Here is a 72,089-nt window from a genome sequence, read left to right on the forward strand (position 1 = left end):
TTTTTTGGTGAAATATTAAATATTGGGCTGAAATGACTTTTTTTGGTATTAAAGGCATAATGTCAAATTTAACCCTCAACATTACATTTTTATCAATCTGGTAATTATTATTATTTAGCTAAATTTGACCATAAACATTTCAAAAAATAGTCAAATAGCTCTTTTTAACAGAAATGCTGACTAGAATAATAATTTTTTAACGATGTTGGTGTGGCAACTTGAATGACAATTTACATGTACTTTCATGCTGACATAACATTGATTGTCTTATATGTCATTCAACAAATAATTTTAAAAATTATAAAATATAAAAATATAAAAAAGTTATTAAATTAAAAAAATTACCATGAAGTACACTTAGATTTCATTAGAGCTGTCATGGTTAAAAATTAAAGTTTCAGTAAATATTTCCATTAAAATGAACAATTTAACTTTTTTAAAATGTAAAGAGTCAAATTTAGCTCAAAAATAATAAAAGTCAAACTGACAAAAATATAAACATTGAGTGCTAAATTTAACACAACATCACTATTAAATGATGCTCAAAAGTCGTAAAACAAAATTTATTTTGTTAAAATAATGTCCAAAAACTAAAATTTTAAAATTAATTCCAAAACTAAAATTTTAAAATTAATACAAAAAAAGTTAAAATTAATCAATTATTATGAACGGGTTCGGGTTGAACTTAAGTATGATATTAACATAATTTATGCTTAAATCATTTTTCGGACTCAATATTTTCGGACAAATCCTTTCAAATTTTAGAGTCGTTCTCTTTTAACAAATCATATATGCTTTTTTTGCCAAAATATCTAGAACTACTCATAACTACTCCCTAACCCTTAAATAGGAGGATAATGCACTTTAACGCATTGAAAACTACGTCTTTCTATATTAACAATAATACTCATAATAATCGAATTAAGACTCAGTTGACAAATTTAAGACCCGTTATTAAATTTGGATAGAACTCTGAATTAAGAGGGCAATTTTTTCTTCACCTAATAATTAATTGAGGCGTGTCTAACTTGTTTATTTCGATAAGACTATTTGCCAGCTCAATTCCCTTTATCCTATCCTACAAAATGCATGTGGTATACACACTATTGACCAACGTTTTATCGATTAATTTTCTAATTAATAATCACATTTCTGACTTACATATTATCATTTCTGGTCCATTTTCCATAAAATAAGTAATATAATATAATTAAATTAAAATATGTACAATAATTTCACGTGGCTCAGAAAAAAAATTTTAAAAGATTGGATCAAAATAAAAAATGCTAAAAGGAAGGGACAGAGAAAGAGAGAATTCAATATGGTAGATTTGCTTAAACTGTTAATAAATTGGTTAATATACCGAAAATGTCCTTAAACTATTAGAAATTGTTTGAACGAGTCCTTATACTCTTTTTTTTTAAGTTAAATAAGGTGTTAAACTATTAGTTTTAGCTATAAAAGCTCTTAATTTTAATTGAAGTGAAAATATTTTAGTCATTAAACTATTTTGCATTTAATGTTTGATTTGATTTTGATGATAATAGTTTTTAAAATAAAAATAATAATATTTTAAAATTTCTTAAAAATGCATATAATATGCTTAATCAAACTCTTTTAAAATTTCTTTGTACTCGTCGATTGAATTTTAACTCGATTGGTATGGGCTTGCTGTCAATACAGGAGGATATGAGTTCAAGTGTGTAGAAACACATTATCTTCCTATTTATGGGTAATTTTAGACATTATCTTAAAAAGAATAGATATTATCAGAACCTATAATGAGATTGTTCAAACAAAATTCTTTGTACTCATTTAACATTTAGGATAAATGACACTAATCCCTAATGTTTGAAAAATACTCTATCGGCTTCTCAAGTTCGAAGAAAATCTCAAATTTTGATGTTGTGTTTTTAGTAGTTTCTTTTAAATATTTTATATAATTATTAAAAAATTTAATATTTTTTATTTTTTTAAAAATAGTTAATTTCACTAGATATCTCTGAACAATGACATTTATTTTAAATTGGTCTGCAAACATCAAAACATTTTAATTACATCCAAAACTATCCTTGTTAAATCGATCGACACTTTCGTTATGAAACTATTAATTTAACCATTAAATGACATGTAAAATTTTATACGACATAATTTAAAACGAAACTTTTAAAGAAAAGTAAAATGTTGTTGCATTACTCTTAAAATTAAAACTAAAATAAAATAACCCTCCCCCAAAAAAAAAAGAGAGTGAACAATTGTTTGTATAAAAAATTGAAAACCTCAAAGCTAATATTTTCACAATATTAAATTTTCTTTAAATTTTTTATTTTAATAAGATTTGATGTTTTATTTAACGGTTAAATTAACAATTTTAGTAACGGAAGGACCTTATTGATATAACATCGATAATTTAATAATAAAATTAGGAAGCTTTAAAGTTTAAGGATCAATTTAAAATGAAGATAATAATTTGAAGATGTTTGATATAATTAACTCTTTTTAAATAAATTAATAATTAATTAACTTGTAAACCATACAACTGGCCCTGCAATAGAAAATAACATAACACCAAACAAAGGGCAGCCTTGCCTTTGACAAAGCTATAATTATTAAAAAATCATGTTTTAAGACAAAGGGAAAAGGAGAATCTTTTACAAAAAGGTAAGAAAAATAAAAGGTTACGTACATTAGTAGCAAATTATAATAGCCATCATTTTCCAATTATATTCCCTTTATTTCTCTTTTCTCAATTATATCCATAAAGTTAATATTATCATAATTTCTGGGCCAGATTAATCCGAAATCATATTCATATATAAAATAAGGTTGCAGATTCTTTAGTGAAGATGATTATTGGAGATTTAAATAAAATTTATACTTTTACAGAACTTCCAACAAATGTTTGAGTACCGATGTTGGCTGATCTTTAGCAACTCGAAATTATAGTAAACTCCCATTAAAACTACGTCGACTAATTTCTAAAAAAAAAAAAGAAATTAAGGAAAATGTCGTGTTGTAGGCAAAATATTAGAAGTGGAGAAGAGAAAATGCCTTTGATCACGTTGTTTTGATTATTAAAAATATACAATTATTGGTGGTGCTGTAATGGTTATAATAAATATTTATATAAAATAATTTTTTAAATATTAAAATGAAATTATGGATCAATTTGAATAAAATTATAAAGGCATAAAAAATCGGATCATAATCTAATTGAATTTTTTAAAATTTATAAATTATATTTTTTAAATGAGTTTACAATATAAATTGCAAATAATAGATGTTGGATATTTTTAAGTTTTATTGGTTGACTTAATTTATAGAAAAGTATAATCATAAATTATATATATTTTCCTTATTTTTTTATCTTTTCATTATTTTTATTAATCAATCATACCAACCAATTCTAAAGGAAAAATAATTAAAAAGTGATTCCATTTTAGTGTAGAAAATTATAAACATTTTAGATGATTAACTTTTATTATTATTATACAAAATGACCCGATTCAAAATTCGACCCAGCATAATAAAAATGATAGGCATCCTAAAAGGAGGGGGTCTTCTTCTTCCTCTCTACTTCTGGTTCTCCGTTCCCAGAGAATAAAACCATTCAATCTTATCTCTTCTCACAACCGTTGATCCAGTGCATCAATAATAATAATAATAATAATTATTATTATTATTATTATCACTCTCTCAAATAATAAATAAAGACAATCCAAGTTATGGCAAGGTATAATTTAGTAATTTGACCAAACAAATGATTACATGATGATCCCACTCTCTATTTAACCAATAATTGCATAAAAATCTTGCATGGTGATATCAAATTTCCAAATTCCAATAATGACGCTTGTTTTGTTCATATTATTTCAAGTGAAATTACTTGTGAAGTCCTTGGATTAAATTAATCTTTTACTATTAATAATAACAGAACTAATTTAATATAATTGATATAATTAAAGGACTTGTCAAATAAATTCACATATTCTTTTAACATCTCATTTTCTAAAATGTAAAAGTTCAATTTTCTTTTACTATTTTTAGTCATTGAAATAGTCTTAACGTGCATGCTACGAATTTTCAATTGAAACATTGTAATTATCTCTCTCGATAATATCATTTTGAAGTAAGATTTTAGCCTTCTCGAATTAAATTTAAACTTTTTAACCTATTGGTAGTAAAATTTTAAATTAATCCTTCTTAAAATTTAAAATTCATAACTTAATCTTTGAAAAGTTGTAAAATTTTACATTAAAATAATAAAATTATATTTTTAACTTTTAAAAAAAATTATAATTCAAATTCAGTCCTTTAAAAAAAAAATTTTACTCCGCCCTTATATCATGTGTTCGAAGTTCGAACTTGTATTTTCCTTTTGTATAGGTAGCTTCACGAATGTTTGAAAAAAGACACCGAGGCGGCCATTGACGGAAACCAAACAAAAAACAAACGTCTCTTTCCCTGGAACTTGTCTTTCTCTGTATTATTAAAACAACTATGCACACACATTCTTTAATTACTATGCTGTTTCAAAAGATTCTCTCATCCAACTGGCTTTCCGACCCCTTTGAAAATTCTTCTTCCCGTTCATTTACTTTCGGGTTAATTTGACCCAAAGTCCTCGAACTACAATTCACATTGTAAATTGGACTAGAATTTCAATGTGTTATACCCGATCAAGTTCCAAAAAGTATTAATATTTTCTAACGTGAAGTATATTTAAAACATGGACCAAAGGGGAAGCCAAGACTTTTGTACAGCAGGCTATAAATTTTTGTGTTAAAATAATTTAAATTGAATTATTAATTTGTTTTCATTTAATAAAGGTGGCCAAAGCCTTAGCCTATAACTTTGACTTACAAACCACTTGGATATCATTAAACATCAAAGACCACCAACTCGAAATCTAGGTAATATCCGGGTTACCTATTCGTAACCCGACCAAGTCCCACCAGATGGATGTGTGCAAGACATACAACAAGAGGACAACTAGGAGAGCTCGCGGTATCAACTCGCACGAGCCAAAGGGAGTTCTCGTCCCAGTTCGTATATACCCAAGGAGTTCGCATATAGGGGGCCGCAAGGTCTAACAGGCTACCCAGAACGGTACATGTGTCAAGTATGCCCAAGACTTGCTCAAAATGTCAGTCATATGGATAGTGGGGTCAAATCCATAAACAGTAGAGTCAAATCATGAACAGTAATAATATATATAAATATTTTTCTTTAATGATACATACAGAATATTACTCAACAAATATTATGCATTAAAAAAAAGATATCGCTCTTAAATTATATTCGATTAATATAATTTGATTATCATATTTAAAATATACCAACATCAAATCTAAACTGGCATTTAACATCTAAATTGATGAAAGACCTAATTGATACAATATTAATACTTTAATGACTTAATTATAATATTTTAATGTCTAAGAACCAATTTAAAATCTAGACAATGGTTTAGGGACGTCCGGTGAAATTAACCTTTTATTTTATTTTTTAATTAACATTTCCAAATGTCTCTTTAAATAACCCGTTGTTTTTCAACCTCACTGCAATTACTCGAAATTTTCAGACCCAAAATGGCTCACTTCATTACTTTTCTACTGGTACTGTCACTTTCTCTTACCTTCTCCTTGCTCCCTGAAACAGCTTCAGCTCAACTAAGACAAAATTACTACGCTAAAACCTGTCCCAATGTAGAATCCATTGTAAGAAACGCCGTTACTCAGAAATTCAGACAAACTTTTGTCACTGTCCCCGCAACTATCCGCCTCTTCTTCCATGATTGCTTTGTCCAGGTTCTTTCAAAAAGCACAACCATTTTCCAGTTTTTCACCATGTTGGAGCTGATGTTATTTTATTTATATATATAACAATCATTATGTTGTTTTCAGGGTTGTGATGCTTCAGTAATTATTCAATCCACCGGCAGCAACAAAGCCGAAAAGGACCACCCCGACAACTTGTCGTTAGCCGGTGACGGTTTCGACACCGTCATCAAGGCGAAACAAGCGGTCGATGCGGTTACGAGTTGTAGAAACAAGGTTTCATGTGCTGATATTTTGGCAATGGCGACTCGTGATGTCATTGCTCTGGTTTGTATTCTTCTTTTTCCTTCTCAAACGTACATTAGATTTTCTTTTTGGTCCAATATGTTTTTTACTTAACAATAAAGTTATAAAATGTTGATATAATTATATTTTTTTTTGTCACTAAACTATGAAAAATTATGAAATTATTATCTAACTATTTAATTTTGTTTTTCTGGTCACCAGCGAGCTAAAGTAAAAATAAAAATATTTAAAAATCCAAGATAGTTGAGTGACTAAAAAGAACAAAATTAAATAATTAGATGATTATTTTGTAACTTTTTATAATTAAATTTATGGAAAAAAAATGGGGGTTTTGTTTAACTTAGTGATGAATGTGATGATGGGTTGCAGTCAGGTGGACCATCTTATGCAGTTGAATTGGGGAGGTTGGATGGGCTAAGCTCCACAGCAGCTAGTGTCAATGGCAAGCTGCCTCATCCAGATTTCAACTTGAACCAGCTCAACTCTATGTTTGCAGCACATGGACTCACTCAAACTGACATGATTGCTCTCTCAGGTACTTCCTTCTAGACTCAGGTGTTGGTTATAATTATGTGCCTAGCACGGGGTGTTCAATCTTTGTAAGCTTTTGGGTTAATTGCACTAGACGTCCTAAACTATAAAATATTTTAATTGAATCTTCGAAACATTAGTCATATCAATCAAGTCATTTTTATTAACTTAACGTGAGCTTGGGCATTAAATTCTTAGCTCGTATTTCATGTTAAATAAACTCCATGCGAAATCTAATCTCAAATTTAACGCCTTAGTTGACGACTAGGTTAATGAAAAATTTTGATAGATACGATATTAATATTTTGATGGCTCAATTAAAATTTGAAATTTAATGATGAATTTAAAACCTGACCTATAGTTTAACAACGTTTGGTGCAATTAACCCTTTTTTTTTTACATATACAAGAATCTTTTAAGGGATAATATTCTTATCTATAAATAAATAAACTTGACTACTGTCAGGTCTTTGTGAATGGATCTAATTTAAGTTAACATCTTATATTAGCTGGCAATAATTTACAACAATTAAATAAAAAATTATTATTATTATAAAAATTTATGGGGTACATATAGCATTTCACGCGTCACTGTAATACAAATAAATAAAATTTTTAAAAGAAAGAACCGTTTTACTCTTTGATCTAACGTACGATGACTACTTTGCCCATTTTTTAAATTGAAGGGGCAAAAGCCAATCTGACTTTTGGTAGAAGTGCATCCACAAGAATTTTACCTATTTATATTTATTTATTTTATTTTTTGGCAGCTGCACACAGCGTTGGATTCTCTCATTGCAGCAAGTTTTCAAACCGGATATACAATTTCAGTCGTCAAAGTGCAGTAGACCCGACATTGAACCGAGCATATGCGACCCAACTACAACAAATGTGTCCTAAAAATGTTGATCCCAGGATAGCCATTAACATGGATCCTAACACACCACGTGCATTCGACAATGTTTACTACAAGAACTTGCAACAAGGCAAGGGATTGTTCACTTCCGACCAGGTTTTGTTCACCGACAAGAGATCGAAGCCAGTCGTAAACGCTTGGGCGGCTAATTCGAATACATTTAACTCCGCTTTCATCACCGCCATTACTAAGCTCGGCCGTGTCGGTGTTAAGACGGGGAGGAATGGGAATATTAGGAGAAACTGTGATGCTTTTAATTGATGGGAATGTTAATTTTTGGTCGTAAGTTTCTTGTGTAAACTCGTTCTTTCTTTTTTTTTTTGAGGAAAGGACATAATTGTTTAATAATGTATCAGTATCTACTTCCTTAATGGACCTAGGCTCACTCCAATAAATATCTCGATTGTAATAAGTTAAATTTGTCAACAAAAGTCAAAGAATAATAGTGACGGGGGCTGATAGCAAATGTTGTTCGAGCCTGGATTGGATGTCAAAGAAATGAATTAATGTTTAGTTTAGATGTCGTTTTCAACTTTTTCTTAAATTCTTTAGGTGTTGATTTCTAGATGGATCTCTTTTCCATCACCACGAAAGCAGGAAGAGAAAGGTAAAAATACGTCTCCAGTCCCTCTCAATTTTAAAATTGAGCAAATTAATCCTTCTCAAAGAAACCAGAGTAATTTAATCGCTGTCAATTTTGAAAGTGAACAATTAATCACGGGATTAATGTCTTTCGTCAATTGTGCATAATTTTGATTGATATAATAACATTTTTAGCCCTTGATGTTTACATGTTTTGTCAGTTGGTAATAATTTAACAAATTTAGCCTATAACATTTGTGTAAATGTGTAAATATCGAGGCTAAATTTGTTAAATCATTACCAAATTTACAAAACATACAAACATCAAGGGCTAAAATTGTTGTTTTATTAATAAAAATTATGTACAATTGATTGAAAACATTAATACCGTGATTAATTGTCCTTAATTGCTCACTTTCAAAATTGATAGAGATTAAATTTCTCCGATTTTTTTTGAGTGGGACTGGAGAAGTCCTTTCTACCTTTTAAAAATGTTAAAAAAAAAACCAATAAAAATATACTTACCAAAAGAAAAAAAGTTTGAAATACTTGGCAAAAGGATCATTGCTTAGGCTCATTCAATATACTTACTAGAACTCATACATATCTACATATCTGGAAGACTGGAAATCACATCGTATGATAAGCTATGATTCAGAAGAAAAGTATAGTGACAAATTGATGAACAAAAGTCGGAATTTTCGTAACAATTCATATCAGAAACAAGTTGAACCATTTTAGTCATTCTCACTGAATCACAGATAGATAAACAATGCCTAAGCATGCGCTAATAGTGAGTTTAGATGCCGACCTATCCAAGATACGAAAAAGCAAACAACGAGGGAATTATAAGAGCAGAGCTAGACATATGAAGCGCACAAATGAATGACCAGACCATTAGACCCACCTTGTTTGGGATATCAAGTTTGAACCATTTGTGTCTTCCTGCAACATATGCAAACATAATAACACGAAACGATTTCGGGTTCCTACAAAACCATGTGCTCTATGCTTTCATCTATCAGGCCAAGTAATCCGACTAGTAAAACATTGGAAAAGACAAAAAGGTTATGTTCCATGAATCAGGGAAACAGATGAATCTCACATGCCAAGCAGAAGAAAAATGAGTGAAAAGCATCAAGAAATATGTAGGGATACACAGTTCCCTTCAAAAGAACCATTATTGCAATTTAATGATCCGATACAACAAGCAGAAGGATAAATCGATATAAAACAAGCAGAGGAAAAATTATACTGTAAATGATTAAAGCTCAAACGACAAGTTGAACAATTGCAGGCCTGAAAACTCGAAGATGAAATTCATTATTTAAAAATAAGTGTTCGACAAAGCAAATCGAAAACTATAGATACCAAAGTGAGATAGTTGCTAACCTATTCGAAACAAGTAGATTCAATGTAGTTGAGCCTCACCATGTTAAAATGTCACTACTCCAGGATCGATCAGAGTGATGACCTATATACAATCTAAATCAGATTGACTCGAAGCTCTTGTAGCCTTTATTATTTACTTCATCTGTTAATAGTATGACCAAGATCCATGTTAGAATGGACTTCATAATCGAAATACTTCAAAATTGCTCGGGATGGAACCTGCTTCTGACCCAAATAATCGGGCAAAATACCGTTCACTTTCTAGGGCAAGCAAGCAGACCTTCTCGAGTTGTGTTGGCCAGTCTGCTCCAAGAATCAAGGGATTTAGCTCCATTGCGACTTGAAAGTCTAACATTGATGCTGAAATGTGCCGACTTTGTTTTAGGCCAAATTTCACGGGTTGCATCCTGTTCAAAGAGGACATCCACCAATTATGACCTGGTTCTATAAGTTTCTGTCCGGATCTAGAACTAGAAAGTTCCAAGCACGGTTTTATCAATCTCTTCAAGAAAACATCGAGACAATTGTTTAACACATCAGCGGAATCTACTGAAATGCTTAATCCCTCCATCTCCAACTTCCGTTCCAACCTCTTTTTCAATGAACTGGTATCGGGCAGTTCACCTCTATAATGACAAGTCTCAGGAACAGATTCCAATCGGCTCCGAGGAACTTTCCGTGTTTCTTTAGCGTTGAAAGAGATGCCGAGTGGGGCTCTAACAGGACTCCTACTGTGAATGCTCGGACTCCCTTCAGCTTGATTAACTTCTTCTCCGTCCTCCACAGAACCGGGCGGTCTGCTACCCAACGAAAGCAATTCAGTCGCACTCTGCTGTTGTTGAACTTTAGGGTTTTTCCCATGAGGCCCTAAAGGACTCAACTGGTCCCTCAACTTATGGTCTCGAAGATTCGGGGTCCGACCTTTACGAGGGGATTGAGGAATGTCTTTGCACAACGACTGAAGATTACTTCTCCGATACCCATTTGGCAATTCAACACTTAAAGAACCTTCCAATTTCAATGCAGGATTCTTCGAAAACAAAGCATTTCGAATAATTGATCTAAGGAGACGGTTATGAAGATAAACATTCTCTCGCCCTATTGTATCAATGCAGAGCTTATCAAACTCGGGTTTTCCGATCTTAAGACTCAAAAATCTAGCAACCAGATGGAAATATTTCTCGGCATTTACACGACCAATCTTCCTTTCGATCCGAGATTTCAACTCTAAAGTATCTACACGAGTAAAATGCCGATCACCCGGCATTTCAGTTCCGAAATTCCCAAGTTCCTCACCATCCAAAACTTAATTCTCAATCAAAATCACCAAAAAAACCCCTAATTTCATCTATTAACATAGAATTCAGCGGGGCGACCAATTTCAAACAGTTCCAAAGTTGCTAAATTCAAACAAGATGAACAAAACCCAGATTAGAAACCACTAAACAAACGAATTAACTTCATTTAACTAATGAACCAAATCAAAAACCCTAAATCCACTAAAATCCATTACACTATAAAATCCAGCTTTATTCATAAAACCCAGACAGTAAGAACCCAAAAAAAACACTAAAATGGAAAGAAAGCAAAAACCCACCTGGATCAAGGAACTGTGCAGCTGAATTTTCAGTTGACATCAACTGAATTCATATAAAAATAATAATCATTATTATTGTTAGTCCATTTGAAACTTGAGAAAGTAGGGGAAAAAAAAGAGATTTAGGGCAAGAAGCAAGCGATTGGCCCTTTTTACTTTGGAAGCTTCTTTTTGAGTCAACAAGGTCAAAGGAACACGTGCGACAACTTCTAAACTGGACAGATTTTGTATTTTCAGTCGCGTGTTCGGTTTTGACCAACAGTGTTTGATTTTTGGTTAAATTCTGCTATTAGTCACTATACTTTGTAAAAGTTTTGAATTTAAACCATGTACTTTAATTTGGTCCTTTTTAGTCCCTATACTTTTCAAAATTTAAAATTTCAGCCCTCATCAAATGATAACTTTTAAATTTATTAAGTTAAGTTATGCTATTTGTTGACACCATTTTTCGGATGAAAACAGGATCGACTTGGGTTTTGAAAAATGAAACAGGAGTCGCCACCAATCCTTTTTAATAGGTGTGATTGGATCACCTTGAAAGTGGTTATTTTTAATAAACAATTTGATTTTATTAAAACAATAAGTTTGGTCCACGAAATTCAGAAAAACGGGTTCGGAAGTCGGTTACGCACGAGGAAGGATTAGCACCCTCGATACGCCCAAAATTGGTACCTAGTTGATTACTTAATGTCTTAATGTCGAAAATTGAAAGCTTTGAAGAAATTTAAAATACGATCCTTAAAACTCGGATGACATGGATTAAAATTTAAGAGGATATTTAGTTGTTTGGTTAAACGAGAAATCGAAACCCAGCACCTTAGGGCATGTTTTCTCGAATTTCCAAACGCAAAACAATGCCTTATTTTAAAATTTTTAAAAGGATATTAAGCCATTTGGTTGAACGAGAAAAATCGACACCTAGCACCTTAGGGCATGTTTTCTCGAATTTCCAAACGGCAAAACATTACCTTATTTTGAAAAATTTTCCTTTTTGAAGTATAGTGTTAATAGGCATAATGGGATAATAGATATGATAATGTGAACAAATATTACAAAAACGAATAATAAAATAAATCAATCATGCATATATCATAGCAAATAAATAAATAAATAAACTAAAACATAAAAAATGGACATATAAATAAATACATAAATGAACATGAAAACAATAAAGGAAAATAGATGAAAATTATAAAAATGGATATGTGCATGTACATCTAAGGAAATATATATGTATGTACATAAAATTATTAAAATATATACATAAATTATAAGATATAAAAATATAAATATTTACATGTATACGTATGTAGATTATAATATATATATATATATATATATATATATATATAAAAAGGACGTGTATGTGGAATAAAAGCTTATTACAATTTATATGGATATAGACATAAAGTAATATTGTATAAAATATTTGTGATTTAAAACATAGAAGTATATATGAGAAAACCTTTTGTTAGAAGAACGTATTTATAAAATAGAAGATACATAGACAATATTGAAGTAATATAAAAACATAGATTAATATATTATAGAATATAATATATAATAAAAGAGTTTAAATAATGGCACATAATGAAATAAAATAATATATGAAAACAATAAACAAATATATGAACTAGTATAGTAATAATAATAATAATAATAATAATAATAATAATAATAATAATAATAATAATAATAATAATGCTAAAAAGGACTAAATCGAAGTAAAAAAAAAGAACACTGGGCGAATTTAAACATGGAAAATACAAAAGGGACCGATTTATAACGCACGCGAAGCCTAGGGGATCGATTTGGAAAATATCCCAAGCCCTATACGCAGCGTTTTGATATGGGCTGAAATGAAACATATGAGAAATTATGCGACCAATTAAAAAACAAAATAGGACTAAATTGCACCGTAGCGCCAAGGAGGAGGGACCATGCGAAAATATCCCTCCAATGAAAACACGCGGACCCTCCAGGTCGGATCGGGTCGACGCTTGAATCTGGGGGCAAAACACGACGTCCGCTTTAAGTGCTTATAAATTCAAAGTTTTTTTTAACTTCATTTTCGCTCTTTCAAAGAAAAAAATGATTTCTCTTCAAAAAATCCTCTCTCCTCCAAAGATCGCCTGAATCCAATGAGGGAAACCGCCGTCGACACCACCGGCCAGTCAGACGGTGGCGGAAAATCCCAAAGGTAATTTTTTTATATGCTATATATAGTTTTTTTAAGTAAAAGAAAAATAAAATGAAGGATACAAACAGTTTGAAAGGAAGAAAATCAAAAGAAAAATAAAATAAGAAGAAAAATAAAGCTTATACCAAAAATTTTCTTCAATCTCTTTTCTTTTCCTTTTATCTATTGAAATCGATACAATCGGTTTTAGAATCGTTTTTACGAAAATAAAACAAAAAGCCCCCATGTTTGATAACTGCTTTGACTTTATATAGCCTTTTTACACGATTTCTTTTCTATTTTTGTTTCATTTTACTCTGTTTCTTTTATGTTTTTCCTTCTTGCGGTATTGACGTTTGATGGAGCGGTGAGGGGTTGGTGGCGCGGCGTCGAGGCGTCTTGGCGGCATGGCGAGTTAGAACCCCTAGGTGCGGCGCACCTAGGGTTTGACATTGTTTCTGATTTGTTTTCTCTTTTTGGGCTAGGGTTAGGTTATTGGGCCTGTAGGTTGTGGGTTAGTGTTTAGGTGGGTTGGTTTGTAATGGTTTTGTTTGGACCATATTGGGCCCCGGGTAAATTTGGGCTTCTACACTATTTTCAAATTTTGATAAGGCAAACATATTATCATATGTATAATGTCATGTCAGCTTGTTATTTCCACAATAAAAATCCAATTAATGGATTAACAGTTGTATTTTGTATCAAGATTGAAATTTAAAATTTTTAAAAGTATAGAGACTTAGAATGATCAAATTTGAGAATGGAATTTAAATCTACAACTGTACGTATAGTATAAGACTAGTTATTGAATTTTAACCAAACGAATTTAACAGCTACTGTTTGGGGTCAGGACTAAAATCTCAAAATTTGAAAAGTACAATGGCTAAAATTGACCAATTCGAAAAGCATAAGGACTAAAATTGATCAATTAATGTATAGGGACTAAATCCATAACTTTGGCAAAAAATACAGAGACTAATAGTAGAATATAACCTAGAGTTTTTTGTACCAAAAAAAGTGTGGTAAAAGAATCTCTTTAGTCCCTCTAAAAAAAATCAGAACAATTTAATCATTGTCAATTTCGAACATGAGCAACTAAGGATAATTAATTATTTTTGCCAATTATACATATTTTTAGGTATAATAACAAATTTAGCTCTCAAAATTTACACATTTTGTCAATTTGATCTTGATTTAACAAATTTAGCCAACAATATTTATACATTCTATTAATTTTGTCTTGATTTAACAAATTTAGCTCGTGATATTTATACATTCATTAACATTTATATAAAATATATATATTACATAAAATAAGGTATGGAACCATATATGAAAATTTCGAGTTTTGGGATAATTCTTTGAGTTCCAAAGATATATTTAAAGTGGGTCCTATTTTTAAATTAAATTTTAAATATGATTTTCTTGCTATTAATACTAACCATAATAAAATAATAATTTTAAATAGTTACTAAAATTATAAGTTTAATCGGGTTCTTGCCCTATATTTAATTTTTTTAAGTGTAGTAAACATATTATGTAATTTATTGAAAAATTATTTATAGTAAAAATTTGAAAAATATAAAAAATAATCATCTCTTGCATTAAATTTAATTAGTTTTATGATTTAATAAATTAAAATTTTTAAATATTAATTTTAAAACTAATATCTATTTCAAATTTTATTATAAAAAAATACCAAAAAGTATATTTTAATTAATATACATAATTAATCTGTGCAATGCACCGGATAAAAAACCAGTTACACCACTAAAAATATGTACAATTGACGAAAAATATTAACGTTGTAACGAATTGTCCTTAGTTGCTCACATTCAAAATTGTCAGGAATTAAATTGCTTAATTTTTCTAAGAATGGTCAATTTGCTCAATACTAAAATTGAGAAGGACCGAAGAGGTCTTTTACCAAAAAAGTGTTTTAAATTTGGCTCAATCCGCCTCAATACATGACATAATTTTTTCTTAATGTGGTCCTTAAAGGCTTTTTTTTTAATCTAATGTGGTACGTGTGTTTGATAAAAGGCATAAAGTTTAATATACCGGAGAAACAAAACTAACTTTTACATAAAAGGTGTATTTTCACGAAAACGGACCTTAAAAATATCAAATTATGGAATTATATAGTAAAAGATTAAATGCCCAATTTTACTAAATTATTAATAAGTTTTCATTTTGGTTATTCAACTTTGAAAAGTTACAAATGATTATTGAATTATTCAAAAGATGGGCTATTAATTTTTTAAAAAATTTAGCTAGTAAGGTTCAACCTAATATTCGACGATCAGTATGGTGGATCAATACTATCGATGAGTAAAAGGATATATATTAGATCCAAATCTATCTAATAGTCAATATCAAAGATCGAAGATAAAAGTTGTTTGAATTTTGATTCGCAAATTTTTGACGTCATAAGATATTTCATGAAAAAAAAAAGAATTGTAAAAAGAAGAGGAATGAGAACTTTTAATTGGTGTAAGCAATATGAATAGAGAATGCCATACAATAACGATTTAACGACTCGGCAGTTTAAATGAAAACTTTCGAATAGTTCAACAATGATTTTGTAACATTTTAAAATTGAGTGACCAAAACGTAAACTTACTAATAGTTTTGTGTCATTAGGTGTAGTTTACCCAAGATTGAATCACTAAAAATACAGGGACCTCTAATAGAATTTTACCAAATAAAAAACAGATAGATGGGATAAGGGGAAAACCTCCTCCCTCTCCTTTTTTGTGAGAGGCCAAAGCTGTAAATGGCCGTAAGGCCTTTGAATTTCACGACAATCTCTCTTCACCACCGCCACCGCCACCGCCACCGTCTCCGCCTCTCTCTCTTCTGCTCCCCTTCACCAATCTCCTCCTCTCTTGCTTCTACCCTTTCATTCCTCCGCGGAATCGCCTCCAAAACATCATACTCCGCCGTTTCTCAACAGCAACAGCAGCAACAAAAGCTGAGGAAAGAGCTTTTGTTGAAGGAGCTGAAAGAAACCGAAACTCTGGCGCAAAAGATCGGGAAAGCCATTAGGCGCCCTGGCGTTCCTTCTAAGTCTAGGGTTTACGCCGATGTCAACGTTATTCGTCCTAAAGAGTACTGGGATTACGAGTCCCTAACTATCCAATGGGGGTATTGTAATATTGTTCTCTGTATTAAATTTGGTGCTTGTGAAAATTTGAATCTTAAAGTTTTTTTTTTGTTTTATATTTGCTGAAAATTAGGTTAAATTTAATTGATTGATTGTTTTTTTTTTAATGTTTTAGTAGGGAACAAGATGATTACGAGGTGGTTAGGAAAGTTGGAAGAGGGAAATACAGCGAGGTTTTCGAAGGCGTTCATTGTACTGATAATGAGAAATGTATTTTCAAGATTCTCAAACCTGTAAAGAAGAAGAAGGTTCGTTCTCGGTGGCATTGTTTTGCTTCAATTGATTTTGTTTCTGTATTTGTGAAACTTGGTATGATAAAGAAAATGACTGTTTGGAATGCAGATTAAGAGGGAGATTAAAATACTACAGAATCTTTGTGGAGGGCCAAATATTGTAAAGTTGCTTGATATAGTTAGGGATCAGCAATCGAAGACTCCGAGTCTTATATTTGAATACGTGAATAATACGGATTTTAAAGTGCTTTATCCGACACTGTCAGATTATGATGTTCGATATTATATCTATGAACTTCTCAAGGCAAGTAAATGGATTGCTTCTTCCTATATCTAATCATATATGCTTATTGACAATGAAATTGAAGTCGAAATAAGATGCATATCTGTAGGCCTAAGATCATATTTCTTTTATTATTGAATTCGAAGCTCTGTTGCAATGAAAGTTTAAGTTCTAACCCAGGTGATTAGTTTAGGGGTTACTGTGGGAGATAAGAGATGGTTTCGTTTGGTTGAAGAATCAACCTTCTAGGTCAAAGAAGGAAAAGTGTATTTTCTAGTAGATATGAATGTAGCGATTTTTGGTTTGCACTTCGCAAATGCTGTTTTACTTATTGTAAAAATGAAGGAGGGTAATAAAATGATGGTGAAAATGTATGTGGAAATTGTAGGGCTCATTCATACCTAGTATAATATATGCTGTGGAGCTGGACTAGTAGCTTCTCAGTAACATTGACTTGAGTCATTGCCTCTAGTTTTGAGAAATACTTGGAATGTACTTGGATATGTTTACATTTTGCTGAACACTACAGAAATTTAAATGTATCTGAGTGATGATGGACAAAAGGTTAGAATCTTTCTTGATATTATACCAACTGCCCACACGGTCTCTAGTTCTCTCTATTTGAATTAAAGGAACTTATACGAGCATGCTTATAGTGGTTCGAAGTATTTAAAGCAACTGGATGACTTGGTTGTGGTTATTATTAGGTATAGGTTGTGTTGGCTTGTGAGTAATTTTGTGAATATACATCTGCAATGTCAGGAATGCTCATATTATTTTAACAACTAAAATATTTCCTGTTCTGATTGATGTCTAAAATTATTTAAATTCTTTGTTGGATGCTATTGAGCTTGTCATTTGCCATGGATTCCAAAACTCAGAGTATCTCTTGATTCCATAAATTGGATCTTACAATGTAAATTTTGATGTTTTCCTCTTTTCTTTGGAAAGAAAAAGATGGTTCGATTGTTTGAATATCTTGAGTCTTTACTTTTAGGCATTGGATTATTGCCACTCACAAGGTATAATGCACCGAGATGTGAAGCCCCATAATGTGATGATTGATCACGAACAGCGAAAACTTCGTCTTATTGATTGGGGCCTTGCCGAGTTCTATCATCCAGGGAAAGAATACAATGTTCGTGTTGCTTCAAGGTTAGTTCAAGGGCTACATATTAAAAAGCCACTTTTTGTGGCATTCATATTTGTTTGCTTGGCACTTAATCAACTTGTGCTTTTTAAGAATAAAGGGTTTTTTCTATATCTAAAATTCCGCCCTCCATAATTGAACTTTTTTTCCCCTTTATCATTTCATTTCTGGATTGCAGATATTTTAAAGGTCCTGAGCTTCTTGTTGATTTGCAAGACTATGATTATTCTTTAGACTTATGGAGCCTTGGTTGTATGTTTGCTGGAATGGTGAGTATTACCTTTGAATTATTTCACCTTTTTAAGGTGCAAGTACACTTCTTCAGAGGTAGGCTTTTGGTGATCCTTACCCTGACACTTCATATATCAAATTCTCCTCTTGTGTGTTTCTGACATTTGTGGTGTTATGCAAGTAGACCCGGCCATGCCTTTTGAAAGGCCAGAGCATGCGCTTAATTTTGGTCATTTGTGGAGCTTTGGTTATATGTTTTTCTCCATGTTTTTTATGGGGTACAAGTCCTTATCTTGATCTGCTTGCATATTAAACCATGAGTGGCAGAAAGCTGAGGAGGATTGAAATTTGATATTGTGCCAGGGTATTTTTCTCTCTTGAGATCCTTATTTTTGAGGGTTGTGCTATACAGATATTCCGGAAGGAGCCATTCTTCTATGGGCATGATAATTATGATCAACTAATCAAGATAGCCAAGGTATGAACTTGTGGATGTTTTAAGTAACACTGATCTTAGCACAACTATATTCCATTATGTACATCCCCATGATGTCATTTTCGAGGCTTGTCTAGCTGCTTCTTCCTCTTCATTTTGTAAAACTGGTGCTGTTTTAAAAGAAAGGGTAAACTACACCTAAAGTTACTAAACTATTAGTAAATTTACGTTTTGGTCACTCAACTTGAAAAAGTTGCAGAATGGTTATTGAATTGTTTGAAAATTTTCATTTAAGTAACTAGGCTATTAAGTCATTGTTGTATGGCCTTCTTTGTTTTCACCGCCTACACCAATTGACAGCTCTCCTTCCTCATCTCCTCTATAGTTCAATTTTTTTCATAAAACAACTTTAAATTTCACGAATCTACGAACCAATATTCAAATAGCTTTTTTCCTTGATCTCTGACAGTGAGCGTCAAATCGATTTAGATCTAAGGTATGTTCTATTGGTTGATGGGTGTTGATCCACTATACCTATGGCCGATTCGTTGTTTGGAGCTTGCTAGCCGGATTTTAAAGAATAAGCCTTAATAGCCTAGTGACTTAAATGAAAACTTTCAAATAGTCCAGTGACCATTTTGTAACTTCTTGAAGTTAAGTGACTAAAATGTAAACTTATAGTTTGCCCTAAAAGAAATTCCTTTTTTCTGTTATGCATAGACTCTTTTCATTGAGTGTTTAAAAGTGCTTTTATTTGGGGATATGAAATTCCTATGGTTCTAAAATAGTTTCTTTCTCTTTTGCTAATTAGGTTCTTGGGACAGATGAATTAAATGCTTATCTGAATAAGTACGGTATCGAATTGGATCCCCAACTTGCATTTATTGTTGGGAGGTTGGTATATATTTTTATTGTAGATCGATGGCACAGAAGTACTGTTAATTTCAGTTGAAAAGTATTATAATTTTTTTCTTGATACAGGCATAGTCGCAAACCTTGGACAAAGTTCATTAATGCTGAGAATCAACATCTGGCATTACCTGAGGTAGCACCCAGCTAGCTATTTCTTATACAATTCTGAACGTTCTCCCCGTATTGAATTCCATCTTTAACATGGACTTTTTTTCTTCTCGTAAGGCCATCGACTTTCTCGATAAGTTGCTTCGATATGATCATCTGGAAAGGCTAACTGCAAAAGAAGCAATGGTAAATCTCTTGATCTTTATGAACATATAGAAGAATACCGGTGGTATCGAAAACACCTAGTAATGGGATATATGTGTTTTTTTTATACAATCGTGCAGGCCCATCCTTATTTTTACCCGATTAGAAATGCGGAAAGCAGCAGAATTCGTACCTAACATGCCAAATTCACAACAATGATGATGTCAAGACATAGCATCTTCTTTCTTCATATGCATGGTTAGATCCTCTTCCCTTTGTAGAATGACAGAAGATGAAAGAAGTCTTTTTTTCTTTATCTTTTTTATCTTTGTGATTTTCTCGTCTCCCCCAAGGGAAATGTTTATGTTTCATTTTGAATTATATCATATTTGTGTGTGTTTTTGAAGATGAAGAACAATACTGACTTACATCTCTGATAATATTATTTTTGCTTTAATATTTGACGTATAGTATATATATATATATATAAACACTTCTTTCCAAAAAAAAAAACATCGGGATTATGTTCCCACCATGTCACCATAACTTGATTATACGAAAGCTCATTTCAGGGGACTACATATTATATGTTTTATATTTGGAATATAATAGGGTTAACTCAAACAATACATCCCCAAAATATTACATAAAATTTAAATTAATTTTAAAGATTTTAAAATATTTTAATTGAATTTTAAAGTATTAATAATGTATCAAGCAAATCTTCTTCCATCAACCCAATATAATCTTGGGTGTTAAATGCCATCTTAGATTTGAGTTGATGTAGAGCATATTTAAAACACTTTATTTTGGTGCACTTGTAAAAAAGAATTCTGACGATGCAATTGAAAATTAGGAGGGTTATTATTTTAACGCGTTTTTATATGATAGATATAAGCATGTTTTTAATTTGATCTACGAGTTTTAAATATGTTACATGTCAGTTCTAAGTTAACATTTACCACTCTAGTTAATAACTAAATAGAGGGTCTTGCCTCACCTTTGTTAAGTGGAATAATGTTGACTTTAGTCCCTTTAGATGTAAAGTATTTAATTTAGGCCTTTTGTAAATAAAATTTTTACCTTTGGCCCTCAAACTTTTAAAATTGGCATAATGTTAAATTTAGCCTTCAACATTTACTTTTTTTTTGTTTATTTGATTCTTATTCATTTTTGAGCTAAATTTGATTTTAACATTTTAAAGAGTGAAATTGCTTTTTTTTTAATGGAAATGTTGATTAAATCATTAACTTTTCAACAATGTTGATGTAGCAACTCGTGTGACAGCTTACGTGTACTTCATATTAAATAACACTATTTGTTTTATATGTTACGCCACTAAATAATTTTTTTTAAAATATATAAAAAGTTCAAAAAAATAGCATGGAGTACATGTGTATTGCCATGTCTGCTATCTTTGCTAAAAAATTTAAGATTTTAGTCTTAATTTTCATTAAAAAGCCAATAATTTGACTCTTTTTGAAAGGTTGATGATCAAATGTGACTCTATTTAAAAGGTCGATGGTTAAATTTAGTTTTAAAAAAAGAATAAGGACTAAGTTGACCAAAAAATGTAAATTTTAAGGGCTAAATTTGACGTTAGCCTTTAAAATTTTATTTAGTCTCCTTAATATTAAATTTTTAGCTTTGTCTTTGCGCGAAAAGACCTGATGGATATAACAATGGCACTTATTAAGAACTCAATTAAAATGTTTTAAAATTTGTGGATCAATTTAAATATTACATAATTTGGACATGTATAGGTGCAATTAACCTATATATTTTGATGAAAATGTTAAAGTGAAAGGAATGGGTAGGGTGATGGGACAAAATTGATAAGTTCGAAGGAGAAGATATATGCATCATTAGGGAGCCAATCAATGAGTACTTTGCCAACTTTTAAGGAGGTTTCTCACTTACACACTAGTAGGCCTTCGCCACATCCAAAAGGGCCTTCACTTTGCACACCAGAATGCCCATTGCAGACACCTAAAAGGGTATTTCACCTGAACATAAAGAGGCCTTTCACTACATTGAAGAAGCCCCTCACTTGAATACTAAAAGGCCTTTTTTCAACACCTAAGAAGGCTTCTCACCTGTAAACCAGAAGGCCTTTGCCAACGCGTCAAGGGGCAGCTCTTCGCACCTAAAGAGCCCTTAGCCTACACTATCAAGTAGGCATCCAAGAAGGCACCTCACTTGTATACAGTGGGCCCTTTTTCACACTTAAGGGAGCCCCTCGTTTGCACACCACAAGGCAAAGAACCTCTTGTGCACACCATCAGGAGGCCACCCAAGGAGTACTTCAACACATTAAGGGTTCCTCGCACCACAAGGGGCAAACCTTGCCCACACCCCGTTTATGTAAGCTTAGGTATGTTTATAAAAATAAGAGAGATAGTCACAGGGTGTATGTTGTGTAGTTTGGTATGTATGGTTATATAGAGAAAAATTGAAGGCCAGTGTGCGAGGGTTGGCCCTTTTGATTAAGGTGTGATGTCTTGTCCCTTTATTACCTTGAAGGCTAAGATGAGAGGTCTCATCCCCTTTGATAGAATCAACCGAAGGCCAATGTGTGAGGTCTCATCCCTTTGAGGGATTGGCAAAGTTGTTAGGTCTTGTCCCTTTTATGACCTTGAAGGCCAATGCAAGAGGACTTATCCTCCTTGGTAGAATCAACCAAAGGCCAATGTGTGAGGTCTCATCTTCATTGAGGAATTGGCTAAAATGTAAGGTCTCATTCCCTTATGCCCTTGAAGACCAAGGCGAGAGGTCTTATCCCCTTAGGTAGAATCAAACGAAAGTCAAGTGTGAGGTCTCATTTCCTTTTAGGAAATGACTAAGGTGTAAGGTCTCACCCCTATTGGTAGGATCAACCAAAGGCTAAGGTGTGAGGTTTCATCCCCCTTAAGGAATTGGCTGAAGTACAATGTTTCTTCCTCTTTGTAGAATCATAGAAGGTTAATGTGAAAGGCTTCATCCCCTTGAGAAATTGTATAAGAAACAAGGTCTCGTCCTTATTATGCTTTTTAAGATCAAGGTGAGAGGTCTCATCTCCCTTGGTAGAATCAACTGAAGGCCAGGGGAAAAGGCTTCACCCTTCATTGATGACAATGGTCGCAGCAAAAGACCCAAGTAGAAGGGTTGCTCACCCTCTTCATAACAAAATTATCTCTTTAGGCTTAAACAAATTATACAAATGCTATTAGGGTAAACTACCAAAATAGTAACTTTTTTTTTTCTTCAGGTTACATTTTAGTCATTTATGTTTGAAATATTACGTTTAAGTCACTTATGTTATTGTATTGTAACATTTTAGTCACTGAGTGTTAATTGCCATTAACGGTGTAACGGTAATCTAACATGACACGTTAAATCATCATTTCAAACGAAAATTTTAGGTTAAATTATACAATTGGTCTCTAATTCTTTTTCGTTGTGAATAATTTAATTTTTTTGTTTTATGTTAAAAGAGATTGAGAAGAGAGGAAAATAGAGGAAGTAAAAGAGAATGGAAATAAAGAAAAAAAAGGAAAGTTAAAAGAGCATAAAAGAAAAAACAATTGTTCAAAAAGAAAAAAATATGGAGATAAATTGTATAAATTAATCTAAAATTTTTGTTCGAAATGATAATTTAACATGCTATGTCAGCTTACCGTTATACCATTAACGGAAATTAGCAGCTCAGTAACTAAAATATTACAACACATTAACGTAAGTGACTAAAACGTAACATTTCAAACATAAGTGATTAAAATGTAACTTGCGAGAAACAAAAGTGACTATTTTGGTAGTTCACCCATGTTATTACTTGTTTAGGCTAAAAATGTCGGCTTAGATGTATGTATGTCTTTCAAATTCAATTAAATGCATAAAATTAGTGAATACAAAATGCTTAATATGCACAAAAGCAATAATGATTACCAACGAATCAACTTTATAGCAATAATGGCCTTTTAAAGGCCTCGATGTCATTTTCAATAAAGCCTCTTAAGGCTTTGGTGCCCTATCGGGTAAGGTCTCTTAAGGCCACCAACTCGCTAAAGAGCGATTACTAGTGAATCTGAGTATAGTTGTTTGCATGGGTAGGAATGAGATCATATGTGACACCCTACATCCGACTCGATTGTTGGATTTAGATATGAGACATCACATTACGTTAAAATTAGTCCATAAGCTTGCCTGACTCAAAAAAATTAAATTGTTCAAAAAAATAAAAGTATAAGGACTAGTTTTAACAAATGAAAAACATAAAAAAAACTACGTTAAAAGAAATGGAGAAGGGAGCAAAAAAGAGGGAGAAGTAGAAGAGAATAAAAAAAAAAGAAAGTTAAAAGAACATAAAAGAAAAAAATTAGATTGCTCAAAATAAAAAAAAAATATGAGGACCGGTTATATAAATTAACCTAAAATTTTTGTTTGAAATGAGGATTTAACATGCCACGTCAACTTACCGTTACGCCGTTAATGACAATTAATTGCTCAGTGACTAAAATGTTACAACGCGATAACGTAAGTAACTAAGACGTAACATTTCAAACATAAGTGACTAAAATGTAATCTGAGGCAAATAAAAGTGACTATTTTAATAGTTTACCCTTATTATTGTATCAAAGTTAATAATTAAATACCATCATTTATGATAAAGCAGATGCAAACATATCATATTATCAATAATTTATATCACGATTTTATCTGAACACAACATTATATCCATCAACTTAAAGCTTTCAAGTATAGATGCAAATACCTTGATATTGATTCCACACTTGATTACATTAACTAATTATTTATCGAACAAGTAATTAAAAGTGAATTATAGTAGCACAAACCAAATTCACCACTCGTTGTTCGTTTCCGCCTTTGTTCCTCGACAATCCGGCATCGTCTCAACTACATTCGATAATTCATTTAAAAAATTAGTATTAGTTCACAATCAATAAGGCATAGTGAACAACCAAGCATAATTGCATACTTTTGCAATTAAGTCCCTTTTTAATTTTAATATCCGGAATGCTCGTATTTCACAATCTACTCCGACTTCATATTTGCACTCTAGGGACCTTAAAGTATCAATATATCACGTTTTCATCTAAAGTTCTCATTCTCTTTCTAACTTAGTATTCGACATTCATCCAAAACCCAAGGCTAACTAAGTTTTTCACCTAACAATTTCAATATTAATGAAATGGGTTCATCATCTAACTCAATTTTATGCTTTCAATTTAACTAAACAATATATATGGAAACTTTCCTTTACTTTGAACCTAGCTCACGGCAAGAAGAAGACCATGGAAGCTCTCCCTTGAGTACATTCTCTCACCCACTTGGCATAAATTTCCTTTAATTACACATATTCACTAATTAAAATTAAATGATCCAATGAGCATGGATATCTCATAATAATATTAGTAGAAATCGATGGAGGGGATCATCCTCTTCCCCTAACTTAGTTTGGCCATGGTAATTTGCTATCTAAGTACCTAGCCATTGAACTCCATCACTTCTTAATCCTTACAATTTAGTTCTTGTACTATTTTTAATAATTTATCCAATTTAATCTCTTAGTAAATTAGTCCTATATTTCATATACGTCATATAAATTCCTCGATAATAAAAAATAAAATTTTTGAATGGCTCCGTTTAAGTCCATTCGACCTCGAAACTGACTTTTCTGACATTGACAAAAATCGAGTCGTTACACCATATCAATAGGAAGCAAAAAAAAAAAAAAAGATAATAATAGAATGACATAGGCAACTTTGAAAAACAATGTTTTAGAAAAATCCAGTTAAGAAAACAATTATTTAGTTATAGTAGAAGTTTAAAATTTTTTCCTTAATTCGAGCTGTTGTGTTATTTGTAGTAATAAACCTAAATCGAAATCATACTTGTGCTTTATGAGAGACAAATTCAAGTCGATCCTAACTTTCAACTGAACAACCTTCTCCGTTATTCTCAAACCACGAATTTTCTCGAGTGTTGGTTTAAGCAACATGAACCAAATCACAGAATAAAAACAATTTGTTAGGGTTTGTCACCCCTTATGTTATACACGAGGATTAATTGAGTCTTTCATGTATTGGATCAAATTATGTCTTTCCTGGACTTTTAAATCCAAGACTTATAATGTTATCAAACTCAATATCTATTTTTTATTATCCAAAATAAATATTATTTTAAATCATCATTAGCTAATAGTTTAGCAATTAACTTTTATCACGTCAACCCTAAATTTCGAGAAAAAAACCATGACTACATTTAACGAATTAAACAAATTCACAATCACCACTTAACTTTTTTATTAATGAAATGATGAAAATTCAAACAATTCACTTTAACTTCTATTAAATCAATCCTAAAATCAAATTAAATACTAAAAGTTAACTCTCGAGTACAATATGATGTACGAGGTCTTTTTGGTATAATTACAAGTATCCTCATCCATTTAACTATATGAGACTTCGGGTCGAGGTGGTATTTAGGTAAAATATCCCCAATAATGATGACTTCAAAATTCAAATTTGGTCCAAATGTTAAAAAAAAAATATTTACTGTAATTTTTTCTAACTATTTTTTACTTTTTCTTCAATAAAATTTGCATTTGTTGGAAGAAAAAAAAAAAACCCCTTAAAAGACTTTTGGCTCCAAAGGAAGGAATAAAGAAGATAGCAAAAAGAAAAGCTCACTTGGTGTGTCATTGAATTATATTTGCCTTGGAATATGACAGTCCATTTTATTCTTTAAAAATCAAAAATATTTATATATTTATATATTGTATACATTTAAATGAAACTATTTTATTATTACATAGGAATAGGGCTTTAATTAAACTAATTCAAATTTTGAATAAAATAAAATCGAGTTAATTGCATCAAACATATTTAAATTATGACTTTTATTTAAATTAGTCTTTAAATTTTAAAATATTTTAATTACATCTTCGATTGTCGATGTTTTATTAATAATGTCATTCTCGTTATTAAAATCGTTAATTTAACCGTTAAATGAGGTATTAAATCTTATATTATATAATTTAAAACGAAAAATTTATGTTGTGAAAATTTTGGTTTAGAGGTTTTCAAACTTTTATAGAAACAATGGTTCACTCTCTTTCTTTCAATTTTACTTTATTTTTAGTTCTTAATTTTAAAAGTTATGCGACAACATTTTAAAGTTTATCACATAAGATTCTATGTATAATTTAATATTTAAAGTAATAGTTTCAATAATGGAAAGACCTGTTTGGATTTTGATTCGCAGAATCTTGATATTTAAAATTTGTTTCATGAAAAAAAAACTAAGTTGTAGGAAAGAAAGGGAATGAGAGCTTTCAATTGGTGTAGACGATGCGAACAGAAAAGGTTATACAACAACGACCTAATGGCTTAAATGAAAACTTTTGATTAGTTTAGTGACCATTTTGTAACTTTTTGAAGTTACAAATAACGATTTTAACTTTCTGCGAAGAGAGAAGGCTATATAACAATAATTTTAACAATCTAATGAATTAAATAAAAACTTTAAAATAGTTTAATGATCATTTTGTAACTTTTTGAAGCTGTAAATAATGATTTTAAATTTTTGCAGATAGAGAAGGCTATACAATAACGATTTTAACAGCTTAATAATTTAAATAAAATTTTTTGAATAGTTTAGTGACCATTTTGTAACTTTTTGAAGTTGAATAACCAAAACATAAATTTACCAATAGTTTAGTCAGTAGTAGACCCAAGATTAAATCATCAAAATGCAGGGAGCTCTACTAGAATTTTACAAGAAAAAAAAAAAAAAAGATAGATGGGAAAACGGAAAAAAAATATGTTAGATATCCGTCAACGGACCAACGCCTAGCGGCTAAAAGCCTCGTCCCTCTCCTTTTGTGAGAGGCCAAAGCTGTAAATGGCCATAAGGCCTTTGAATTTCACGACAATCTCTCTTCACCACCACAGCCCCCGTCTCAGCCACTCTCTCCTCTTCTCCCCTTCACCAATCTCCTCCTCTCTTGCTTCTACCCTTTCCTTCCTCCGCGGAATCGCCTCCAAAACATCATACTCCGCCGTTTCTCAACAGCAACAGCAGCAACAAAAGCTGAGGAAAGAGCTTTTGTTGAAGGAGCTGAAAGAAACCGAAACCCTGGCGCAAAAGATAGGGAAAGCCATTAGGCACCCTGGCTTTCCTTCTAAGTCTAGGGTTTACGCCGATGTCAATGTTATTCGTCCTAAAGAGTACTGGGATTACGAGTCTCTAATTGTCCAATGGGGGTATTGTAATATTGTTCTCCGTATTCATTTGGTGCTTGTGAAATTTTGAATCTTCAGTGTTTTTTTTAATTTGTTTTATATTTGCTGAAAATTAGGTTAAACTTAATTGATTGATTTTTTTTTTACTGTTTTAGCAGGGAACAAGATGATTACAGGGTGGTTAGGAAAGTTGGAAGAGGGAAATACAGTGAGGTTTTCGAAGGCGTTCATTGTACTGATAATGAGAAATGTATTATCAAGATTCTCAAACCTGTAAAGAAGAAGAAGGTTCATTCTCGGTGGCATTTTTTTGCTTCAATTGATTTTGTTTCTGTATTTGTGTAACTTGGTATGATAAAGAAAATGATTGTTTGGAATGCAGATTAAGAGGGAGATTAAAATTCTGCAAAATCTTTGTGGAGGGCCGAATATTGTGAAGTTGCTCGATATAGTTAGGGATCAGCAATCGAAGACGCCGAGTCTTATATTTGAATACGTGAATAATACGGATTTTAAAGTGCTTTATCCGACACTCTCAGATTATGATATTAGATATTATATCTATGAACTTTTGAAGGCAAGTAAATGGATTGCTTCTTTCTTTTTCCAATCATATATGCTTATTGAAAATGAAATTGAAGTCGAAATAAGATGCATATCTGTAGGCCTAAGATTGCATTTCCTTTATTATTGAATTCAAAGCACTGTTTAGGTTAGGGGTCACTGTGGGGGATAAGAGATGGTTTCCTTTGGTTCTAGAATCAACTTTCTAGGTCAAAGAAGAAAAAGTGTATTTTCTAGTAGATATGTATGTAGCGGCTTTTCGTTTACACTTCACCAAATGCTGCTTTATTTATTGTAAAAATGAAGGAGGGTTAAGATGATGGAGAAAATGTGTGTGGAAATTGTAGGGCTTATTCATATCTAGTATAATATATGCTGTGGAGCTGGACTAGTAGCTTCTCAATAACATTGACTTGAGTCATTGGTTCTAGTTTTGAGAAATACTTGGAGTGTACTTAGATATGTTTACATTTTGCTGAATACTACCGAAATTTAAATGTATCTGAGTGATGATGGACCAATGGTTAGAATCTTTCTCGATATTATACCAGCTGCCCACACAGTTTGCTCTAGTTCTCTTTATTTGAGTTGAAGGATCTTATATGCGCATGCTTGTAGTGGTTCGAAGTATTTAAAGCAACTGGATGACTTGGTTGTGGTATTTATTAGGTATAGGTTGTGTTGGCTTCCGAGTAATTGTGTGAATATACATCTGCAATGTCAGGGATGCTCATATTATTTTAACAACTCAAATATTTCCTGTTCTGATTGATGTCTAAAATTATTTAAATTCTTTGTTGGAGGCTATTGAGCTTGTCATGATTGAAAGATTGCACTAGGTTGTTGTCACTATCAATGTTGACTATTGCTATTTTGTGATATGAATTCATTGCATGCAGAACCTGTTAGTGATTAATCACAGCATGTTGAAATTTAGCTGATGTTCCTGCATGTTCATTTGCCATGGATTCCAAAATTTTAATTATCTCTTGATTCCATTGATTATATCTTACAATGTAAATTTTGATATTTTCCTCTGTTCTTTGGAAAGAAAAAGATGGTTCAATTGTTTGAATATCGTGAGTCTTTATTTTTAGGCATTGGATTATTGCCACTCACAAGGTATTATGCACCGAGATGTGAAGCCCCATAATGTGATGATTGATCACGAGCAGCGTAAACTTCGTCTTATTGATTGGGGCCTTGCTGAGTTCTATCATCCAGGGAAAGAATACAATGTTCGTGTTGCTTCGAGGTTAGTTCAGGGGTTATGTATTAGAAAAGGCGCTTTTTGTGGCTTTCATATTTGTTTGCATGCCACTTGTGATTCTTGTCACTTTAATCAACTTGTGCTTTTTAAGAATAAAGGGTTTTTTCTATATCTAAAATGTCGCCCTCCATAATTAATGTGACCCTTTTTTTCCCCTTTATCATTTCATTTTTGGATTGCAGATATTTTAAAGGTCCTGAGCTTCTTGTTGATTTGCAAGACTATGATTACTCTTTAGACTTGTGGAGCCTTGGTTGTATGTTTGCTGGAATGGTGAGTATTACCTTTGGATTGTTTCACCTTTTTAAGGTGTTAGTACACTTCTTCTGAGGTAGGCTTTTGTGATCCTTACCCTGGCACCTCATATATCAAATTCTCCTCGTGTGTGTTTGTGACATTTGTGGTGTTATGCAAGTAGACCTGCGCATGTCTTTTAAAAGGCCGGAGCATGCGCTCAATTTCAGTCATTGGCAATCAAGCAAATGGAATCTGTTTTTTTTCATGGTCATTTGAAGATGCTGCATTTTTATGGGATACAAGTGCTTACCTTGATCTGCTTGCATATTAAGCCGAGGAGGGTTGAAATTTGATATATCGCCAGGGTATTCGTCTTTCTTGAGATTCTTATTTTTGAGGGTTGTGCTATACAGATATTCCGGAAGGAGCCATTCTTTTATGGGCATGATAATTATGATCAACTAGTCAAGATAGCCAAGGTATGAGCTTGTTGATGTTTTAAGTAACACTGATCTTAGCACAACTTTATTCCGATATGTACATCTTCATTGTTGAGGCTTGTCTAGCTGCTTCTTCCTCTTCATTTTGTAAATTTGGTGCTGTTTTAAAAGAAAGGGTAAACGAAAATTGATGTTTTGGTCATCGATTTCAGAATTATTCAAAAATTTTCATTTAAGTCATAGGCTGTTAAAATCACTGCTTTATGGCCTTCTTTGGTCGCATTGCTTGCACCAATTGAATGCTTTCCTTCCCCTTTTCTCCTAAAGTTCAATTTTTTCGTAAACGGTTTTGAATGTCACAAATCTACGAAACAAAATCCAAACAACTTTTTTTTTTCGATCTTTGACACTGATGTCATATTCTTCTACTTGTTGATGAGTACTAATTCACCGTAGTGATCATCAAATTGTCACTCAGAGCTTACTAGTTGGACTTTAAAAAAAAAATCTTAACAACCCGGTGACTTGTTCAGTGACTTAGATGAAAACTTTCGAATAATTCAGTGATCATTTTGCAACTTCTTGAAGTTGAGTGACCAAAACGTAAACTTACTAATAGTTTAGTGACCTTAGGTGTAGTTTACCCTAAAAGAAATACCATTTTTCTGTCATGCATTGACTCTTTTCATTGAGTGTTTAAAAGTGCCTTTATTTGAGGATATAAAATTCCTATGGTTCTAAATTAGCTTCTTTCTCTTTTGCTGCATTAGGTTCTTGGGACAGATGAATTAAATGCTTATCTAAATAAGTATGGTATCGAATTGGATCCCCATCTTTTATTTCTTGTTGGGAGGTTGGTATATATATTTTCTTTGTAGATCGATGGCGCAGAAGTACAGTGAATTTCAATTGAGACGTATTATAATTTTTTCTTGATACAGGCATAGTCACAAACCTTGGACAAAGTTCATTAATGCTGAGAATCAACATCTGGCATTACCTGAGGTAGTACACAACTAGAAATTTCTTATACGATTCTCAATGTTCTTACAGTATCGTATTCCATCTTTAACATGTATTTTGGTTCTTCTCATAAGGCCATTGATTTCCTCGATAAGTTGCTTCGATATGATCATTTGGAAAGGCTAACTGCAAAAGAAGCAATGGTAAACCTCTTCATCTTTATGAACATATCTAAGAATACCGGTCATATCGAACACCCCTAGTAATGGGATGATTTTTTTTATGCAATCTTGCAGGCTCATCCTTATTTTTACCCAATTAGAAATGCGGAAAGCAGCAGAACTCGGACCTAGCATGCCAACTTCACGGTGATGATGTTAAGGCATGGCATCTTCGTCTTTCTTCATATGCATGGTTAGATCCTCATCCCTTTATAGAATGACAGAAGATTAAAGTCTCTTTATTTATTTTTTCTTGTGATTTTCATGTCTCCCCCAAGGGAAATGTTTATGTTTTATTTTGAATTATATCATATTTGTGTTTTTCCTTTTCAGATGAAGAACAGTACTGAATTACATGTATGATACTATTATTTATGTTTTAATTCATCCTTTTAATGCTCTCTGTTAATTTCCTTTATCTATTAGTTAACTCTGCGTTATCCTTTTTCCCTTAATATAATTATTTTTGTGTGTGAATAAAATTATGCTTTGTAAAATATTAGATAAAGTTATGAATTTGATTCTCTATTATGCTCCAATGTGGGATTTAGTCTGTGTATTTCAATTTGCCGTAGTTTAGTCCCTGTACTTTTTATAAATATCATTAATTAGATCAATGGTTTCTTTACTTTTATATTTGTTATTTATTTTGATAAAATGTTTGACGCGTTCTTTTTAATAAAAAATCTGGATTATGGGCTAGAACATGTGTTTTAAGAAGAATCCATGTAAACGTTGTGTTAATTATGACTTCAAAGTTATATAATTTAAGTTTTTGGGTGGTTAAAATTTATATATATATATATTTTTTGTTTGTGTAGTTTTGAATATTACAAATTTATCAATCAAAACCAAAATTTTCTTTTTGATTTTCAATATTGAATGTTAAATCGATTTGCATTGAAGATGTATTTTTCTACTCATTGATTGGTATTATTTATTATATTTATTGTCAAATCGTTTTTGAAACTCATTAGTTGTATTTAAAAAAAAAACTTAACACAGTGAAATACTTAAAACATTTAAATAATTCAATGAAAAATTTTGAATTATAAAATAATTTTGAAGTTGAGTCATTAAAATTTAATAATTTTAAATGTAATATACTTATTAATTATTTTTACTAACGAAATTTTAATAGAAATAATTAATTAACAACATTATAAAAATAATTAATCAAATTACGTTGAATTAAAAAATGTGTATATATATATATATATTAAATCATGACTCAACTTTTAGATTAAAAGATATTAAGCGCATTTGGACCAACACTACAACAACGGTATCAAGTTACCAAAAATCATAACTCGATGAATAATGCAGTACATGCTTTGTTTAGGTGAAATGTGTCCCCAAATTCATAAAAGTATTTTCTCACCAATCATTGATGATTACTGAGGATTAAACATAAATTGCATCATCATATAATTGGAGACAAATTTGGGACATGGGAATCCCATAGCTTACCTGCTTATTCAGACATTTTAAATTACGGCCCGACAGGTCGGCCCGGCAATTAGCGTGGTCTACATAAGTATTTATTTTCATTCCCGTCGGTTTCAACAAATTCAGAATTTTGTTTTTCCTTAATTTTAATCTTTTAATAATATAAATTTTTTCATATTTTATAATAAATATAAAATTTTTAGGATACAAACGAATTTTGACTCATGAATATGGGGTATGAATGAGATATTAGTATTCATAAGTCATTTGAGTTCAACTTGAAAAAAAAAAAACGTTTAAATTTGATTTAGTAATTATCAAACTTAGTTATTTATCAACTCGAATTCTAACATTTTTACCCTTATTATATAAAGAATTTAAGTACGAAAAAACTTAATCGTGTTCAATCTTGAATACAAAAACGAAAAAACCGAATTTAATCAAACTATTCAAATCTCAAACTAAACTCGAACTTATTATTCGATCAAACTCAAATCAAATTCCAGCTCAAAAACTCACTATTTGATTTAGCCAAAACCATCCACTTGATACAAATACATAGTACAATGGCCGCTGACATTGCTATCGAATTTATAACTTGTTGGTAAGGAAGTCAAATTGAATTATGAACCACAAAATTTTGAAAAAAAATTCAAATAAAAATTGGGTTAATATTTGATCCATTGAGAGCTTTTGATTTTATATATTATTAATAAAACATATATTATATAAACATTTTTAATATATCCTACATCATGTGAGTGATGATGTCAGTGGTGGAGTTAGGGGACTGATAGGGCTCGGTCCTCTTAAAATAAAAAAAAATTTCTTTTGAACTCTTTATAATTTATAAAATTTTAAATTAATAATGGTAAAATTATACTTTAACCTCTCAAAAATAATAAAAATTTGATTAAATCTTTTAAAAATGATAAAAATATAAACGATTAAAATGATAAAATTATATTTATACCATCGTAACAATATATAATTTAATTTCGATGATGCATGTGCATGAGATTGTGATAATGACGTTAGGATTATGACGAGATTGTGATGGTGATGGGAACTGAACGACGACGTGTAAGGCCTTCTGAATTTGGTCTTATCCTTTGCCATAGCCCTCGCTCTCACCATGTTTTTGCATGTGTCTTCTTACCATTATGTAGAGAAATTTTTTGTTTTTGCCTAGTCAACTGTCGACGTGGCACGTTTTACTGTCTTGTCAATTGTTTAGTTTATTTTTTTCTTTTTAAATTTAGTTTAATTTTGATTTTTAATTTACTACTTAAATATTTTTATTTTAATTTGGTACTTAAATTTAGCTTAAATGTTTAATTTGATTATTAGATCAAATGATTTCATGTGGTCTAATAAATGTTTGACACGTGTACTATAATAAAAAATATAGGCACTTAATTAGGATAAAGAAAATCTTAGATACTAAATTAAACATTGGAGTTAAACTTAGGGACTTAATCGGGACAAAATATTCAAGTATCAAATTAGAAAAAAACTTTGGTACCAAAGTGAACATTGAAACCAAACTCAAGTATTAAATTGAGACAAAAAAAAACTTAGATTCCAAATTGAATATTGAAGTTAAATTTAAGTACCAAATAGTGCATTAACTCTTTAAATTTTAACTATTGGATCTAAACTATATTTAATTTTGTGCTTTCCACTAAAAAAATATTTTATTTTTAAATTACGAAAGTGGAAATTTACGCTATTAGGAAAACCACATCTGCTCTCATATTTCGAGAGTTCAACCCTTGCCTTGTCGGTACAATTAAAAGAATTTTTGACCTTTACCAATCGATTCTCAGCTCTTTCTCTGATATCTTTTGTTAAAACAGACAACAAAGGATCCAATTGGTTATCGGTTTGGATGAATCTTTTCACAATGACCTCTTTCTTTAAGTGTTGTTCAGAATTGACATAATGACATAATTGGAGGAACTACCATTGTTCTAAACTCTAGGGGTTTCCAATTATTATCTATCCGCAGCTTCAGATTTACTAGCAAACTTCATGCCACAATTCTCATTTTTCATGTTATTCTTCTTTTGCTTAAATCTTACAATACTGTTTTTTGTAGGCTACAGGGTCGTAACAAGAAATGGATCAACATAATTGTTGGATGCACTAAAATACGATAGAAACTTCAACCAACTTTCGAATCCATAAGATTCCTCGTTCAATATGTTAACATCAGACACCAATTAATAGACAACCATCAACTAAGAAAAGAGACGATACAGTGAGTTACAAATGCTTCCAAAGCTTTCATTAGTTTTTCTTAACCATAGTTGTTCTTGATTTTGTACCCAAAAAAGAAATTACCTATGTTAAAAACTTCTCTCTCTCTCTCTCTCTTTTAAAAAATTAACATTACTATTTAAAAAACATCATTAATTTCTAGGTTTCCAAAATCGAATCACTAGTTGAACTAGTCAGGTCATCGATTTGCCAATCCAATTGGCCCATCTGGTTCGATTGAATAATTCATTAAAAAAATTCAAAAAAATATTAAAAACTAAAAGAATCCATTCAACCGGTTCAACCACCCGATTCAACTAATTTTTTTCCCAATTCAACCGGTTCATATCGATTCTTAAGTCAACCAGTTTAGTGATTTTCTTCAAACCAATACCCTGACTGGTTCCCCATCTGACCGGTTGATCCGATTTGGTTCAAACAACATTATTGATTAATTTAAATAATAAATATTTTTTTTACATATTTTTCACCCCATAAATTAATCATAATCAAGGAAATTATAATCATATAATATCACTCAAATGTAGCAGCATGGTAATTTGAACTAAAAGAAGCTTATATTGGGTTTCATAAACTTCATTTTTTATTTCTATCTACATAAAACATGAACAACGAGGATCTAATTACAATGATCGATTATTTATGAACAAACTTACTGATCATTTAAGGTATGATTGTCGTGGAATGCTGGTTAATGATTTTTGTCTATGATTTCTCTTACAAGTTCAGTTCTTTTAGGACAAATATTATTAGTTAAAATGTACTTTGGTTGTCTTGTAATTCTTCCCATTAATAATTTATAATCTAAGGGTTTAAGGTTTTTAGGTCATCACGTCCAAAATAAAAAATAAAAATTTGTATTTTTTTTCCTTTAATGGTCTCTAATTATTAGAGATACATATAATACAACATGATATATTTAGACCTGATCATAGGTTGGACTGGGTCGCGTTCAAGTCGGGCCTATGTAAAATTTTAGTTCGGCCCGACCCAAAAATGGGTTTAGAATTTTATCCAAGCTCAGCCCAAGTCCGCTCGTATTAATTTCTTTATTATTTTTAAAATTAAAAATTAAAAAATATTATACATCAAATACACTAAAAACATTAAAATACATATTTTCCAACAAATTGAAAATATATTAAAAAAAGTCTTTATACTTAAATAATACTAAGATAGTTGAAACTTAGCAAACAAATGCTTCTAAAATAGTAGCAAAATTAATAATAAGACCAGAGTTATACAATATCAGGTTCATTTTGTTCAAGCTCATTTTTCGGGCCTGTATTTTTGCCCAACTCTCTCACATTTTGGGCAAACCTTTGGGCCTAGTCGAGTAGCCCAACCCATGATCAGGTCTAGATAGATCATATACAAAAAAGAACCCAAATAAAAGTAAAGACACATGCATATAAATATTCTCTGATATCTATATTATTATTTAAATCTCTTATTTATTAAATAAAAAAATATTTAACTGAGTTGCTATCACAAGTCAATCAGATACCAACTCGATTAGAGAAATTGGAAAAATACTCTTCAGTATTTAGAACAAGTTACATTATCTAGGTATTTTAGTCTTTTACTTGAAAAACAATAAATAGTTTACATATGGTGGGATTTGAACTCATGAAATTTGGATTCATAAAACTTTATCATGAAATATTTTGTACATTTTAATTTTATTATGCACACTTTATTAGCTTCATTAATTATTGTGCATTTAATTTTTTAATTTAATATATTTATGTGTTTAAATTTTATTTTACTCACAATTTAATCTAATTTTTATTTTAATATTATACATATTATTAATTATTTTCAAACTATACATTTAATTATTCATTATATATCATTTTAAACACACCAATGTGTTCTAAATCCGTAATTATAAAAATTTCAATAATGTTAAGATTTTTTAAAAATATGCTTCATTTATAATGTTTGTGAAATTTAAAACATGATTGACTTGATAGACTATTATTGATAATGTGGTGTAATTTTAGTTTTAAATATATATAACTCTAATGGTTTGCCGAATGAGTTTTAATTTGATTGGTATGAGCATTATTGTTAATGTAGGAGGATGTGGGTTCGAGTGTGCTGAAACGCATTATTCTTCTATTTATGGGTTAGAAAAAGGCTATAAGTAACTTGTAACACCCCAAACCCGGTCTAAACATTATGACCGAATCTGGCGATGTCACATTGTAACACCCCTTACCCGTATTCGACACCGGAATAGGGTACTAGACATTACTAGAAGACATACATTTGCATTCGTATTAAACCGAGTTACAAAATTTCATCCGAATTAAAACTTTCAAATTATTAACATGCTTTTATAATTCTTTACAACATATCCTCGTAATATTATATTCATAACAAATAGGGCCTACGAGACCCAATATTTACTAATGTAATTCAAAGCTTTATTTCCATTTCATTCAATTCACAATTTCTCATGTTCACAATTCAAATCAATTTCTCAATCCAATATATATATTTCAATCATCTAAGAATATAATTCAAGTTACACAAACTTACCAAAGCTAAATTGCGTAAATATCAAAATTGTGGACATTTTGGTAATTCTCTATTTTCCTCAATTTCCACCCAATCTTGATATAAATTAATATTTCATTCAATTTATTAATTTAAATAATAAAATAATTCATTTCATGAAATTTGGTCACTTTTTGACATCTTTACCAATTTACCCTTAAAATATTACTTTTATTCAATTTAGTCCTTGAACCTAAAACATGCAAATTGACCATTTTAATGAGAACTCATGCTAGTTAAATAATCATTTATTTTCCTCCTCCTTCTCTCCATTCCACATCCTTAATGTATATAACATGCTTATATGTAACATTATCTATAATTTCACTATTTATTTATTTGTTCATTCAAAGCTGTCCACTTGAGTCATAGTCACTAAATTATTTATATCTTGAGCTATGAAACTCCAAATTAAGATCCGATAAATTCCTATGAAACTAGACTCACATATATTCTTACCATAAGATTTTCATAATTTTTGGTTTATCCAATAAGTACAGTTTATTCTTTAAAGTCATCCCTGTTCTGCTGTCTGACATTTTCGACCCTTCTTTACTAAAAGTTAATTATCTTCTCGTACAGGATTCGGATGATGTTACCGTTTGTTTTTATTGAAAATAGACTCATTCAGTATTTTAAACACATAAATTTAAGCCTCTAATTATTTTTATTCAATTTTTGATGATTTTCCAAAGTCAGAACAGGAGAATCCGAATTCATTCTGACCTTGTCTCACAAAATTATTATATCTCATGATTTACAATTCCATTACTTAATAAGCTTTAATTCCATATTTTTTTTCATCCTCTAATTTGATTTCCACAATTTATGGTGATTTTTCAAAGTTAACCTACTGCTGCTGTCCAAAACTATTTTAGTGCAAGATGTTGATTACTAAGTTTATAACTCTCTAATTCCCTTTCTCTATAATATTTCCCATCATTTTCACTTATTTCCCTTCACTAATATATCAAGAACATAAGACTTTAGTTAAGAAAACTCTACTATAACATCATTTCCATACTTTTTCAACAATAACAAACTTAAAAATATATTGAAATCTTGATGTTCTTACCTTGTGCTATTGATTTCAATCTTTAACTTAATTTTCTCTCTCCTCCAGCATCTATTTCTTGAATCTAACTTGACATTCTAGCTCCCCATTGTCTCCTTATTATTTTTCTCTCTTGGAAGCTATGGAAATTCTTTTGATTTCTAGGTGAAAATAGTGAATTTTTGGTGAAAGGACCAATTTGTAAAGAAAGCAAAACTTTCTTTCTTCTCTTCTCTTCTAAGCATGGAAAGATGATGATTTTTTTCATCATCTTTCCTTCCTTTTATATTAATCATTTAACAATAAAATAATACAAAAAATCTTGATAAAATATTAATTAAATAACATTTATCTAATTAATTAATTTAAAATATCACAAACATCATCATTACCTTCTAGAACTCTCTCTCTCTCTCTCTCTCTCTATTTGACCATTTGCCCTTTATAATCTTTTGAAATTCCATCATGAGTCATCACTTAATTTGGTAAAATTATAATTTAGTCCTCAAAATTCTTCACCTTTTCAATTTGGTCCTAATTCATACATTTTCTTAGTTTCTAGATTATTCCACTCTTAAAATATTTACACTACTGATCCTTCAACTTTTTTGTATTTACACTTTAATCCCTTAAATTTTGAGTATTTACTCTTGGGCAACAAAACTTTTCTCACTTTTGCGATTTAATCCTTTCTTGAATTAATATGTCATAATATAATTCTCAATGTTGCCATAACTCAAAATTTCCCTTTTTGTCACTTTATTTCCTTATTTTACTATCAATGATACCTACTTCCTTACTGTAGTAATTTTCGGGATATTACATTTCTCCCCCCTTAAAATAAATTTCGTCCTCGAAATTTCCTTGTTTTATTTTGATCATGAACTTCATCATTTCTATATTATTTCAATTATCCTTTTCTATCCATTCTTATCACTAACATTTCTAGTTTTTATATCATTTTGTACTTCCTTTTCAATAATATTATTCTTTTACTTAATCGAATTCTTATTTTCTCTCTTCTTCATAACCGTAAGTCCTTTCTTCATTTAGTTTTCTTAAAGTCATCTCTATTATTCTATAGTTCCTTCTGTATATATTTACCTAACTTAGTATTTGTATTCATTCTCTATCCTTTCATTTCACAATTTATTTTTAATTCAATATTTCAAACAAGAATCAAAGGTAAACCTTTACCTTGTAGCGAAAATTATTTATCTTTTTTTTTTTTAGCAGAGGCCCAGTAGATTAGATAGAACACTTAGGATATACGAAGCTGATACGGAAGTGCATTATTATGCATTATTAAACAGAAAGCACTAAAGTGTTATATAGAGAACATAAATGTGCTAATAATCAGAGAGCACTAGCGTGCTATTAATCAGAGAGTGTGCTAGGGTCCTTTAATGATATACCACTAATATCCTAGTAGTTCTAATCTCATCTACTTGGGCAAATTATATCATGCATGCATATCACTTTTACACTTTTCGCATAATGCTTTTACATCTTTTATAATTTAATCCTTGTACTGATTATTCCCTTAAAATTCTTCACCTTTCCAATTTGGTCCTAATTCATCTATTTTCCTTAGTTTCTAGATTATTCCACTCCTAAAGTATTTACACTACTGGTCCTTCAACTTTTTTGTATTTACACTTTAATCTCTCAAATTTTGAGTATTTACTCTTGGGTAACAAAACTTTTCTCACTTTTGCGATTTAATCCTTTCTTGAATTAATATGTCATAATGTAATTTCCAATGTTGCCATAACTCAAAATTTCCCTTTTTGTCACTTTATTTCCTTATTTTACTATCAATGATACCTACTTCCTTACTGTAGTAATTTTCGGGATATTACATAATTATAGATGTCGAAACCATTTTTAAGTTTGAAAAAACGAGTATCGACTTTTAAAATGAAAACGGGAGTCGCCACCGACCTTTTATTAAGGTGTGATCGGGTCACCTTGAAAATAATTTTAGGTCTGCAAATTTTGAGAAAAACAGGTTCGGGAGTCGGTTACGCACGAGGAAGGGTTAGCACCCTCGTGACGCCTAAAATTGGTACCGAATTAATTGTTTAATGTCTTAATGTCGAAATTTTGAAAAGATTTTAAAATACGATCATTTTCTTTTGAATAAAATGAATTAGATGATGAGATTCACTTATTTCAAAGAAATAAATCGTCAAACTCAGTAAGTTAGAGTGCAACATTTTAAATCTTCAAAATTAAATTTATCTCTTGACTTTTAAAACCCATGCGTTTTGAGAAAGGTATCCGATTATTTAGATTAAATGAGAAAATCAAGACCCAGTAAGTTAGGGCTTGATTTCACAATATCCCTAAATATCGAATATTACCTTTGTTAGAAAAATCCTAGTCTCGAGAAAATAATACGTCATATTCAATGTGTTAGGACACAACGCGTCAAATTCCCGAGAATGAGCTTTTATTTGAAATTTGTATGTTTGAAAAATTTCGATTATTTAGATTCGACGAGGAAAATTGGAACCCAATACGTTAGGGCTCAATTCCTTCGAAGACTCCAAATACCGAACTTTGCATTATCTTGAAAGACTTTGAATAAATTGGTTTTGATACTTAAACGATATTTGATGTAATTCTTTTGAACGAAATAAAAAGATTGAATAATGATGTACAATGCGAGATGATGATTCATAAACTAAAACGTATACTAATGAATGTCAGACAATCAAATAATACAAACAAACAATACTGTATACATAAGGGCAATGGTTACATGTAAATATTAACACTTAAAAGTTAATGAATTAAAACCAATAACATACATACATATATATATATATATATATATATACACCTATATAAAAGATGGTACCTTATAAAAACATTTTAATGCAAGTTTTAAAACATGGAGGTATACATAAATATGAGAAATATGGTAAATTTATGCGATGATATATAATGATTTAAAATAATAATACATGTTAGAGATAATGATAATGATGATTTTAAAATATTTAATACACAAAGTAATAAAAATAATATAGAAAAATAATTTGGAATAATTAATTTTGGAGGGTGAATTAAAATAACTTATAAAATTGACATAATAAGTAACAAGAAATAAAATAAAACAAACAATTTGAAGGTAAATCTTAAAATAACATATAAAAGAAATAAATTAAACTAAACAGTATGGATATATATTAGAACAGACATCATATACAAAAATTCAAAACAAATAAGTGAAGCAGTACACAAAGTAAATCACCATGCAAAGTATATTGAAGCAATTTAAGGTAAAATTTAAGGACCAGATCAAAATAAAAACAAAGCTAGAAAGCAACAAACATAATTAAGATAAGGGGAAGGGCCAAAACATGATGCTCGGATAACATGGGGGACCAAAATTGCAAATAAACCAAAGCCCCAAAAACGCCACACTTCAATGGACCAAAATGCAGCAAAAATAAAATGACTGGTCAAATTCAAAAGAAATAAAAAAGGATTGATCTGAATACGTTCTGGAATCAAGAGGACCTTTTGCATAAATATACCCTTCACCGCAAAAACACGTGGATCCCCAAGGTATTGGGTCGGGTCGGCGGGTATGGACCAATACAACGCCGTTTTGGAGCCACTGATCAGACTCCAAACGGCGTCATTTCATGCATCATGGAAGGGCCAAAACCCTAATATGGCAGCCACCTCTTCACTCTTTTAAAACGAAAAGAAAAAACATAAGTAAAGGGAAAATTAAAAAAAAGGGAGAATGCTCTCCTCTATGCACCGTTCCAGCATCGAAAGCCCCCCACATCCATTCGACTCCGATCCGAAGGGAGGAGGGATCTGGCGACACCAAACCCAGGTAAGGATTCTTCCTTTCTTTTCTGTTTATTATTATATGTATATAATAAAATAAAAAAATAGAAAGAATGAAAGAACAACACCAAAAAAACGCAGAGAAGAAAAAAATAAAAAATAAAAAAGGAACCACCTTCTAAAAAACTGATCTCTTATTTTTTTATTTCTTTTTTTTATCGTATGCGTCCTCCCGTTTACATATTTGAATGGCTTTCTTATAGCCCCCTTTTTTACAGAAAACAAAAAGAAAAATAAAATTAAATCCTCTATTGAATCCCTCTTTTTCTTTTTTCTCTGCCTTCTGCTGCCTTCTTTCGTGCGTGGTTTGTTACGCTTCTTTTGTCCTTTCTGCAGGTGTACGGAGGCTAGCTGGGACGTGGCGCGGTGCAACGCGTGAAGGCGTGGTCCCTGGCAGTGGCGTGGCTCGGCTCGGAGGCGTGGCTTTGGCGCGAAGGCGCTACATGCGCGAGGGGAAGCTCTGCTCACAGGCGGCCGAGGCTCTCCTAGTCGCTAGGGTTTCGCTTGTGGCTTTGGGCTTAGGTGATTTGGGCCATTGGGTTTAGTGGGTTATTCAGTTTAGTATGTATTGGGGCTGGAGGGTTAGGCTAAGTGTAATTGGGTTTGAGCCATGTTGGGCCTACTGTTGGGTCTAGTGAATTTTGTAATTTGGACTACTATTTTATTGGACTTTTTTTATTTTTAATTTGGTTTTATTATATTGACAGGCCGGGCAAAAATTGGGCCTTACAGTTGCCCCTCTTTGCTCATTGTCGTGTAACGGGAATGAAGCAAAGATTAAAGAGGACCAATTTTCCCGGTCGTGCTTGGACCGTGGTGCTCCTCTTCTTCAAGTGGCTCCATTCCATCCTACTGCATCTTCAGAGGTATAGGAACTGGTGCTTCGATCCATTCCACCGCAACATCGGGGAGATAGGATTTGTAACTTTGAAATAACAAAATTTGCTATCTTTAGTCGGCAAGACTTGATGCGATCTGCTCTACTGCAACTTCAGAGAGATAAGATCTATTACTTTAATCCGCTCCACTACAACTTCAGGGAGATAGGATTATCGAATTCAATCTGCTCCACTGCAACCTCAGGGAGATAAGATTTACTTCTCCAGTCGGCCCCACTGTGACTTCAAGGGGATAAGACTTGTTTTCTCAGTCTACTCCACTGCAACCTCAGGGAGATAAGACTATTGTTTTAATCCTATTCCACTGCTGGCCAAGGATATAGGACTTGTAATCTTCGATCTGCTTCACTGTTAACGCAGGAAAGCAAGATCTGCTATCTTTAACCAGCTCCACTGCAACCGATGGAGGCAAGGCTTTGTTTTTGATCTGCTTCGCTGTTAATGCAGGAAGGCAAGATCTGCTATCTTTAACCAGCTCCTCTGCAACCGATGGAGGCAAGGCTTTGTTTTTTGATATGCTTCGCTGTTAACTCAGGAAGGCAAGATCTGTTATCTTTAACCAGCTCCACTGCAACCGATGGAGGCAAGGCTTTTTTTTTAATCTGCTTCGCTGTTAACGCAGGAAGGCAAGATCTGCTATCCTTGACCAGCTCCACTGCAACCGATAGAGGCAAGGCTTTGTTTTTTATCTACTTCGCTGTTAACGCAGGAAGGCAAGATCTGCTATCTTTAACCAGCTCCACTGCAACCGATAGAGGCAAGGCTTTGTTTTTGATCTGCTTCGCTGTTAACGCAGGAAGGCAAGATCTGCTATCTTTGACCAGCTCCACTGCAACCGATGGAGGCAAAGCTTTGTTTTCAATTTTCACTGATCTGTTCTCTGGGGAACATGACCTGTATAATTAACCTAATTATGCCTAATGATTAGGATGACATGAGCAAAATGAATGAAATACTCCTAACTAGACATGTGTGAGTGGTGTTTGCATGAATGCAAAATTTTATTTTTCTGAGAATGATCCCGCTTAGGTTGTCATTACTCAAAGTTTATCAAGGCTTTAACACTGACGTGCTACAACGTGTTCTCGCCTGACCTGCTTATTCAAAGAACCACTTAGTCAGATTGCCCCACTGTAAACCTTAAAGTTTAATCCAATGGGGCGCAAAATTTGTACCATCATTCTCCCATTGTAATCCGAGGGTAGAAATATGGCTTTTCCTCAATCCTCTCTTATCACAATTTAAGGATACAGGATCTGAATCATTCTGGTTTTTTACACCATTCTCAAGGTGTCGTACCAAAAACTTATGCGCAGATGAAGGCTCTCTTCTCTGAGGTAGCCTCTTCCTTTTGCCTGATGATCATCGCTTACTTGTTTATTTAAGCCTTGTCACCAACATGAAATCTTGTCAATCAATGCACATAACAACAAAATCCAAAGAGAAAGTCTAAATTTAGACTATTCCTTCCCAAACTTCCAACCTTTAAATTTGGTGTGTTCTAAACAATAGTCCTGTTTCAGGCTCCTATATTATTTAGAAACTTTTCAGAGTAATATGCAAAACTTCTTTTGTGAAAGTTTTATTAGTCCATTAATCATTATTCCAATGCAACATGTTTGCAAAAAAGGGTCATAACAATGGATAAGAATAAAGTTGGTTCTGAGCATAGCTCGAAAGAACAAATTATCAAAAATAGTAAAGAATGATGATAATTGGGAATGTATATCTTAGAAAAGAAAAAAGTATTCCAAGAACAATAAATAATATGAGAATTGGGTGCCCCAGATATCGCAGCTTGAACTTCTCTATACAAACTTTCTGAAAACCATTTTGAGCTGGACATGTGTTTAGGAGATCTACAGTGCTTTGTCGATGCCCCAAGATGTCGTCTACCCTTTCTTGTTGATTCAGGTATAACAGGATTACCACATGCCCCAATCTAATCAAGATACGAGTTGCTCTGATCACTTCATGCCCTATTCTGATCAATATTTGAGCCGCCCTTTTCGGGTTTTCAACTCAAATCCCCTTTGGTCTAAGGTGCCCTTTGCGGGTTTTCCCCTTAGCCTCTCCATTTTTATTTTTCATTTTCATTCTTCATTTTTCATTCTTATTTTTATTTTTTTTCATTTTCATTTTTTGACTCAGAGTGCCCTTTGTGAGTTTTCATCTTGGTCCTTTCTTCTTCTTTAAACGAAGTATTTCTTGACTGGATCCGAGTTTACAGGATTTGGCGAGCTTTACCATCCATCCTACTCAAGATCAGAGCTTCTCCAGAAAAGGCTTTTGGCATCCATTTTCCTCTAAAATCCTTTTGTGTAGGAAGAATCTTTCTCCAAATTAGGTTCCCCTTATGGAATTCTCTGAGGTAAACCTTTTGATTGTAGGCTCACATTATTTGCCCTTGGTACATCTGACTGTACTGAATTGCTTTTAGCCTTTTCTTTTGATCAGATTGGATTCTTTCTACTCAACTAAAACCCAGAGAACATGGATTTCTACTTCAATTGGTAGAACTATTTTCGTCTTGTAAACTAGAGAAAACAGTGTTGCCCAGTCAAAGCTCTAATAAACGTTCTAAAAAACAAAGACGGCAGATGGTAACTTCACATGCCAACCCTTGTAAGTCTCAGTCATTTTTGCAATTCATTATTTTGCAATAAAGTGACAAACCGTGGTGTTTGATTTTGAATTGATTACAGCCCTCAGCTATCGTGCTGTCATTCAAGTTCAATGCATTTTCCAATACCATCCTCTCTAGAATTCAATATCGGTATATGATGACATTGACGTATGAAGCAGCCTCTAATAATCTCAAAAAATGAAGCAATGCCCATTAGAAGTCCTCGATAATGGTGATGTCCATGCCCCATTTTGCTCAAAATTTGAGTCGCCCTTTTCGGGTTTTCAACTCAAAACCACATTTGGTCACAAATGCCCTTTTTCGGTTTTCGCCTTGGCCTCCTATTTTCTTTTCTTTTTTCTCATTTCATATTTTATTTTGACTTTGATTGATTTTTCTTTTTCTTTTTTTTTCATTTTACTTTGATTTTTTATTTTAATTTTTTTTGGATCGGATCTAAACCCGTAGGATTAGGCAAGTCCTTGTTATCCCTTTTGACCAGAACCAATATTTTCTTGATAAAGTCTCTCACATAAGATCTTCCACTTTCATCTTGTGTGCGAAAAACTTTCTTTGGTATCAGATTTCTTTCATAGAGCCTTTTGGGGCGCAACTACGATAGAAAGCTTTGGATCTTCTTTAATCAATGTAAAATCCAACAACATCTTGAAGGGATGGAAACTCGACTTCAAATGGGTAAAGCTATGCTGAGTCAACGAGAGAGGCATTGCCTCGACAAAGAATTGCATCACTCATACTGTAAATCTCTGACATCGCGCTGTTGTGCAGATTTCATTATTAACGGTTAACCCGGGCGTATCCTGGTATAACCATACAAAGACCTCTTTGAACTCTAGAGGTGACTCGACGAGGCCCTACTTTGTTTCTCCGGCCATGCACGTTTCTTTGAGGTCGCAATCTCTATTATCTCCTTGTAGAGTAAAATTTCCTTTCTACCATCCTCAACAAGTCAGAAGATATGTTACAATCCATGTCATTTTCAAAGTCACGAAATCCCTCTAAACACATGCCTCGCTCAAAAGGAAAATCTGGGTTCGTAGCAGAGTCATTCACGTAATTGATATCTGAGGACCCATAGCAAGTACCAAAAAAGAATGTGTAAATTCATGAATACTTATTTGTACCATATTATTATGAATGAATGAATAATAATTTGGAAAAAAATCCAAAAGAATGAAAGAATTTAGAATTATTTGTAAATAATGAAAGTATTGGCTCAGCAATGATTGCAAAGATGTATTTTATTAAAATAATAACGTTCAGACATGAGCCTATTTCACAAAGGAATTTCAATCATTTTTAGGCTAAAAACAACAAAAATGTTCTGAACATTACTCTAAATAAGTTCTAGAAACTACAGAGCTTTCTTCCGCAGTCCAATTGCTTAGAACACTCCAGATTTATAAGGGCAGATATCTAACAAGGTCCCTTTTCATTTGTGTCTTCAAATGTGTCATTGGTATGAACACTTGCCAACATTGCTTCATACATCGCATTCATCCCGTTGTCAACATGATTGGGTAGATGGCTTTCTGTACTAGATGAGTCACCCAACTTGACAATACCCATGTTGATGAATTTTTTGACTAGCTTCTTGAAGGCAATGCAATTCTCTATCGAATGCCCCGTAATTCCCGCATGATAGTCGCATTGTGCGTTCGTGTCATACCACTTAGGGTACGGCGATTGTAAGGGTTTTAGATAATGGGGGGCAACAACATGTGCATCGAACAAGCTTTGATACAACTCTTTATATGACATCGGAATTGATGTGAACTGGAGCTTCTCAGTACCTGGTTTCACTCCAGATTCTTGCTTTAAAGGGCTCTGATGGCTGGTGGTTTCCGTCTTTGGGCCTGCCCACAATGATTGGTTTTGAGTGGCCCTTGTTATATCCGTCTGCATTATCCCTTTTATTCCCTTCTTCCTTGGGGTCTTTATAGCATCTGGGTACTCTACCCTCATCTGCTTTATTTCGACTAGATTAGAAACAGGATTAGCTAAATTGTTCCTCAAATTGTATCTTGGGTCTGTCAGGCAATTCACTGGTATTGCTGTACCAGTCTGATATCGTTGAGATCTGATGGTAAAGAGTGCTCTTTGTGGCCGCCTATCTGGCTGGACCTGGTCACTTGTCGGAGTATAATCTAGGGAATGGGCAAGATCCTTATTATCAACCCCAAAGTGGACCACCGGGTCTTTCCTTTTTTCTAACTCTCCAGCTAGCAATCGGTTGAACTGGCTCATCATGGTTCTCTGTAATTCTAGCATCTGATCTCTCATCTCTTGTTGAAATTCAGTCAATTGCTCCTGCATCTGTATCTGCATTCGCTCTAATTTTTCCAACCTTCGTTCTATTTCTCTAGCCTTTGCTTGGATACCGTAAGGGTGTTAGGTTAACTAGCTTAAATAAACTTACTCGATTAGACTCTTTTAATGGATTTTAATGCATGTAATGCAAATGCATGAAATGAATGCCTAAAGAGACGTTGATTCTGATTCAATTACATTTAGGAAAATTTTCTAGAAAGTAAATTCCTTTACATAAAACGGATACATATACGGCTTTGCCCTTATATTCCAAGAGACAATATCGATCTTTTTCTTCATCTGCATGCTTGAGGTAATCTCGCCAATAGATGCCATTGCTAGCTCCTTCTCTTGATCTTGGTTGCAATCTATCACCTGCCTGTCCTCATAAGGCTCGTCTGCCTCTTTAAGGGGTTGGAACGTCAAAGGCTCTTAGAAAATAGCCTTGAATCCTCAAGCCACGAAGTAGGGTCACGAACTCTTCCATCGCCATTATTGTGTTTCTCAGAATATATTCGGGAAGTCGTATTGTTTTCCACTTTATCAAGGAATTCGTATTCCATGACAAGCTTTCTAATTTAGTAATCGAGCTTGAATCAATATCTCTTTCCTAATATGCAAATGCAATGTAATGCAATCATAATCAAAACACAACAATAGGGGTTAGTTCAAAACATAAGCAAGCACAGAAAACAAAAAGTACCTAATCAAGTAGATACTAGGGATTTGGAGTGGCTCTACCTAGGTTAAGTTCCTATGTCCACTATATGAGGTTTGGATCTAAAGTTAAGGTACCCGAACCAGCAGATTCCTCGATCTTCACCCATTATAGGCTCATACAGACCGAGTTCGGTTCAGGGGAATACATTTCCCTATGGCTGCACGAAAATGAAAATCTCACGAAGACATATGTACGGATGTATCCCGGAAGTGATCCACTATCCTGCACGGAGGTGAAAACCTCACAAAGGACTAGTTTCTCACTCTCATTTAAAAGGGAAAGACCTACAGTCTTTATGCAATATGATGCCAATGTATAAAATAGTAATTATACAAACAAATGCAAAGAAATGATCGAAATTTTCAAATCAAATTTTTAATTTTCGATAATAAGACAAGAAACAATTAATTTTACGGCTTGACTCTCTAAATCTCGTCCCTAGTGGAGTCGCCAAGCTGTCGAAACCATTTTTAAGTTTGAAAAAACGAGTATCGACTTTTAAAATGAAAACGGGAGTCACCACCGACCTTTTATTAAGGTGTGATCGGGTCACATTGAAAATAATTTTAGGTCTGCGAATTTGGAGAAAAATAGGTTCGGGAGTCGGTTATGCACGAGGAAGGGTTAGCACCCTCGTGATGCCCAAAATTGGTACCGAATTAATTGTTTAATGTCTTAATGTCGAAATTTTGAAAAGATTTTAAAATACGATCCTTTTCTTTTGAATAAAATGAATTTTGAGAAGGATATCCGATTATTTGGATTAAATGAGAAAATCAAGACCCAGTAAGTTAGAGCTCTATTTCACAATATCCCTAAATATCGAATATTGCCTTTGTTAGAAAAATCCTCATCTCAAGAAAACAATACGTCATATTCAATGCGTTAGGACACAACGCGTCAAATTCCCGAGAATGAGCTTTTATTTGAAATTTGTATGTTTGAAATTTTTTGATTATTTAGGTTCGACGAGGAAAATTGGAACCCAATACGTTAGGGCTCAATTCCTTCGAAGACTCCAAATACCGAACTTTGAGTTATCTTGAAAGACTTTGAATAAATTAGTTTTGATACTTAAACGATATTTGATGTAATTCTTTTGAACGAAATAAAAAGATTGAATAATGATGTACAATGCGAGATGATGATTCATAAACTAAAACGTATACTAATGAATGTCAAACAATCAATTAATACAAACAAACAATATCAGTATACATAAGGGCAATGGTTACATGTAAATATTAACACTTAAAAGCTAATGAATTAAAACCAATAACATACATATATATATACCTATATAAAAAGATGGTACCCTATAAAAAAATTTTAATGCAAGTTTTTAAAACATGGAGGTATACATAAATATGAGAAATATGATAAATTTATGCGATGATATATAATGATTTAAAATAATAATACATGTTAGAGATAATGATAATGATGATTTTAAAATATGTAATACACAAAGTAATAAAAATAATACACAAAAATAATTTGGAATAATTAATTTTGGAGGGTGAATTAAAATAACTTCTAAAAATTGACATAATAAGTAACAGTAAAATAAAATAAAACAAACAATTTGAAGGTAAATCTTAAAATAACATATAAAAGAAATAAATTAAACTAAACAGTATGGATATATATTAGAACAGACATCATATACAAAAATTCAAAACAAATAAGTGAAGCAGTACACAAAGTAAATCACCATGCAATGTATATTGAAGCAATTTAACGTAAAATTCAATGACCAGATCAAAATCAAAACAAAGCTAGAAAGCAACAAACAGAATTAAGATAAGGGGAAGGGCCAAAACATGTGCGCGGATAACTTGGGGGACCAAAACTGCAAATAAACCAAAGCCCCAAAAACGCCACACTTCAATGGACCAAAATGTAGCAAAAATAAAATGACTGGTCAAATTCAAAAGAAATAAAAAGGATTGATCTGAATACGTTTTGGAATCAGGAGGACCCTTTGCGCAAATATACCCTTCACCGCAAAAACACGCGGATCCCTAAGGTATTGGGTCGGGTCGGGTCGGCGGGTATGGACCAATACGGCGCCGTTTTGGAGCCACTGATCAGACTCCAAACGGCGTCGTTTCATGCATCATGGAAGGGCCAAAACCCTAATATGGCAGCCACCTCTTCACTTTTTTAAAACGAAAAGAAAAAAGATAAGTAAAGGGAAAATAAAAAAAAAGGGAGAATGCTTTCCTCTCTGCGCCGTTCCAGCATCGAAAGCCCCCCACATCCATTCGACTCCGATCCAAAAGGAGGATGGATCTGGCGACACCAAACCAAGGTAAGGATTCTTCCTTTCTTTTTTGTTTATTATTATATGTATATAATAAAATAAAAAAATAGAAAGAGTGAAAGAACAACACCAAAAAAACGCAGAAAAGAAAAAAAATAAAAAAATAAAAAAGGAACCACCTTCCAAAAAATTGATCTCCTATTTGTTATTTCTTTTTTTTTGATCGTATGCATCCTCCCGTTTACAGTATTTGAATGGCTTTCTTATAGCCCCCTTTTTTTTACAGAAAACAAAAAGAAAAATAAAAATAAATCCTCTCTCGAATCCCTCTTTTTCTTTTTTTTCTACATTTTGCTGCCTTCTTTCGTGCGTGGTTTGTTGCATTTCTTTTGTCCTTTCTGCAGGTGTACGGAGGCTAGCTGGGACGTGGCGCAGTGCAACGCGTGAAGGCGTGGTCTCTGGCGGTGGCGGTGGCGTGGCTCGGCTCGGAGGCGTGGCTTTGGCGCAGAGGCGCTACACGCGCGAGGGGGAAGCCTGGCTCTGTTGCGGCGCTGGAGGCTCACCCTAGCTGCTAGGGTTTCGCTTGTGGCTTTGGGCTTAGGTGATTTGGGCCATTGGATTTAGTGGGTTATTCGGTTTAGTATGTATTGGGGCTGGAGGGTTAGGCTAAGTGTAATTGGGTTTGAGCCATGTTGGGCCTACTGTTCGGTCTAGTGAATTTTGTAATTTGGACTGCTATTTTATTGGATTTTTTTAATTTTAATTTGGTTTTATTTTATTGATAGGCCGGGCAAAAATTGGGCCTTACAATAGATATTGTAAAAAAAATGATAAAAACCTATAATAAAATTATTAAAGAAAAACCTCAAAAACAAAAAAAGAAAAAGAGAAATCCACCAAACAATTATTATAAACTTTACAATACTATATAAATATATGATACAAAATTTTGGACGGTTGTGATTTTGTCTCCATGATTGAGATTACCATTCAAATGCTTGTTCCCAACGTGTCACCATAACTTGATTATACGAAAGCTCATTTCAAGAGACTATTTATTATATTATTTATATTTAGTTTATAATAGGGCTAACTCAAACGACAAATCCCAAACTATTACATATATTTTAGAATATTTCTTCCATTAACTTAACATAATCTTGAGTATTAGATGCATCGGTGCAATCTTATTTTAACATGTTTTCAGACGATACATACACACGTTTAAAATTTGATTTATATGTTTTAAATATGTTACATATTATATCTAGCTAATAGTTAAATTGTTCTAATTAAGGATGTATGGAAGTAGCTAATAGATACAACTAGGGACTAATTTGAATCAAAATAGAAAAACATGAAAATTTTAAAAAATTTTGGAAATAAGGGTCACACGGTTGTGTGTCAGGTCGTGTGACAGAGCCTAGACCGTTTCGCTTAGAACATAGTTGTGTGCCTACCCCATACGCTCGTGTGGTTACTCCACACTCCCATGTAACTAATTGTGATCATCTGAAAAATACTGGACCTAAAATTAATAAGACACATGGTCGTGTGAGGGTTGTGTGTGGAGACTGTGTGTGGCACACGGTCGTGTGGCAGCTTGTGTCCCAGGCCGTGTGCATCCAAAATGACCGCTAATGCAAGCCAATTCATTAACCATTTCTTGCATATCAAACCAAACCTTTTCCAAACACTTTCACATGGTTAAAACACATTCAAACATACCTAAAACATGACAAAATTATTCAACCTATATGCTTAACCAATATGCCCTCATTGGCACCACAATTCAAACACCAAAATAAATCATAAACAACTACCATATTCACATATTTCATAATAGCTTAAACATACCAACTCACTAACATCCATTTTACCAAGCACAACATTCTTCCTCAATCACACATAATGACCATTCCAATTTTACCAAAATACCAAAAGATAGCTACCATTAATTAACATATTGCCAACCACACCAACCAAGTATCAAAATGATAATCACAAGATATCATTCCACCATGGTTACTTAACAACTACATGTTTAAAATATATACACATAGATACCCTAATTACATGTCACTTTTAACCGTTCCAAAATGACAAAAAGACTGCCGAAAAGATAGCGGATAGTGTGTGATCATTTGAGCTGATCCAAACGATGTTACAATCCCGATAAATCTACAAGAATAGAATCAAAACGAGGTAAGCTCATGCAAAGCTTAGTAAGTTCGTGAAATTAAACATATCATACCCGACAATTTAATTACAATAATACTAGAACATAACGTAAGATCAACGATCATAATTCACCTATCTCAGTCAACCGAGACAATTTAACCTGTAATCATCACACCATCAATTTACCATGTTATTCAATCATGATATGATATATAGAAAATCAATTGGCCCGAAGAACAATGATAAATCATTTCGGGTACGTGGAAGAGAAATATCCAAACATGTCAACTATATTACATTAATCGACACATCAAGCTTAAGAGAATGTGCAACACATGCTTGACTTCAAGTTATTGGTACGAAATACACGATATAATTATTCACCGGCTCAAAGCTTGTTAAGCCCAAGGCCTGGTACAAATACATCGACTAAAAGCCTGCTTCTTTCTAATAACTGGTCATTTGTATTTCGGCTATTTACCAAGTTCATGCGAGCCCCTTGTACATTTCCGATACATTTCAATATCAAAACCATCAAAGCAACGATAATTATCATAATAACGATAATTACTTCAATGAATATGTAATAAGCAACTAATTATACCATAAATTACATAATACGAACTTACCAAGATCCGATACCTACCAATATGCAACGACGCCTTCTTTTTCCCCGATTAACAACCGATGGACTTGTTTCTTGATCTAAATATGATAATTAATTAAATTAACTAATTCAAATATTGTAAAATAATTAAATTCATGTAATCAGCCCTTTAATGTTATTTTATACATTTACCCTAAACTTTTACTTTATAATCAATTTGGTCCCTAAGACTAAAACAATATTATTTTTCACAATTATTCCCCATACCCATGAGTCGAAATCATATAACACCCTAGGACAATCTTTACATGCTGAAATTTTCCATGAAAACTATTTCCAATTTAATCTATTTTCAAAATAGTCCCCTAATCATATAAATTATACTAAAATACTATACAAACTAGCTCAAAATCACCATCAAGTTTCCAATCAAATCATTTACCATTCAAGAGCTTCAAAATCATTAATGGTGAAATTTTCAAACTAACACAACTTCACAAAATAATCCACAAGCTAGCTAATCTTAATAATGATCACAAAAATATTAAAATTCATGGAAAATAACCCAAAATAGACTTACATGCAAGTGGACATAGGTAATCGAACCCTTAAGCTCTCAACAATGGTTTTCGGTTTGTAAAATGATTAATGGAGAAGATGAATCAAACTTTATTTTTGTTTTTTTTCCCACTTTTTTAATATTAATCTAATAACATTTTATGCTTTAGAAAAATCAAATAACAACCACATGGCCGACCACTAACTTTACAAATGACTTATTTGCCATATTAAATCATCCAATTTTACTTGAATCAACGATCATAATTGTATCAATCAACCGAGACAATTCAACCTGTAATCATCACACCATCAATTTACCATGATATTCAATCATGATATGATATATAAACAATCAATTGGCCCGAAGAACAATGATAAATCATTTCGGATACGGGGAAGAGAAATATCCAAACATGTCAACTATATGACATTAATCGACACATCAAGCTTATAAGAATCTGCAACACATGCTTGATTTCAAGTTATTGGTATGGAATACACGATATAATTATTCACCGGCTCAAAGCTTGTTAAGCCCAAGGCCTGTTACAAATACACCGGCGCAAATCCTACTTCTTCCTAATGGCTTGTCATTTGTATTCCAACTATTTAACAAGTTCACCTGAGCCCCTTGTATATTTCTAATACATTTCAATCTCAAAACTAATCTTTCATCAAACCAACGATAATTATCATAATAACGATAATTACTTCAATGAATATGTAATAAGCAACTAATTATACCATAAATTATATAATACAAACTTACCAAGATCCGATACCTACTGATATGCAACAACACCTGCTGACAACCTTTTTTTTTTCCCGATTAACAACCGATGGACTTGTTTCTTAATCTAAATATAATAATTAATTCAATTAACTAATTCAAACATTTTAAAATAATTAAATTCATGTAATTGGGCATTTAATAATATTTTACACATTTATCCTAAACTTTTACCTTATAATCAGTTTAGTCCCTAAGACTAAAACAATATTATTTTCACAATTATTCCCCATACCCATGAACTGAATTCATATAACACCCCAGGACAATCTTTACATGCTAAATTTTCCATGAAACTATGTCCAATTTAATCTATTTTCAAAATAGTCCCCTAATCATATAAATTATACCAAAATACTATACAAACTAGCTCAAACTTATCATCAAGCTTCCAATCAAATCATTTACCATTCAAGAGCTTCAAAATCATTAATGGTAAAATTTTCAAAATAACACTTCACAAAATAATCCATAAACTAGCTAGAGGTCTTAACAATGATCACAAAAACATTAAAATTCATGGAAAACGACTCAATATAGACTTACATGCAAGTGGGAATAGGTGGCCAAACCCCTAAGCTCTCAACAATGGTTTTTGGTTTGTAAAATGATGAATGGAGAAGATGAATCAAACTTTACTTTTGTTTTGTTTTTTCACTATTTTAATATTAATCTAATAACATTTTATGCTTTAAAAAAAATCAAATAACAACCACATGGTCGGCCACTAACTTTACATATGGCTTATTTGCCATATTAAACCATCCTATTTCACTTGAATACACAATTGGCACTAAAACACTAATAACAATTAACTTTTGCACTTTTTACGATTTAATCATTTTTCTTTTATTAACTAATCAAACATTAAAATTTCTGAACCAAAATTTAATATGACACTAATAACATTGTAAATATTAAATAATTAATATTTACAGTCTGACACATCAGAATGGTAGTCCCAAAACCACTGTTTTTGATACTATTCGAAAAACGGGCTGTTACAACTCTCCTCCCTTAGGAAATTTCACCCTTGAAATTCTTACCATAGAATAGGTTCGGGTATTGCAATTTTATTGATTCATTAGTTTCCCAGGTAACTTTCTTGACACCGTGACGATGCCACAAAACTTTTACTAACGACACTCGTTTATTTCGAAATTCTTTTACCTCGTGAGCTAAAATCTTAATAGGCTCTTTGGAATAAGACATATCAGGCTGTAATTCAATGTCACTGGGAAAAATCACATGCAAAAGATCTAGTCTATATCACATCAGTATCAAAACATTGAAAACGTTGTGAATCTTTTCAAGTTCAGAAGGTAGAGCCAATCTGTAAGCTATAGAACCAATTATTTCAATAATCTCCTAAGTCCTAATAAACCTCGAACTAAGTTTCCCTTTTCTACCGAACCGTAAAATCTTTTTCCATGATGAAACTTTTTAAAACACTCGATCGCCAACAACAAATTCTATATCTTTTCTTTTCAAATTTGCATACGATTTCTGACAATATGATGTAACTTTCAAACATTCACAAATAATACTGTAACACCATTAACCCATATCAGTCACCTGAACAGGGTTACAGATGATTACCAAGGTTTACGGATCAATCAGATAGAAATTTCAAATGTTTCATTACATATTATAACACCCCAAACTCGGCCTAAATGTTAAGGCCAAATCTGGGGATATTACAAATAAGGGTTTTGAAAACAGAGTCGTTTTGATAAAACATCCTAGTTTCATAGCCCACACTCGTTTATGGCTTACATAATTAGTTCAATTGCCAAAACATATTTTATAGCGGAAGTCTTAGAAATTGTTATACTCAAATATCCCGTTTATATTTTCAGAAAACCTTTGTTTTAGTAAAAACCATGTTTTTAGCCAACTGTCGCAATTAAAGAGTTAAATCAGAAATCCAAATCGAAAATAAATCCAAACAGTTCGGAGAGTCCCTTAATTACAAAACTCCCAGAAATAAGCCTTACTTAAATGAAAACCATTAATTAAAAATAGTTCACAAACTTGTGGTCACCGGAAGACTCTGCTGTACCGATCCGTCTAAGTCTGTGGATTACCTGTACATAACAGAAAAATCGAAGTGAGTTTTCGTAAAATTCGTGTGTAACCCAACATAAATAGACATGCTATACATACAGAAATCACGTATACAGTCAAATTCATATTCGGACTTAAGTCCTTTATAGATACAGATAACAGAATCAAATATGCGGAAGAGATATATAGAATCCTACCCCCATCCTCTACACACTAACTCCGACCATCCCATCACACCATGTGGGGTTAAAAACACCCACCCATCCCTACACACCATATAGTGTCGATACAATACATAGCAGATAATATGTAGTCAAACTGCTAGAGTATAGGTGAAAGACCGCTGTACAGATCACTTCCTCCACATATACAAAACCCACTCCAGTCACAGATACAGAATAAAAAATATAGTAACATCACGTAAGTCATGCTCATATACAGATTGCATATATATATTTAACAGAACAGATGTACATACTGGTATCCTACATAAGGCAGACTATCAAAATATCATATCACATGATTTAAGGTTTGGCTAGCCCTTACCGTCCCTATGGTAGGCCCACAATCGATCGGAACGAACTGTGCAACCCTAGCAAAGATTTTAGAGTTATGGGCCCACATGCCCATGTGGCTCACATTCCCATATTGACCTTGTCTGTGTGGCCCACACGGCCTGGCCCAAAACTCACACGTCCGTGTGGTCCACATATCCAATATGGCCTAGCTCGTGTGGCCCACACGACCACACTCACACCATCACACGATCGTGTCTTACGCACCCTTTTTTAGAATCAACAAAAGGTCAATGTGTGAGGCCTCATCCTCCTTGAAGAATTGGATAAGATGCGAGGTCTCATCCCTATCACGCCTTTAAAGAGAAAAGAGAGAGGTCTCATCCCCCTTGGTAGGATCAACCAAAGGCCAAGGGAAGAGGCTTCACCCCCACTAATGACAATGGCCACAACAAAACACCCAAGTATAAGTGTTATTTACTCTCTCCATAACAAAATTCTCTTTTGGCTGTTGCTTGTTTAGGCAAAAAATGTCTACTCAGATGCATGTATGTTTTTCAAATTCAATGTAATGCACAAATTTAGTGAATATAAAAGCATCAAAACTCACACACAAAAGCAATAATGACTACTTATGAATCAACTCTACAACAATAATAACATCTTAAATGCCCCAACGTTGTTTCTAACAAAGCCTCTTAAGGCTTTCGTGCCCTATCGAGTGAGTCCTCTTATAGCCTCTAACTCGCTAAAAAGTGACTACTAGCTAAGCTTTTTTTTTTTTTGCTTCATTTAAACTGATCTGTTGTAAATACAACAAGAATAATTACAAAATACCACAATGAAATATTTCCTACAATTGAAAACTACTAGTTAAGCTGAGTGTAGCTTACTAGAGCCCTAACAAATGATGCCATGATAAGAAAAGTAAAGAAGAAATACTTTAAAATCATGATTCTAAAATAAAGTTGTTTCCATGGGAAGGAGTGATAACATATCAATAGGAAGCTAGAAAACAAAGATAATTGAAGAATGATAGAGGTAACTTCGAAAAAACATAACCTTCATCGATGAGCAAGGCTACATAAGCAAAATAAAACAAATAAAAAATAAAGACAATGTTAGAGAGTTCACCAAACTTGCCTCCAAAGCTCAAGTCTTCATGAATACTAAACCAAATTCACCTCTAAGAAGTCTTATTTTACTTTTCTAGGTTGAATTTGCCAAGTTAGTTTCCCAGGCTCGTGAAGACCATCCACAAGCCTCACCAAGGGTACACAAGAAGCCTCATTAATAAAACAACTCAAGATAGGCCACATTAGCTTGCTTTCGCTTAAGAGGCAATTGTTATACCCATTCTCACACACTACCATCAAGTAACTCGTCACATCCTAATGAAGTAACCATGCCTCTACATGCACCCTATAGTAGGACATAATTTTAGTGGGACTGGCAGCAAAACTCCCACCTCCTTTATAAAGGTCCATCTATTACAAAAAAAAGAAAGGACTGACTGACGCCAAAGCTCTCCTCATTTATAAAAGTCCATCTATCATAAAAAAAAAAAGGTTCCAAGAGGCCTACCAAAGTTCTACCAAAACTTTCCTAATATGCTTTCTAAGCTCATTAGACTCCTTGAAACCTCCGAGTCTAGGGACTTTCCGCACTTTTGTTGGTGTGAACTGCCCTTATATGAGCAACTTTCGCATCCTTTATTATACGAATTGCCATATCAAACTACCTCAACTTTTGTGTTGTAACAATATTGTAAATGTATGATACAAAAATATGGACAATTGAGATTTTTTTTCTCCATGCTTTAGATTACTACTCAAATGCATGTTCCGAGGGACCACATATGATGTTATTTAAATTTGGAATATAATATGGTTAATTCTAACAATACATTCTTAAATTATGACAAAAATTTTAAATGAGATAAAACAACATTTAGTAATTAAATTTGATAACTTTTGAAAAAAAAAATTTGGTCTCCTCAATACCGAATTTTTAACTTCATCCTTATACGAAAAGATCTTGTTAATATTATACTTATAATACTTTAAAAATTCAATTAAAACGTATTAAAATTTATAAACTAATTTATATACTATTCATAATTTGGGGCAAAATTGGTAGGTTTGAAGGAGGGGACATGGTGCATCCGATTCGTGGCATAAAAATTTGCTCAAAAATCCAAACAAAAGCAACACCTATTTTAAGATATAAAATGACAACTCCTCCCACCCCACCTCTCTCCTTCCCCAACATTCAAAGCTGTTTGAGATTTAATTATTCATAGTAACAAGGTTAATAAAAACTTATGGGTTTAATCATATATTCTAATTCATTGAATTAATTATATGTTTAGGATCATATCAAACTAGCTGTATGGATTTACTTAAAAAGGTATTATATGATATAGTCATACAGGTCCCGACCATTAAAAAATACACATAATGAGAGGCAAACAAGAGTCTGATTTTGGCTGCAAAATCCTAACCTTTTTCGACCACTGCACTAGGTCAAATATTAGACAATCTTGAGAATATATATAATAATTAATTAAGTTGATGTTCTGAATAAATTATAATATTGGATTAGATTTTTTTTATTTTTGTTAAATTATCTAATAATGAATTTATATTTTAACATTATCGAACATGTGTTCAATTCTTGGATTTATAATATTGATTATAATTTAAAAGAATGGGTACTTCTATAATTTCATAATTTAATTGATAACCCGAGTGACACCAACTTAATTAAGTGCTTAAGTAATAAATAAGTATAAATAATAAGTCTAGGGGTTGACAAGTGTCTTATAAAAATATAGTAAAATATTAAAAAATAAATACATTTAAAAAAAGAAGCACGTGTCTATTTTTAAAATTACTTATGAAATAAAAATAGTACAATCGCTAGCGTATCAAATACCAACTCATAAAAACAGTGTATATATAAAATTTTGAATGTTTATCAAAATTTTTAACTTATACTAATATCGAAATTTATAACAAAACTGCAGAAATTTTGATACGCGCTAACCTTACTTGTGAAGTCTAAAAATTTCACGGCAATATACCAAATATTATTCTTTAAAATATTATTATCTTTAAAAAACTAATAATATATATAGATAAAGTTTTTCTTTCTTTTTCCACTTGTGAGAATAAAATAATTTAGTATTATATTTAAGTGTTTAGATAAGTTAATGTCACAATTCAATCAAATATCAACGGATTAGTTTATAAATGATTAAAACCATTCTTTTCACACAAAAAATATTATTATGAGGATATTTTTATCTTTTATATAAAAATTAATTTAAGCTCAAAATAAATTTAAAAATAGTTTTATAATACTCGAACATAAGACAACATAATCTTTAAAACATCAAATTTATCATTTCAACCAAAACTTAATTTTTTTTTACCTAAATTCTTCACTTAAATTGTGAACAAGGGTTAGCTAGGGGCCCGGCTCCCCTAAAATGGAAACTTTCTCATTTAAGCCCTTTAAAAATTTTAAAATTTTAAATTTGTAAAGGTAAAATTGCACTTTGACTCTCCTAAAAATGATAAAAAGTTGAATTAATCCTTTAAAAATTATAAAGATATAGACTATTAAAATGATGAAATTATATTTTTACTATTATAAAAATTGCAATTTAATTTTAACCCTCGCCTCGTGAATATGTTACGATCATATATATATATATATATCAATTACAAGATACGTAGGTGGTGCTTGCGGCCAGCCTAACCTTTATATATTTTATTAAGCATATGTAGCCCTTTTCATATATCCTTCCTCGAGCCACACCATCCCAATAACTTATATATAAATTTGTTCTTTCATGTTTGGTGGTCAACTTGCTTAACCCTAAACTTTCCAACTGTATTAATATTTATTTTAATCTTCCAATTATGTTATATATAGCAAACATATATATATATATATATTCGTTTCCATCAAAGAAGACAACTTGGAAGACAATGGTAAACATGTTGGATACTTGTTAATTTCTTTTCTAACCCATGTTCGGTTTCCCACAATCCATGAGATTCTCTCTCTTTCTTTCTTTCTTTCTTTCTTTCCCTTTAATTATTTGATGTATTTATCATCTCAAACATGATAATAATTAAAGGCTAAACTCTAAAAATAGTCACTTTTGTTTGTCTCAGATTACATTTTGGTCACTTATATTTGACATATTACGTTTTTGTTCTATTACAAAGTGGTCACTCTATCGTTAAACTCCGTTACCTTCTTAGCGGCAGCCCTACATGGCAATATCTAAATGGGTTTTAAATGCCAACTTAGATGTCCAGTTGTTGACATCAAAATAAGTTTTTAATTAAATAAATATAATTTGGACTGCCACGTAGGATCGTCGTTAGGGAGGTAACGGAGCTTAACGATAGAGTGACCACGTCGTAACAACACGATAACGTAAGTGGCTAAAACGTAATATTTCAAACTTAAGTGTCTAAAATGTAATCTGAGTCAAACAAAAGTGACTGTTTTTATAATTTACCCATAAATAAATTTCTATATATAAATATAAAAACAGACACAAAACACAATGGGATATTACCTAATTTAAGGATTTAATGTCCCAAATTGGGCCTACAATGTTAGTTGTGTTTTGAAGCACTCAAGTCATTAATTAATACATGATTGAAGGGGAGGAAAAATAACCCACACACACACACGAAGAACAAACTAGATTACATGCGAGAGGGAACAAGATCCCTACAACGATCATTTCGAGGGACTTGTGGAATTTTGTTTTTATTTAATTAATTCTTTATATCTAAATGAAACATGTTAACATGACATGTGTCGAGGACCCATATTCTTCCTTTACTTGTGTGTGTTTTTATACTCTAATACTCGTATAGTAATATGATTTTATTTTATTTTTACAAAGAATGATTGCGTGGTTGACTTATGACACTAACTCAGTCAGAAGTCTTAAATATGATTAGATTCTGGCACACCCGTGATATTGGTGAAAAAAAGTTTACATAACAAATATATTTATAAAAATGGCAAATTTAGGGGGAAGCAAGAGTCTTGGCCCTCAAAATGGAAAATTTGCTATGCAGGCTCTTAATAAATGATTAAATTATAAATTAATATATGGTCAAATTGTATTTTGGCTCCCAAAATGAAAAAATATATATTAAGTCCTTTCAAAAATAATGAAAACATAAATTAATACAAGATACAATTATATTTTGATCTCTCAAAAGTTATAATTCAACTTCACCCCTAAAAAATTTTGGATTCTACCTGCAAATGAAACTTTAGTTGAAATAAAAAGTTAAGATATTGAAGACTATATATGGTGTTTTAAGTTCAAAATCGCACAATGTATATTTTTCTAGATTTTACATAAAATATAAAAACAATAAATATATCATCATAGCAATGTTTATTGCTTTACAAAAAGAATGGGTTTTCGTTAATTTTTCAATCGATTTAAGAGTTGAGCCGTGATTAATGATAAACATCAACTAAATTAATTAATGTAGATATAAATAAAATATATAATGTATAACGTTATACGTGATATATCATGCGATATCATAGTCTTGGTATTAGGGTTTTTGTGGTCCTAATTTGTTTAAAACTTGAAAGCCTAATTATATATATGTGTGTGTGTGTTTGTGTGTGGACATGACTAGGTATTTCGATCCATTATCGACCTACTCAATCTTTTTTTAAAGTTTCCAAGTCTTGACCAAAGGAAAGAAATGTGGAACAAAAAAGCCAAAAACTTGGCGAGAATCATGTGTTTTTGCTATGGTTAACATGTTTCATAAGCTGTTTGGGGCTTGATTTATAGGTTGATTAAGTAATTAAGCTTTAATAATTAAAGTATTCGGGTTTTCATAGAGTGGCAAGATAAAATTTCCACGAAGGATAATATAGGCTTGTGGACCGTTTGTCGGTTTCTGATAAACTATATTTCGAAAATTTAAGAGTTTAGGATTCTTGCCCATAAATGTCCTATTTTGTTATAAGGCACAGATTCAAATCCCATCGAATGTAAATGTTGAGATTTTCTTAATATTAATCGTGCATGCACACACAATCCAAGGGAAAAGGGGCAGGTAGTGGCCTTCCCCCCTAACATGGTAAATTTGCTCCTTTGGTACAAATAAATTTAATGATAAAATTATATTTAGGCCTCCAAAATTTTATCATTCAATTTTGATCCTTTAAACAATATTCTACCTTTGCACTTGACATAGTCTATCTCTTCAGACACCCGATGATGTGTACTCACTCTGTTAAACTCATTACCTCTTAAGACAAACTTTTCAAGCGCTCAAACTCTAGACGAAATTTAAAAAAATCGAGAAAAAAATTTTAAAAAGTTGCTTATATTTAAAAAAATAAAAACTAATTAAAAATGACATAGATAACTTCTTCCTAAACCCCTGCCACTACTAGTGTACTTAAGAATAATCATTAAGCTAGTCCTAGATCTTTATAGCATACTTATTTATTTCATTACCACTTTATTTCTTAGACCAAATAAACCTAACCTTAATCATTTAAAACAACTATTGCCTTCTTAATTAAAGCCCTTTTAATGCATTTTGTTTAGTCAAATTAAAAGAAAATCATTTCATACATATCTGATTGTTATCTGATGGTCAAGGGTGTTTATCGCTTCAGATGTGAATTGGGTTTAAGTCGCGCTAGTCACGTTTATTGTTTGGGCTTTACTCTGTTATTGTAATTCACTAAAAAATGGGTGACACATACAATCTTTAAATTATGGTAAAAAAATAAAATAAAATAAAATAAAAATATTAAAAAAATAAACATGTGAGGTCACATTACAACTATTTCAATAATTAATTTACAACTTGTTATTAGTAAAATATAAAATTCCATGCTTATTATTTAAACAATATATAAGATACTTACAACTTGTGTCAATCGTCAAAAAAAAAATTTAATTTATGGATAAGACATATATTTTATCCATAAGACCATCCTATCAAGTTTGATGATAATTATTATTTAGGTAAACTATAAAAATAATTATTTTTGTTTGAAATATTACGTTTCAGTCATTTACATTATTGTTTTATTACAAAGTGATCACTTTATCGTTAAGCTCCGTTACCTCCCTAACGGAGGTCCTACGTGGCAGTCCAAATGGGTTTTAAACGCCAACTTGATGTCCTACATGGTAGTCCAAATTAAATTTATTTAATTAAAAACCTATTTTCAACCCAGCAATTGGATATCCAAGTTGGCATTTGAAACCCATTTGGATTGTCGTTAGGAAGGTAACGGAGTTTAATGGTAGAGTGACCACTTCGTAACAAAACGATAACGTAAACGACTAAAACGTAACATTTCAAACATAAGTTATTATTTTTATAGTTTACCCTTATTATTTTAAAAGTGGGAAAAGATTCTATTGTTTTTTTTGGTATGGGAAGAAAATTATCATAGTGAAACCTAGAATATTCTGACATTTGAACATTCACATATATAATATAATAAAAGTACAAAAATCCTCTCTAATTTTTTCCACAAATATTAATTTAGAAAATAAACTGTAGTTAGCAGCAATAATTGGTAGTTTACATCAAAATCAACTCCCAATAATCAAATACCATCTCCACCACTAATCCACATAAATTATGTCAAAGGATGTCCCATTTGGTATTAATGTATAGTTTATGATATGATTTTTTTATTAACTTTATATTAAGAATGTATCTATTGTAATTTTAAGTACAACCCTAAAGTCAGCTGCACATCCATTATCATTTTGATTTATTTTCTAATTTGTTCACAAAACTTTTTACAAAGTCTGTTCCTTTTAATTTAATTCAATTAAGTCCTCCCTAATTTTAGGCCATTTTCAACATGTTTCTTTTTAATTAATATTCAATTGTCACATGGGTTGCAGCTAGAACTGTTTGCGGCTCGAAGGCTCGCCCAAAATTTGGGTAAAAATTTAAGTTTCACTAATACAAAGACAGTACAATTACAAATATAGGACATGTACAAGTTACAGGTACAAATATATGTTTGATAAACTATAATATAAAATCAAACTAATACAGAAAGAATTAAACAAAACCTACCTCACACATCGGAACTACAAACTCGAACCTCGACCTTCAAAAACTCACACTTAAAATTTAAATTAATTTTAAATATTTCGAATTTCTTACCACTCAATACAGTGAATTATTGGTACTTAAATTTGTAAAAATATATCACAATAAATAATTAATCATGTTGATGACGTGTCCTCTCCTTTTAAGAAGCCAATCATTATCGAAACCGTTGTGGGTGGGCTTACAAATTAAACTCCCCACTACCTCAACATGTAACGCCACTCCATTATCAATCATGTGGATTCATTTTCTTAATATTATATATTAAATATTAATTAAATAAAAAATGTCTTCAGCTTTTTTTATTAGCTAAATATAATTAAATTTACAATTTTTTAATATTAAAAAAAATAGATTGATTAGAAAATAATTTTTTTCCCTTTTTTCTACACTTCAACAAAGCTACAAAAATAGTCGAAATAATGAATTTAGTAAAAACAAAAAGAGAATTAAAATGAAAATTAAATGTCAAGTTCCATCAAAATTATTATGAATATGATCGAGGTGTATCACATAATAAATATTCCATTCAGAAAAAAAAAAGGGGGGACGTGGAAGAAAAGTGTGCATTGAGGGAGGCATCATGACCGTCCATTTGGATTCTGATTAAAATGAAATCAAATATACCAAATTACCAACGGTGATCCTTACAGGAAAAGCCACGCTACAGTAATACCGGCAGTATATTATAGCCATATCATATTTCAGTTATATTAATCTTTTATTGTCATTCATGAAATATTAATTATTCTTTAGTAATTTGATTTAAATAATTTTAATATTTATCCTAAAACGAATTTTACAAACGTTCAAATAAAGTAGTGAAAATCACGGATTTAGAATATAGATATATGTTTAAAAATAACATGCAATAAATAATGAAACGTGCTTTCAAAAGGGAAGGATCTTTCACTCTGAGAGTAGGAAAATCATGACCGGCATAACGGACCCAAAATTATGGAACTTGGGCGTGAGCTTTTTGTCGAAATGGAGTGACTATTTACTTTTCTATTTTCTATTTATATATAGTATTACCAACTAAAACAAAACAAAGTAAGCATTTTTTTTTTTGTTTTACGCCCTCGTAACTCTTCCTCAGCTAAGTTTGGGCAGAATAGCAGAGCAAGTACAAGTATTAGTAGCATAGAAAAAATGCGTTCTTCGTCGTAATAACATATGAAATATATATGATATTAAAATTAAAAAAATTTAAACTAAATTGTGAGTAAAACAAAATTTAAACACATCAAATTAATAATACTAAATGCACTACAATTGTTATCGACGTAAATTGAAGATATATTAAAATAGAAATATATAAAAATTAGTATTAATACGACAGAGACACTAAATTGTACATATTAAAATAACATAATTTATTTTAACTATAAAAATATACGTTTTTGTAATTTTCCTAATTAAATTGCCGCTCGATCGTGACATCAACTCAATTAAGAGATATTTAGGGCTACTTAATTGTTTAAAAATTGACAAACACAGCGCAGCCACAGCCGCCATTTCCACTTCCATCCTTTTAGTGATGATTAATAATCGAAAATTATAATTTATTATTATATTTTTCCCCAATTATTTCGGTATCCATTTTTAACTTTTTTTAATCTTACTAATAATAAAAGAGAGAAATAAAAAAATACTATATTTATAAAAACAGACAAAAGAGAGAGACTTTCAAAAGCACTGAATTAAATAAAATAAAAATTTAAACCCAGAAGAGAAAATGAAAGGTCTGGGGATTCTAAAGATAAGTCTTTTCCTTTTCTTTTTAAAAATAAAAATTCAAAAAAATCTCCTTTTAAAGGAAGCTTCAAAGTTTAGACCATTTGTTTCAATGGCAATGAACTTCTCAGTATTTTTCTCTGTGAAAGAACCTTTGAAAAAACAAAAAGCTTAAAGAAAAAAATATATAAAACCCCTTTTTTTTTGTTCTTTATTTTTCTTGTTTATGACGTTATTCACCTAAATTTTCTAACCTTTGAAGAAAACTGGGTTTTTCAGTTTTCACCTATATAAACAAACCCTTTCTCTCCTTTCCCCCATTCATCTTCACTGATCAAAATCAAAAACCCCGTTTCCATTTCCCCACTTTACATATACATATAGATATATATATATATATAATATAGTGAAAGAAAAATGGGAGAAGATGAGTGTTATATAGTGGTGAGAGAATATGATCCAAGCAGAGATATAACAAGTGTTGAAGAAGTAGAAAAAAGATGTGAAGTTGGTCCCAGTAGCGGCAAACTTTCTCTCTTTACTGACCTCTTAGGTGACCCTATTTGCCGGGTCCGCCATTCCCCTGCTTTTCTCATGCTGGTACAATTCTACACTTTGTTTTTTTTTTCCTTCTTTTGTCTCGTTTTCTTTTCTTTTTTTCTCACTGATTTTGGTTTTTTTTTCTCGGGTGCCAAACAGGTTGCTGAATTGAGCTCGACCAAAGAAATCGTCGGTATGATTCGAGGCTGCATAAAAACCGTCACATGCGGCAAAAAAATCTCCCGAAATAGTAAAAACAATGATCCCATCGCAACGAAGCTCGTCCCTGTTTATACTAAACTCGCTTACATTTTAGGCCTTCGTGTTTCACCTTCCCACCGGTAATTTTTTTTATTCCTTATCGAAACAATGAAAATCAATGGCGGTCGATGAATATTTATGTGATTTTAATTTTGGGTTTTTTCTTTTTTGCAGGAGAATGGGGATAGGGTTAAAGCTAGTGGTTACAATGGAAGACTGGTTCACTCAAAACGGGGCCGAATATTCATATATAGCTACCGAGAACGATAACCGAGCTTCCATTAATCTGTTTACCGATAAATGTGGTTACTCCAGGTTCCGTACGCCGGCCATTTTGGTTAACCCGGTGTTCGCTCATCGACTCACTGTTTCAAACCAAGTTACCGTGATCGAACTTTCCCTTTCCGACGCCGAGTTGTTGTACCGTCACCGTTTCTCCACCGTGGAGTTCTTCCCTCGCGACATTGACTCGGTGCTTAATAACAGACTCAATTTAGGAACGTTCTTGGCTGTGCCACGTGGATTTTACACTCGAGAATCATGGTCCGGGTCGGATAAATTTTTATCCGACCCGCCAGAATCGTGGGCGGTATTAAGCGTTTGGAATTGTAAAGACGTGTTCAGGTTGGAAGTTCGTGGCGCGTCGAGGACAAGGAAGACGTTGGCCAAAACGACGAGGGTGGTGGACAAGTTGTTGCCGTTCTTGAGATTACCGTCGATACCGGAAGTGTTTCGTCCGTTCGGTTTTCACTTTTTGTACGGTCTTGGTGGGGAAGGACCACGCGCGGCTAAGTTCGTTAACGCGTTGTGTGCTCACGCTCATAACTTGGCGAAAGAAAAGGGGTGTAGTGTGGTGGCGACTGAGGTGGCGAAACATGAGCCGTTGAAAGACGGGGTCCCACATTGGAAACGATTATCGTGCGACCATGATTTGTGGTGCATCAAACGGCTTGGGGAAGACTATAGTGACGGGTCTGTCGGTGACTGGACTAAATCACCCCCTGAACCTTCCTTATTTGTAGACCCCAGAGAATTCTAAAGTCTTAACAAAAAATAATAATAATAATATTTTTTAGATATTGACCAAAGATAAAAGGGAATAAAAAGATATGGGTTTTTGGTGTAAATCTTTGGGTCCTTTTTATTTTTTTAATTCTAAATCTAGCCTTTTAAGATCATGTTGTAGACAAACCAACCCTTAGGTTTTTTTTTTTTTTAGGGAATATTTCTTAATTTTTTTTAATTTACTTTTCAATTTTTTTAAAGATGAAAATAGGGATGAATAATCATGTGTATTAGAATATCCTTCCAATGTCAACACTCTAAAATTATAATGAAATAAATTTGTGTATTAATAAATTTGACACCAACATTTATAAATTTTGTCACTATGGCTCCATTTTGATTTTTAGCCTTTAAATTTTATTTCTTTCTTTTTTTTTTGTTTGTTTTGAATGGAAAAGTTGACTAAACTATTAGAACTTTAATGGCATTGAAATGACAGCATGCATGGTAGTTTACGTTAAGGATGATATCGAACCGATCGTAATTCAGTTCGATTCTTGGTCTTTTCATATTAACTTTTGGTTTTGGATTTTTAAACATAAGTTCACCCAATGTGCAATATTATACATGGAGTTTTATTCTCCACTTCATCAATAGCAAGAGAAGGCACCTCCTCTAACAGATAAGTCGTTTCTCCTTTTCGAATACCTTCAGTAGCTACGAAATGAGCAACTCCATTCCCCTTTCTGAATGCATATACAAAAACACATCTGCTATAATGTACACACTAATTACCGCCTTCAATCACAGCCCCCAGAAAACCCAGATCGAGACCCATTTGGACCGCCTGAAAACATGCAAGCGCCTCCGCAGCAAAATCCGAAGGTATGTGGTTGTTTATTATCATTCTAGATCCCAAAACAATGCCCTCTAAGTTTCTAATCACAACCCCTGTACATGATCTCTTTGTAAAGCCTTTGAAAGGCAACGTCGTAGTTTATCTTGACTGACGGGAATTCTCCACCTTTCAGACTCTACTCTCCGAACAAGTAATTTCTCATTAATGACATTGAGTTCACGAATGTAGTAGTTAATCATATTAATTTTCTCCTGAGCTGTCTGTATAACCCCTTCATGAAGTGCTTTGTTTCTTGCCGTCCGTAGTGCCCAAATTGCACAAGCCACAATCCTGCAATGATAATTTAAGAAGGTTGAAAAAATAAACGCCAGCCAATCATTATAATCAAAAATTTTAATTTGTGCCACACTCCTTTGCAGTGAAACAATCCCAGAAAGTATGCTCCAAGTTTTCATGTCCACTCGAGCATCTGCTTTGAGAAGAGAAACTTTGCATGAACTATTTTTAAATTTATCGAATTTTTTTTAAAATTTTACAAAGTACATGTGAACTATTACCCGAATGATAAAAATCAATAAAATTAAAATAATAGAAAAAGATAAACATTAAGAAAAAAATTTATCATCCAACCAAAAATATTTGACTTTTTTAGCCGTAAATTATTCATTCATTTTTGTTTAGATAGGGAAACAAAGCTTTGGACACATGCTTTAGATAGGGCACCCTACTCTACCTTCTACATTCATTCATCCATCTTTTTATTTTTGGTTTACATTGATTAGTTCCTTAGTATGATTTCAATGGCAAAAATGTGGCCATAATTGGCAACTTTCTGTGGCTGAACGTTGCTG

General features: G+C 32.1%; 5 protein-coding genes across 9 annotated transcripts; 4 read left to right on the forward strand and 1 right to left on the reverse strand.

Annotated features, from left to right (window-relative positions):
• The first annotated feature begins 5,562 nt into the window (after positions 1-5,562).
• LOC105787667 (peroxidase 73) lies at positions 5,563-8,050 on the forward strand. The gene is made up of 4 exons (XM_012614163.2): positions 5,563-5,810; positions 5,907-6,107; positions 6,456-6,621; positions 7,387-8,050. Exons 1-4 carry the CDS (start codon positions 5,592-5,594, stop codon positions 7,791-7,793), a joined length of 993 nt encoding a protein of 330 aa, XP_012469617.1. The 5' UTR covers positions 5,563-5,591; the 3' UTR covers positions 7,794-8,050.
• A 1,226-nt stretch (positions 8,051-9,276) lies between these two features.
• On the reverse strand, positions 9,277-11,243 carry LOC105787666 (hypothetical protein). Its single transcript, XM_012614159.2, has 2 exons — positions 11,104-11,243; positions 9,277-10,906 (listed from the first exon to the last, which is right to left on the reverse strand). Exon 2 carries the CDS (start codon positions 10,771-10,773, stop codon positions 9,688-9,690), a length of 1,086 nt encoding a protein of 361 aa, XP_012469613.1. The 5' UTR covers positions 10,774-10,906; positions 11,104-11,243; the 3' UTR covers positions 9,277-9,687.
• A 4,777-nt stretch (positions 11,244-16,020) lies between these two features.
• LOC105787664 (casein kinase II subunit alpha-2) lies at positions 16,021-20,404 on the forward strand. Of its 4 annotated transcripts, none has more exons than XM_012614151.2 (11): positions 16,021-16,429; positions 16,564-16,696; positions 16,791-16,985; positions 17,962-18,119; positions 18,293-18,441; positions 18,530-18,623; positions 18,709-18,823; positions 19,593-19,675; positions 19,763-19,826; positions 19,919-19,987; positions 20,086-20,404. In XM_012614151.2, exons 1-11 carry the CDS (start codon positions 16,059-16,061, stop codon positions 20,140-20,142), a joined length of 1,488 nt encoding a protein of 495 aa, XP_012469605.2. In that variant the 5' UTR covers positions 16,021-16,058; the 3' UTR covers positions 20,143-20,404. The 4 variants fall into 4 exon arrangements, with proteins under 4 accessions (XP_012469605.2, XP_012469606.2, XP_012469608.2 ...); XM_012614152.2 differs by having other exon boundaries at positions 16,567-16,696; XM_012614154.2 differs by lacking the exon at positions 18,530-18,623 and having other exon boundaries at positions 18,293-18,383; positions 18,758-18,823.
• Positions 20,405-27,712: 7,308 nt separating this feature from the next.
• Positions 27,713-32,442, forward strand: LOC105787665 (casein kinase II subunit alpha). 2 transcript variants are annotated; one of them, XM_012614156.2, is made up of 10 exons: positions 27,713-28,209; positions 28,344-28,476; positions 28,571-28,765; positions 29,850-30,007; positions 30,205-30,295; positions 30,673-30,738; positions 31,470-31,552; positions 31,641-31,704; positions 31,797-31,865; positions 31,959-32,442. In XM_012614156.2, the coding sequence occupies exons 1-10, from the start codon at positions 27,848-27,850 to the stop codon at positions 32,013-32,015; spliced, it is 1,278 nt and encodes a 425-aa protein (XP_012469610.2). In that variant the 5' UTR covers positions 27,713-27,847; the 3' UTR covers positions 32,016-32,442. The 2 variants fall into 2 exon arrangements, with proteins under 2 accessions (XP_012469610.2, XP_012469611.2); XM_012614157.2 differs by having other exon boundaries at positions 27,714-28,209; positions 28,347-28,476.
• Positions 32,443-68,698: 36,256 nt separating this feature from the next.
• LOC105787668 (probable N-acetyltransferase HLS1) lies at positions 68,699-70,771 on the forward strand. The gene is made up of 3 exons (XM_012614164.2): positions 68,699-69,173; positions 69,273-69,454; positions 69,549-70,771. Exons 1-3 carry the CDS (start codon positions 68,991-68,993, stop codon positions 70,411-70,413), a joined length of 1,230 nt encoding a protein of 409 aa, XP_012469618.1. The 5' UTR covers positions 68,699-68,990; the 3' UTR covers positions 70,414-70,771.
• The last annotated feature ends 1,318 nt before the right edge of the window (positions 70,772-72,089 follow it).

The sequence above is a fragment of the Gossypium raimondii genome, chromosome 2 (assembly GCF_025698545.1).
Source record: "Gossypium raimondii isolate GPD5lz chromosome 2, ASM2569854v1, whole genome shotgun sequence".
Taxonomy (NCBI): domain Eukaryota; kingdom Viridiplantae; phylum Streptophyta; class Magnoliopsida; order Malvales; family Malvaceae; genus Gossypium; species Gossypium raimondii.

Excerpts from the sequence above, each read along its gene's own strand:
- LOC105787666 (XM_012614159.2), bottom strand. The coding sequence starts at position 10,773 with ATGCCGGGTGATCGGCATTTTACTCGTGTAGATACTTTAGAGTTGAAA.
- LOC105787665 (XM_012614156.2), top strand. The coding sequence starts at position 27,848 with ATGGCCATAAGGCCTTTGAATTTCACGACAATCTCTCTTCACCACCAC. Across the intron at positions 28,477-28,570 it reads AACCTGTAAAGAAGAAGAAG|ATTAAGAGGGAGATTAAAAT; the intron begins GTTCATTCTCGG and ends TTTGGAATGCAG. Across the intron at positions 30,008-30,204 it reads AATGTTCGTGTTGCTTCGAG|ATATTTTAAAGGTCCTGAGC; the intron begins GTTAGTTCAGGG and ends TTTGGATTGCAG.
- LOC105787668 (XM_012614164.2), top strand. The coding sequence starts at position 68,991 with ATGGGAGAAGATGAGTGTTATATAGTGGTGAGAGAATATGATCCAAGC. Across the intron at positions 69,174-69,272 it reads CCCCTGCTTTTCTCATGCTG|GTTGCTGAATTGAGCTCGAC; the intron begins GTACAATTCTAC and ends GGTGCCAAACAG. Across the intron at positions 69,455-69,548 it reads CGTGTTTCACCTTCCCACCG|GAGAATGGGGATAGGGTTAA; the intron begins GTAATTTTTTTT and ends TCTTTTTTGCAG.
- LOC105787664 (XM_012614151.2), top strand. The coding sequence starts at position 16,059 with ATGGCCGTAAGGCCTTTGAATTTCACGACAATCTCTCTTCACCACCGC. Across the intron at positions 18,120-18,292 it reads AATGTTCGTGTTGCTTCAAG|ATATTTTAAAGGTCCTGAGC; the intron begins GTTAGTTCAAGG and ends TCTGGATTGCAG. Across the intron at positions 18,442-18,529 it reads GCAAGTACACTTCTTCAGAG|ACCCGGCCATGCCTTTTGAA; the intron begins GTAGGCTTTTGG and ends TTATGCAAGTAG.
- LOC105787667 (XM_012614163.2), top strand. The coding sequence starts at position 5,592 with ATGGCTCACTTCATTACTTTTCTACTGGTACTGTCACTTTCTCTTACC. Across the intron at positions 6,108-6,455 it reads CTCGTGATGTCATTGCTCTG|TCAGGTGGACCATCTTATGC; the intron begins GTTTGTATTCTT and ends GATGGGTTGCAG. Across the intron at positions 6,622-7,386 it reads TGACATGATTGCTCTCTCAG|CTGCACACAGCGTTGGATTC; the intron begins GTACTTCCTTCT and ends ATTTTTTGGCAG.